We start from the raw sequence: 72,089 nt of genomic DNA, 5'->3' as shown, positions 1-72,089 counted from the left end.
TTTTTCATGGTTTGGAGCTCATTTGTGTACCAGGATTTTTTACTGCTTTGTTTGTTGTTTTTTTTTTGTTTGAGAGGAAAACAATAAATGTCAATAGATTTCAAAAAAATTTTGTTTATACTCAATTCATTACAATCAACGAAATCCCAATTCTGCATATCTAATTTCTGGAAAAAATTAAATTTATTTTTTCATTTCTGTAGGATCTGCTATTACGTCCATTATCACTGCTCAGCATTAATTACATATTTAAAATGTTATGGTCGATAGGATAGATCATGTATTGTCCTTATTATAGTACGAAACACCTTTACCTATTTCAGTGCAGTTAATCGTGCATTAATCAGTGCGTTAATCAGTGCATAGGTTAGTGCATAGGTCATTGCCCCCCAAATATGAGCTGAAGTCCTCGTGGTTCTGGTTCCCTTACAGCGGCAGAGCTTCCTGGAACAAGAGCCAAATCGATCCCTCTACGAAACCCTTCATCACTTGGAAGAAATGCTTGAGAAATGGTTCTGCTGTAGATTATGTGGAGCATGTTCTTCCTTACGAATCAGTAGAGACTTGTCCTGAAAATATTGCGAAGAAAATTGGATTAGATAATTTAGGAAACACTTGCTACATGAATAGCATTTTACAAGTGTTGTTCATGCCGAAGAATTTCAAGAACGAGGTTTTTACGATGAACGAGAACGAGAATGTTTTCCATTTATTCACCAAACTCAAACACTTGTTCATGCAGCTACAGTTTCGTAAGAATGTATCATCTTTCCCACCAACCGATTTTCTAGAGTCTTCAAAATCCACTAGATACTCGTTAGGACAACAAGAGGACTGTTCCAATTTCTTGGGGTTCTTGTTGAATATTCTTCGTGAGCAGGAACATAACAGCATCAATATTCCTGAACGCTCTGGATTGAATGATTCTGTACAGGCTATCTCGTCTTGTGTTAGCAGATCTGTTTTCTGGAAAGATCCCCACTTGTTTACTTTGTAGTACATGTTCAAGATGTAGCAGAAACGCATTTGACTTTTTGGAACTTCACCTAGTGTTTCCTAATATGACAGATAACCAATCCTTACAAAGCGTAAGCGATCTTCAAACATGACTCAACCTCTGACGGAAGCACCAAACTCATACGAAGGTTCATCTCATTGACGAGTCTCTCACAGAGACTCCAATCATTTGGAAAATCGGAGAAGAATTGAAGATCTTTTTACAATACTCACAAAAAACACGATACATTTCATGCAGCTGCTTACAAAGAGTTATTTTTTGTTTGGTCAATCCATTTACGAAACTCTTCACTAGAGGATTTTTTTAATTCAAAAAAACCTCAAAATTTCATTTATGTCACAATCTCATTGTGATATCTATGACCTGAAGTTGAAAATTGAAAAAAAAAATATCATCAGTCACATTCAAAATCGAAAACATCACTAGTCAATTTTGTCGTATAAATTGTGTAACGGGTTAAATTTACGGTAAATGTTTTCTCCTTGAAACTTTGAGAAAATAATACCGTATTCGGAAATCACGCTTCAATTATCAATTCAACCATATCATCTCACCCAGTAAGTATTCGAAGAAACTAATTCTTGGTATAGAAAATATTATTTTCCAGCTAACCTATAATATTCGAGGATATATGATACCCTGATTTGTTGAAAACATTTCCTTATTTATATTGAACATGGTTTCGAATGTTTTCTTTTGGACTAATTTACCTGGACTATGGTAATTAGTTGAAATGATGAATTTTCGATTTTCGATCTCGGATTGGCCAACGGGCTACTTAAGTGTCAGAGGGGCATGCGCGCTTATCACTAGACTTTTTCAAAATGGGCAAGAACGCAATTCCTTCTCCCGGTCGAGGTCAAAATTCCTTGTTCTCGAAGATCGTAGCTGGCAGCCATTGAAGAAAATTTTAAAGGGCTCGTGGAATAAAAAGTTTGTGATAACAACTCCGTTGGAGGATTATATTCCTGGGCCCGAGATTAGTGGAAATTATGCCCTATATTGAACTTATGATATTGTTGATTGTGGCATTCCACTCTCTTATTGAGGATTAGAAAATTTTCATGTGAGTCGGCATTTCTTTTATTTCATCATGTTCACTTATTCACCAGGAAATGGGATTTCATATAATTCATTTCTCGTAGAGTTCGGAATTCATTCTTGAAATTCCATCGAATTTTTGCTGGAACGATTCCAAATTAGAGAAAAAGTAGTTGTTCAGTGTTTTTTTTTTGGAAGATCGAAGGAAAGCAAAAAGGGAAAATTTGTGTCAAACCTACGATTCCTGTCGCCAACCGTGTTGCAGAGGAGAAAAAAAACCCTTCCAACTCAGAAGGTACGTTGAACTATGAAAAATAAACCATTTCGTTGTTGTGCTGATTTAATCATGTAATTTCTTTTGGCTATTATCAATGACTTCTAAATAACATCTCAATCATATATATATCATCATATACAAATATATATATATATATATATATATAATATATATATATATATATATATATATATATATATATATATATATATATATATATATATATATATATATATATATATATTTGTATATGATGATATATATATATATATGATATGATATATATATGATTTGTTTTGTCTGGTCTAAAGTGTATAATCTACTTGCTGGATTGCTTAGACTTATACCTCATATAGATACAAGTGGTTTCAAGTTTGGAATAAATTTTTAAACCGGTACCTGTTGTTTCATATCATTTGGTAAGTTAGTGGTATTGACACATTTAGGGTGTTTGTGAGGCAATTTACCTGGCGCCCATTTTTTTTTTTTTAAATCTAAATCTTGAAATATCATCCAAGAACCCCCCCGTCTTCACTGAGACTAGTCACAAATACCCACCTGTCTCGGGTTAAGTTGACAGGTGACTTGTACCCTTGTCATCGATTGGTAAGGTTACATTTTTGGCGCCCAACGTGGGGCCCTTTAGTTCAAAGGCTTGATAGAATAAAATATCGTTATATATTTTTTTGCATTTTTTTTATGTTAGAGTAAACCATTTTTCTGAAAAAGTATTTCATAATATTTGCGAACTGCATGATTCAGTACCGCCTATATTCCCTAGTTTTTCTTTTTTCCTTGCATTTGAGTGTTTCACCTACGCAATTTAGTTCTCGAGGTGTGTTGCGTTTTGATATACTGTGATCAAGATGTCACGGAAAATGGTAATCAATCGTCTGGAAAAAGATGAACTCATCTATGAGCTGGCTATTCGTGGTGTGGCAGCTGGTACTGTGGAAGAAATGCGCCATAGGCTCGCGACAGCTTTACATATGGAAAAAAGTGGCGACAGTCTACGTTACCCAGATCATCCATTTGATTTCGCTGAGGATGAGGCAGCTGTTGAAAAGATTTTATGTTCCCTGAGAAATCTCCTAACGGACTTCCAAGGCACCAAAGATAGTAATGACGGAGTGAAGATACAAACGAAGATTTTCCATTTATTAGGAAGATTGGAGAGGATGGAACCAAAAGATGGGCCTCAAAAGGCCACCAAGTCCGATTTATATGCTCAGGCACTAACGCTGATAAATGATTTCATTGGGAAAACAGAGGACGCCGCAAAAATTGCAGGAAACTTTCCAAATCTTCCACCAGCTTTAGCTCAACTTGAGACTCATCTAGCAATACAGTCTTTTAACGCAAACTTACATGGAGTAGCTCATTCTTCAATGTCTGGAGGGCCTCCACCAGATCCGCAGCAGGAAATCCAGCCAATTTTCAGAATAAAATGGTGCCCCCACATAAATGGAACATCAAGAAGTTCACCGGCGACTCGAAAAGAATGTCCATAACTGCTTTTTTCGAAATTATTGAGGAACACCGCCAGACGAGAAATGTTCCAGAAACTATACTTCTTGATTCGGGAATGGATTTGTTCGCAGATAAGGCGTACCAATTCTACAAAGATTGCCGTAATCGAGTGAATAGCTGGAAGGAGCTTGTTGAGGAGTTTCGGGATGAGTATCTTTCAGCATACCACATGGATGCCTTATTTGAGGAACTTCAGCGAAGAACACACCATTCTTCGGAGAGTATAGGAGTTTATCTGGCTGTTATATCCAGCTACTTCAAACGGCTCAAGTGTCCGATGACTGAGGACGCCAAATTAGCTATTCTATTGAAGAACCTCCATCCTTTTTATCAGGAACGTCTGGGTGATCCATAACCGAACACTATTGATGAACTACGCAACGTATGTAGACGAATTGAGAATAGGAGAGACATCATCAATAGTTACGTTGAACCTTCATCTCGCAGAGCTAACATTATCGAGGAAGATCTGGCATACGTGAAGGTTATCGAAGATTTGAGTGCATTGGATGTGGCTGCTTCGGAAACATCTGATAGTGGACAACAAGCTCGACAAGTGATTTGTTTCCGTTGCAAGGCTCCAGGACATCGAGCTATTGGCTGTGCCATTCCAAAATTATTGAAGTGTTTTGGCTGCATTCGAGAGGGGTATACGAAGAGAAATTGTCCGAGCTGTTCTTCGAAGGGAAACGGGCAAGGACGTTCTTAGGAGGTCGAAGAGAGAACGTTCGCTCCAAAAATTCGACCAGACTCTCAAAACCAGTGTTATATTGCATCCTTGATCACGCAGATAATGATGAACGCCCCTATTTGAAAGTGAGTGTTTTTCCAACGGAGTTGTTAGGTCTTTTGGATTCGGGTGCTTCAGCGATGATCATGGAAAGTAGTGGTTGGAATACTATTAGGAATTTTGGATTGATGTTGAATTCTGCAAAGAAGGTTTCGTGTACGGTGGCGAATGGGGATGTGTGTCGAAGTATTGGAGAATGTGAAGTTCCTTTCTGTTTAAGAGGGGGAGTAGAATTAGTAAAGGTGTTAGTGGTTCCCAGCCTACAGCATACTCTGATTCTTAGCAAGGATTTTTGGAAAGCCATGGGGATCGTACCGGATTTACGCCATAATGAGTGGTTCTTCTCCAATGAAACACATCATATAGACGCAGTAGATCACCTGAGAAGTCAAATACTTTTGTCACCTACGGAGGAAGTCAGGTTGAAGGATGTTGTTGATCGGAATTTCGAGTTGATGGGAGAGCAATTAGGCTGCACCGATTATAGTTACGCAATCTCCACCAATAAAACAACGCTATTACCCAGTGTCTCCGATAATACAGAAACATATTGATGCTGAACTGGACGAGATGTTGAAGAATGGAATCATCGAAGCGTCAAAAAGTGGTTGGTCATCTCCAGTTTTATTAGTCAAGAAAAAAGATAACTCGTACAGGTTCTGTGTTGATTATCGGAAGCTAAACGCCGTAACAGAGAGAGATAGCTACCCCCTTCCGTATGTATCGAGCACTCTTGATAAGTTGCGTGATGCGCACTACCTCTCGTCTTTGGATATAAAATCGGCATATTGGCAGGTTTCGGTAGCGGAAAGTTCTAGACCGTATACTGCTTTTACTGTCCCTGGACACGGATTATTCCAGTTCCCTTCGGCCTCCATAACTCTCCAGCTTCCTGGCAGAGGCTTATTGATCGATTACTTGGCCCTGAATTAGAACCACATGTTTTTGTGTATCTGGACGATGTGGTAGTCGTCACGCAGACATTTGAGAAACACTTATTTATCCTAGAAGAGGTTTTCAGGAGATTGCGGGAAGCAAAACTCACTATGAGTAGAGAGAAGTGTCAGTTCTGTCGACCCGAACTGAAATATTTGGGATATGTCGTTGATAGGAAAGGGTTACACGTAGATCCTGACAAAGTATCGGCAATGCTACAGTTAGCTATTCCTCAGATCATCAGAGACGTGAGGAGAATAGTTGGCATGTTCTCTTGGTACCGGAGGTTCATTCCTAACTTTGCTTCTATCGTATCACCGATCACTGCACTTCTCAAGAAAGGTAAAAAGTTTGAGCGGACCGAGGTATGTGCGGAATCTTTCCGAAAAATCAAGGAAAGTCTCATCTCAGCTCCTGTCTTGAATTGTTCAGATTACTCCCTCCCTTTTACATTGCAGACTGATGCCTCAGGATACGGGATCGGCGCCGTATTGACGCAGAGCCAAGGGGACGAAGAGCGAGTGATATGCTACCTCAGTCGGTCACTGTCTAAACAAGAAAGAAATTTTTCTACAACCGAAAGGGAATGTTTAGCAGTTTTGTGGGCAGTGGAAAAGCTACGTCCGTACCTTGAAGGAGTCAGATTTACAGTTGTGACTGACCACTACTCACTTGTTTGGCTACAAAATCTGAAAGATCCCTCTGGTACATTAGCTCGTTGGGCTGTGAGAATGCAGCAATACGATTTTAAGATTATCCACAGGAAAGGGAAGGAGCATGTCGTACCAGACCCTTTGTCACGTAGTGTCCCAGTTGTAGATGCCTTAGAAATCAATGCTGATACAGTGAAAGACATTTGGTGGCGTAACATGGTATAGAAGGTAGCAGAACAACCCTTAAAATTTCCTAATTGGAGGATAGCTGACGGTAGACTGTATAAATACGTGGAAAGAACAATAAGCGGCTTAGGAAATGCGGGAGATGACTGGAAATTAGTGGTACCCAAGGAAGATAGAAACCAAGTTCTGAGAGAGGCACATGGCATTCCTACGTCAGGACATATGGATACATATAAAACGTATAACCGGCTTATCGATAGGTACTACTGGCCCAAGATGAAGTTTGACGTCTCTAGGTATGTGAGGAGCTGCACGATTTGTCTGGAACACGAGCCTGATTTGCGAGGTCCAAATGGCTTAATGACGGCGCAGCCTGTTGTGAACAAGCCCTGGGAAATGATATCCATCGACATAATGGGCCCTTTTCCACGATCAAATAAGGGGCATAAATTCATATTGGTGGTGAGCGACTACTTCAGCAAATATTCACTTGTTTTCGCATTGAGATCTTCGTCGGCAGAAATCGTAGTTAGGAAGTTGGAGGAAGAGATATTTTTAGTATATGGGGTACCTCGTATTATACTTTGTGACAACGGTCCTCAATTCAAATCTAGTCAATTCCGGAAACTAGCTGCAGGGTATAAAGTTAGGATCAGATTCAATGCCCACTATCACCCCCAGGCAAATCTCACAGAAAGAGTAAACCGTAATCTGAAAACAATGTTGTCCATATACATATCCGACAATCATCGAACTTGGGATGTAAATCTACCAAAGATGGCATGTGCACTGAGGACTGGAAGACATGAAACAACCCAGTACTCTCCATACTACATAAAATTTGGAAGGACGATGATTCTTAACGGCGAGGACCACGGGAGGCCACAAGATTTGATGACCAATGTCGAAGTATCGTCAGAGCCAAGAAATGAGGGATTTCGAAAACTGTTCGCAGAGGTTCAGAAGAGACTGTAGTCGGCAGCAGAGAGAAATGCTAATGTTTATAATCTTCGTAGAAGAAATGAACCATTTCTACCAAATCAGATAGTGTAGAGGAAAAACTTTGTTCTTTCAGATGCAGCAAAATATTATAGTGCCAAGTTGGCACCGAAATTCGTTGGACCGTTTTATATAAAGAAGAGAGTGTCTCCGTGGACATATGAACTTCGAGATGAGATTGGCAACTATAAAGGAGTCTGGAATGCTAAGGATCTTAAGTCAGCTAGCGCTGGAGAAAATTTTCCCGGAAAATTTTCTTCACGCTAGGGGGGGTGTTTGTAACGGGTTAAATTTACGGTAAATGTTTTCTCCTTGAAACTTTGAGAAAATAATACCGTATTCGGAAATCACGCATCAATTATCAATTCGACCATATCATCTCACCCAGTAAGTATTCGAAGAAACCAATTCTTAGTATAGAAAATCTTATTTTTCAGCTAACCTATAATACTTGAGGATATATGATACCCTGATTTGTTAAAAACATTTCCTAATTTATATTGAACATGGTTTTGAATGTTTTCTTTTGGACTAATTTACCTGGACTATGGTAATTAGTTGAAATGATGAATTTTCGATTTTCGATCTCGGATTGGCCAACGGGCTACTTAAGTGTCAGAGGGGCATGCGCGCTTATCACTAGACTTTTTCAAAATGGGCAAGAACGCAATTCCTTCTCCCGGTCGAGGTCAAAATTCCTTGTTCTCGAAGATCGTAGCTGGCAGCCATTGAAGAAAATTTTAAAGGGATCGTGGAATAAAAAGTTTGTGATAACAACTCCGTTGGAGGATTATATTCCTGGGTCCGAGATTAGTGGAAATTATGCCCTATATTGAACTTATGATATTGTTGGTTGTGGCATTCCACTCTCTTATTGAGGATTAGAAAATTTTCATGTGAGTCGGCATTTCTTTTATTTCATCATGTTCACTCATTCACCAGGAAATGGGATTTCATATAATTTTTTTCTCGTAGAGTTCGGAATTCATTCTTGAAATTCCATCGAATTTTTGCTGGAACGATTCCAAATTAGAGAAAAACTAGTTGTTCAGTGTTTTTTTTGGAAGATCGAAGGATAGCAAAAAGGGAAAATTTGTGTCAAACCTGCGATTCCTGTCGCCAACCGTGTTGCAGAGGAGAAAAAAAAACCCTTCCAACTCAGAAGGTACGTTGAACTACTAAAAATAAACCATTTCGTTGTTGTGCTGATTTAATCATATAATTTCTTTTGGCTATTATCAATGACTTCTAAATAACATCTATGTGTGGAGACACCAGAAAAGTCAGTCATGAGATTTGATTTTTCAGAGACAAAATATAGCAAATGTCACGTAATGTTTTTGTGGCGTATTTTTGTGTTTCTTTTTACTTCCAGTCGAAATACTGAATTTCGACTCGAAAGAAATTAATTCAAACGAGTTGGCTTTATAATTTCTTGGATCTCTGGAATGTTCTCATGGATAATTTTTTTATTGTAATATTGTAGATAGTTTTTTTAATTTTTCTAATTAGGAAGCAAGGAAAACTGAACGTGATACTGAAAATCAAAGAGAATGATATAGGTGGTTAGTATTAGTGTCACGTTCTGAGAGGAAAAAAAAATTAAAACAGTCATGTAAATACAGGGTGAATTAGCTTTAAAAAAAGTTTAAAAAGGATATAAACTTTTCTTATTTTTTTCAATTGTGCTAATCGTCTCACAGTTTTTTGTCCTTCTATAATAGAATGGTACATACGGGTTGTCCCACCTTAAATTAAACTGTTGATGATTTTGTTGTATATATTTTACAATGAAGATAGCTGAAATTAGTTCATTCATGTGCTACCCATAGCTATCCATACGGGGATTACATAGTAAAGAATATCGGAATATCGTCCAAGTTTTGTTCTTGACAGATGATTATTTTCCTAGGGTTTTTTTTTTGTACGGAACTTCAATCCAGAGTTTTCGACATTTTGGTAATCGAAGATTAATCCATATACTAGGTTATCGAAGAGTTAATCTCACCTTCATACGGAACGGTTCATGGTCATCAGCACGAAAGGAAAGAAGCTACTCGGAGACTTCGATATTATCATTAGTCCACTTACAATTCAAGAACATTTTGCTCATCTACAACCACCGTGGGAATTCACGCAAGTTATTGCTCCTTTCTGTTGATTTATTTTAGTGCTTTTGTTTTTTTTTATTGTAAGGCGGAAATTAAATGTTTTTTTTATGATTTTTGAATTGCGCATACGCTTGAGCTCTCGCGACGCATTATAACTTGTTGTCGACATTTGAATTTCTACATCAAATTTGGGTTGGTGTGTTATTTTGAATAGGTTTTCAAAATAATACACCACATTAATCCACATTAATTTACCGATCGTTTCTAACTGTGGTACCTACTGTTTGGTGCTTATATGTATATATGTCTTGTCTATTTGTCGAATAATCTTTTACAATCCCGAAAAATAATTATTGATCTACGATATCCTTTGAACTATATATATATATATATATATATATATATATATATATATATATATATATATGATTTGTTTTGTCTGGTCTAAAGTGTATAATCTACTTGCTGGATTGCTTAGACTTATACCTCATATAGATCAAATCATCTAAAAGAACAATTCGTGCCCACTGACTATACGTGAAAGATTTCTTTCCTTTTACGAGGAATTGGGCAAATTTGGATATGCAGTTGGTTACCTCGTTCACAGGCAGATGAAGCGACGACAAACCTGTTGTTTGTTGTAGTCTTCAGCTTAGTTCGAGGAATGATACTCTGACGGAATTCGATTTTCAATTATCGGAAATCATCGACTTTAGGTTGATGATATACACTACCTTGCACTGACGAGTGGCCAAACAGCCCGAAACCGGTCTGCAAGTGTGTTCCAATAATTGAAAATCTATTGCGGCAGTTGTATCGCCAACAGCATATGCAGGAATAACTTCAGTGAAGAATCCTGCACTGACACCTGTCGGATATAATCCAACGCCCTTCGTGGTATTAGCCAGGGGAGTAGTTGTTTTCTGATAGGTGTCAGTCCATTAACCTACTGTGTAGGGTGTTGAGACTGGCCTGAACGAATTGTTCTTTTAGATGATTTGATTTATAGCCAGTCTTCAAGTATGCCCACTGACTATACGTGAAAGACCTCATATAGATACAAGTAGTTTCAAGTTTGGAATAAATTTTTAAACCGGTACCTGTTGTTTCATATCATTTGGTAAGTTAGTGGTATTGACACATTTAGGGTGTTTGTGAGGCAATTTTCCTTGTTGCCCATTTATTTTTTTTTTGGAATCTAAATCTTGAAATATCATCCAAGAACCCCCCCGTCTTCACTGAGACTAGTCACAAATACCCACCTGTCTCGGGTTAAGTTGACAGGTGACTTGTACTCTTGTCATCGATTGGTAAGGTTACAATTCTACCTACCCAATAATTCTTTATTGTTGAAAAGCAGGAAAAAAGTATAATGAAACTGTCCAAACAACAAAAGCATGCTCTCATCAAATCTATATGAGTGTAACATAAAGAATAGTGGATCGAGAGTTGGCATTGTAGTAATTTTGACGTTTAATTTCTACCACTCTAAGAAAGTCAGCGTTTTGGCGAATGCGCCGCTACAAGAAACGTTGCGTCGATCTAAGATTTCTCTAATGAAACTCCGATCAAAATTTGTTCACATATTATTTCTCGTTATAAGATGTAAGTTTTTGACATTGAAACATTGATAATTTTATATAAAAAGAGGTTATAGAAATCTCAATTTTTTTATAAAAATTTGTTTGAATTTTTGTTTTAGTAAGTTTTCGATAATGAAAAACTGATATTTCCATCTATGAATGGGTATAGAAATCTCGATGCCAAATTTGAATAATCTCTTGTTTCTAACGTATTACAAGTCGACATTGGCATTGTTATGATAATCTACTTTCAAATTTGTTTGAATAACGTATTTTTCTATATCGTTCACATGATATAGAAACTCATTTTGGAATGTTTTGGAATGTTAGTACATATTTGTTACCTGATATATCTTCTAATTTTGCATGCGTAGCGAAAAAGTGAAAAATCAGTCTTTGAATGTTTTTCTTTATGTTACCCACTAAAAATTATAAATAACTATCGACCCGACCCGACCCCAAATAGGTAGCAGAATACATGCCTCTTGTGATCTAGTGCCACACCATCGCATAAAATAGGATGAGGTATTCTGTCCCTCTGTTATTTCATCTGCAGATGAGTTATCCATCATCATTCTGAAGGTTATAGATGATTATGATGGTATTTCCTCAGTCTTCATGTTTCTTACTGACCTATTTTCTGTTCCTTCCATACTAATTTCTCGAGAGGGCTTTTTTTTCTAGTTTGTGGTGCGAATGGAAAGTGGAAGAATGAAAATAATAGTTCACAACGTGTACCTTCAAAAATAAGATTTCCTATCTTGCTCTGTTGAAGTCACTATCAGTGAAAGATCGTTCCACTTGCTATCAAGCCTAAATGCTCGTAAGTGTGATCAGAGAAAGTATTTCGGGACCACTTGAATTTGTGCCTTATAGATTCATCAGAAGCTGCCGAGGACTGAAAAATTTATAGATACAAAAATGAAATTCAATTTCATTGATATGATAGAACTAACTGATACTTGATGGAAATCCATCATAACGTATTCAGAAAAACATTTCGATGTGAGATTTCCACTTGACAGTTCACAAAACTAATCATTGTGACGCCTGAAGGTGCTATTGTTCTGACACGATAAATTATAAGTCAGGAATACATGTTTCGGAACTTCATAAGATCGATAGATCCACATTCCAGGATTTAAGAAGAGCTTAACTTTCTTTCTTGACTGGGATTTGTTAATAATGATGATTGAACACCCAAGCAGCATGACAAACTAGGAATTGGCTTTGACGTGACGTTGTATGATAACTGAACCATGCAGAAAGCCAGTGTCCATGAGAAATCCAACCAATACACAAAAAACTACGCCATCCAAGTAAAAAGCATTTGACAGAAAGTGTTTGTTGAAGTATCTGGTGCCATACACAGTCGGGAGTACATCCAAATCCTCTGTCAAAGTCTCTCATAAAGTTAATCCTTCGTTATAAAATAAAGTCACGATTGTTATTCAAGTTCAGTCCAAGTTTTCAATTTTAGATAGACCTGTGTTTACTAATTTGAATGGATTCTGCCTGTGATGATAAACTGAAACAGTCATACGACATTCAGATCCAAAACCGGCCTCAAAATTCATAATGAAAAAATTCACAAAACGTCAATGTCAAATTCAGAAAATAGCACTTTGATGTCGAAGGATTCTTCAATTGAAAATTCCAGTAATGACCCGAATAAAACAGGACAAGGACATTATCATTGTTCAAAAGATTAGCGGCTTTAAAGAACTCCACTAATATTGTGAGGAGAATCCCCAGATCAGCTAGAATTTGCGTAGCATCCGTCTTATCTGAAGTCATCGATGAATGTGTAATGCAGAACTCCTTTTCCAGTTGGGAAAATCTACTTACCTTAACATTCAGGGTTCTCTCTATACAATTTTCGAAAGAGAAGAGAAAAATATCTCTAACAACATTGATAAGGAGAAACATCAAAACGATGAATAACGAATCACCTGCTTGTCCGCCAGCGATTGCCAAATGATTCAAAAGAAATATCTCAAAAATTATTTTAAATAAGGTTGAAGAGGGCTATATTTCATCTGCTATCAAGATTCTTACTTCTAACGATACTCTCGCTGATTACGACAATGATATTTTATCGAAGCTCATTCTTAAACATCCACAAGCCGACTCTTTGTAATTTCTTATTATCTGGGAGAGTTAATCCAGAGATTTGTCCAATACTTTACGGTGCATCTCTCTGTGCTCTCAAAAAGAAAGACGGAGGAATATGTCCCATTGCCATTGGTACTTCCTTTCGCCGGTAAGTGGCCAAACTAGGTTGTTCTCTGATTGAAGAAGACCTTGGGTCCATTTTACGTCCTATTCAATTTGGTTTCGGTACTCCTGGAGGATGCGAAGCGGTCGCCCATGCAGCACGCCGTAATATATATCCATCAACATCCAAATTCGATATAAAAAATTTTCCTCAAGTTGGATTTTAAAAACGCATCCAACATGATTGACAGAAATTCGATGTTACAACGATCACAAGAGTGTTTGCCAGACCTATACCCGTTTATATATCAATGCTACAGATTTCCAAGTTTTTTGAATTTTGGTGAGCATTTGATTGAATCTCAGAGAGGTATTCAACAAGGCGATCCTTTAGGACCTACACTTTTCTGCCTGACCATTCAAGAGCTAATTAGAAAACTGAATTCAGAATTCAACTGTTGATATCTGGATGACGGATGCATTGGAGATAATATTGACATTGTATTGAAGGAATTGGAAATAATTATCAACAGTTCAAAACAAATTGGTCTCGAACTTAATCTCCATAAATGTGAATTAATTTCCAATTCAAGTCTTGAATCAGAATCTCTTGCCGATATTATGGAAATTGTTCCTGTGGTATAAAACTAATGGAAAAATCTAAATGGGAACTACTTGGCGCCCCTCACACTATGGAAGCTCTATGTGGAAGTTTGCAGAACAAAATAGATTCCCTTGACTTGATTGCCACCCGTTAATATGATTTGCCAATGCATACTTCCTTTTTTATTGAAAAATTGTTTAGCCATTCCTAAACTACTCTATACTCTAAGATGATCTCCTTGTTGGAAAAGTCAAGTATACTTTAAGAAGTTTGATGATCACCTACATAACATAATATATATATATATATATATATACCCTACAAGGACCCGACACCCTCAGGGTGTCGGGTCCTTGTAGAATCTTTCCTATCATGTCGTTCCAGGTTTTTTCAGGTCTTCCTCTTCTTCTATTGTTTTGTGTTTTCGCTTCATTGATTTGTTTCACAGGTCTATTGTTTGGCATTCTCTGTATGTGTCCCCACCATCCTAATTGTTTTTGTTCTATAAATGAAATAATGTCTTCTATGTCTAGTTCTTCTCTTATTCGTGTATTTCTTATCTTATCTCTCCTTGTCACTCCTATAATTCTCCTCAGGTATTTCATTTCTGTTGCTTGTATTCTACTTTTGATTTTTTTTTGTTAATATCCAAGATTCACATCCATATGTTAATACTGGCCTATATATTGTTTTGAATATTTGTAGTTTTGTCTGTCTTGAAATTTCTCTTTTATTGATGAAGTTCTTATTCATTAAATAGTACAATTTTATGGGTTTCTCGTTTCTGTTATTAATTTCTGCTTCTTGTCTTCCTTTTTCGTCTATTGTTACGCCTAGATATTTGAAATCTTTTACTTGTTCTATTTTTTTATCATCTATCATTATATTTATTTCTTCGCCTCCTATGGTCATCACCTTGGTTTTATCTTTGTTTATTCTCTATTGTTTTCTCTTCAGTGTTTCATTCCATATTTTTATATTATGTTGTAATCGTTCTTCATTTTCAGCTATCAGTATTATGTCATCGGCAAATGCTCCCTCAGCTATCTCTACTCTTTGCATATTTTTGTATCCAATGCACATTTTTTTGCTATTTCTATCACATTCCTTGATGATGTCGTCCATGAAAATATTAAAAAGCATTGGGCTCAATGATCCACCTTGTCTCAAACCCTCTTTTGTTTTGAAACCTTCTGATTTCATGTTGTTCTTGATAACATAACTTCTATTATTTCTATATATGTTTCAGACTCTCCCATAATTCTGTTCTTGGTACCTTGTCGAGAGCTTTTTCTAGGTCTATGAATGCCAAATATATATTTTGGTTTTCTGATCTTCTCTTTTCTATTATTTGTTTCATTGTGAAGATGTGGTCTTGTGTGCTTCTTCTGGGCCTGAACCCACTTTGTGGTTCTGAGAGTTGTGACTCTATTTTATTCCTGAGTTTGTTGTTAATTATTCTTTCTATTATTTTTGTTATGGTATTCAGTAGCGTAATCCCTCTATAATTATTGCAATTTTTGTAGTCTCCTTTTTTATGTATCGGTGTTATTAGAGCTGTTCCCCATTCCTCTAATATAGTTTCTTTTTTCCATGCCTTATTGATTATTCCTAGTAGGCTCTTTCTTCCAGTTTCTCCTAAGTTTTCCATCATTTTTGAAGTTATTTTGTCCTCTCCTGGTGCTTTCCCATTCTTCAATGTTTTAATTACTTCATCTAATTCTTGCATTTCTATCAATGGTTCGCTTTCGTTTAACTGGTTCCTTTCTGTTGTTTCTATTGATCCTTCTTCATTTCCTTGTCCTAGTAGTGTCTGGAAATATTCTTTCCATCTCTTCATTATATCTATTTCGTTTGTAATTATTTAATCTGTTGAATTCTTGATTTGTATGTCTTTCACGGGTTTATCTGCTCTCATGTATTTTAGTGCTTTGTAGAATAGTTTTTGGTTACTTTTACTGTCTTCTTCTAGTTTATTACCGAATTCAATCCATGACATTTGTTTTGCTTTATTAACTAATGTTTTTACTTGTTTTCTTCGGTTTTTATATATTTCATACTGTTCTGTTGTATTATTGTTCAAGTATTTCTTCCATTGTATTTTTTTTCTTTTATAGCCTCCTTTATGTTATTGTTCCACCATGATGTCTTTTTTCTATTATTATTTGTTTTGTAGGTGCCACATGTACTGATAGCTGTTTCTATGATAACATTTCTAAAAATGTTCCACGCTTCTTGTAGTTCTGCTTTCTTAATGTCGTTGTATGTGTTTTCAAGTTTTTCGTTGGTAATATCTTTATATCTAGTAGCTACAGTTGTGTCTCTCATTTTATATGATCTGATCGTGATGTGTTCACCTTTCTTAGTCACCGTTTCTTGTTTCTTTTTGTTGCGTCTCCTTTGATTTTGATTGTCAATAGGAAATGATCACTGTGTATTTCTGCTCCCCTTCGAACTCTAACATCTAGAACATTGTTCCTATTTTCTTTCTGTACCAGAATGTAATAAATTATTGATTTTTCTCCTCTGCTTTCTTGTACTCTTGTGAATTTATGTATGTTTTTGTGTTGGTAAAATGTATTTGTAATGATCAGGTTTTGTAATTGACAGTATTGAAGCATTCTCTTTCCATTGTCATTTCTGGTTTGTTCTCCATATTTTACTAACATTGTTTTGTATATATGGTCCTGTTTTCCCACTCTGCTATTAAAATCTCCCATAACTATTATTGTTCCTCTTGTATTTTCAGTTATTTCTGTCAATTTTTCCCAAAATTTTTCTTTTTCTTCTATTCTTTCATTTTCATCTGGTCCGTATATTGCTATTATTGTACTCACTTCTTTTTTTTGTTTTTATATTTCTATGGTTATTATTCTGTCATTTATAGCTTCCATTTTCTAATTTTCTCGGTTAAGTCTTTATTATCAATCCAACTCCAGCTGATGCCCTTTGTTTCATTTCTACTCCGCTATATACTAATATGTGTCCATTCTGTAATAGTATTTGTCCTGTCCCTTATTTTTTCGTTTCGGTTATTGCTAGTATTTTCAATTTGTTCCTTTCAAATTCTTCTACTATTTCAATTTCTTTTCCATTCAAGCTTCTAGTGTTCCACGTTCCTAGTATCTTCTTAATTATTTTTATTGCCACTTCTCGTTATCATTTCATTTTTCCTAATATCGTAATCCGAATTCCTTGCCGTTTCCTTCTTTGTTCGATCTATGTTTCCTGTGTTCATTATCAGTTTTTTGTATTGATTGGTATTTTCTTTTCTTTTTCTTGTTCGTTTCTTTCTAGGTTCCAGTACCATTTTTCTCCATCTATCTCTAGTTTTCTATATCCAATTTTCACATATTTTCCTTCTTTTCTTTCTTCTTTAGCTTGATTTCGTATCTTTTTTTTTGTTTGTTCTTTTGACATATCATCATTTACATATACCTTGTATTCATTGATCCTGCTGAGTTTGTTTTTATTTTTCATCACTTTCTGTTTTTCGTTTGAGTTTTCCAGTTGTAGTAGACATATTCTATCACCTATTTTTCAGGCATTTCTTATTTTTAAATCGATGTCCATACTATTTCTAATGAATGAAGTCATTCCTTCTTTCAACTCCTCTTCATCATTTGTTGTGATTGGTAGTCCTTGTATAACCACATTATTTCTTCTCGTTTCTCTATCTATTTTGTCAAGTTTGCTATTGATTGTTTTAATTTCTTCTTTCAGTTTTTCATTTTCATTTTTCAGTATGTCATTGTCGGTTTTGATTTTTATCATTTCATTTCTATATTCCTTTTGTTCTTCCCTTATTTGTTTGGGTTCCTTTTTCATATCCGTTTTCATTTCTTGAATCATTGTGATGATAGTTTTTAATTTGTCGTTTTCTTCTTTTTTCTTTCTTTCAGGTGTTCTGTTAATTTTTCTGCTTTTAGAGAATATATCTGGTAACTTTCCAGTATCTGTTTTCCTTTCCCTCCATCTGCCACTACTTGGTGCCCCTCACACTATGGAAGCTCTATGTGGAAGTTTGCAGAACAAAATAGATTCCTTTGACTTGATTGCCACCCGTTTATATGATTTGCCAATGCATACTTCCTTTTTTTATTGAAAAATTGTTTAGCCATTCCTAAACTACTCTATACTCTAAGATGTTCTCCTTGTTGGAAAAGTCAAGTATACTTTAAGAAGTTTGATGATCACCTACATAACATAATTGAAAATATTACCAACAGCTGTTTCACTTATATTTCTTAGTCTCAAACAACATTGCCTGTGAATCGTGGAAGGTTGGGTCTGCGCTCAGCATCATCGCTGGCTTCACCAGCATTTATGTCTTCCATCAACAGAATTTCGCAATTAATAGAAATGATACTTTCAGTCTCCTTCACCAACATAATAGACAATTTAGACGTCGAAGGCGAATCTATTTGGTGTTCTCAAACCAAAAGTAATGTGCCTACGGATCTCAAATCACTTCAGAAAGCATGGAACAAACCGTTACTAGAAATTACTTCTGACTCAATCAAGTCATCTTTGTCATCTCCCTCTGAAAATTCTCGCCTCAAAGCCGTCAATATTAAAGAATCTGGTGCTTGGTTGAACGCATTACCTGTTGCTACTCTGGGAACACTATTAGATGATGATACTTTCAGGGTAGCCATTGGACTCAGATTGGGTTTAGATATTTGTACTCCACATAAATATATTTGTGGTAGTGAGGTAAATGAAAAATGTACTCATGGTTTGAGCTGCAGAAAGGGTTATGGAAATTTTCCAAGACATCACCAAGACAACGACATCATAAAAAGGGCATTGATTTCAGCCGGGATACCTTCTATCCTAGTTCAGCTATACAGCGTGGTAATTCAGCCTCTGTTTTTGGCACCATTCCATCGTCACATTCACTGGATGAAATTTTTCTACATCCCGTTGTTTCCAAATCATATTCATATCCTAGTCACGATGGAGATTGTTTCCTCATAAAACCTCTCATATTTCCTGTGTTACTTCCCATAAGTTCCCATCAGAAAATACTGAGAAATATGATCAAGTTCTAGAATTATCTTCTTTTACCAAAGTCAATATGTCAGCCATATCCATTTCAATTTTGGACAGTTCAGCTTTGAATTCCTTATCTCACTGATCCAATGAAAGGGTGAATCATCCAATCCGTGATTACTCAGAAGAAGACAGCAGTGGCAAACGTAGAATCAACAGTTACAACATTAGTTCAGTGATACATTCTTGGGTTAAATGCGTTGAAAAATATTGGAAACACCTGTTTCATGAACAGTTCAATCCAATGGTTATCAAACACGAGGTGGTTGCTGGAATATTTACCATACATTGATACATACATTGAAGATATCAATACTAGTATTTCTACTATGAAAGGTGTCTTAATCAAAGCGTTCGCAGAAGTTATCAAGAAGATGGTGGTCAGAAGATTCATCTGATATAGTAATAAACACTGCTTCCTTGAAAAGTCAGATTCAAAAATTTGCCCCTCGATTCGTGGGATCTGCCCATCAAGACACTCAGGAATTCCTTCGATATCTTTTAGAAGGTTTACATGAGGACCTCAATGAAATTACTGAGAAACCTAAACCGATCTTAACGAAGATTGACGAAAATTTGAGTGACACCGGAAAAGCGCAAGAGTCCTGGCTGAGATATTTAAACATAAAAAACTCTAAAATTGTAGATAATTTCGTTGGTCGATTAAAATCTACTATAAAGGTCACACACTGTGGACACACTTCAGTAACCTTCGATTCTTTCTGGGATTTGTCTCTCGACATACCACAAAGAACTGACCAATTGTCACAATGCCTAAATTCCTTCACAAGAGAGGAAACTCTGGATAGAGATGAAAAACCAACGTGTTCTAGGTGCAAGGAAGGAAGAAAATGCACAAAGTCCCTATCAATCCATAAATTTTCCAGTATTTCAGTAATTCATTTAAAAACATTCTCTCCAACGGAAAGATTCAGAGACAAATTGAATGTTGTCATCGACTTTTCTTTAGAAGGATTAGATATGAGCAATTATGCAGCTGACAATGTGGCCCCTTGTCTTTATAATCTATATGCACTTTCGAATCACAGTGGGACTATTTGCAACAGCCATTACACAGCATATTGCAGACACCCTTATAGTGACACGTGGCATGAGTACAACGATTCAAATGTGTGCCCAATTTCACCTATTTGGTGACATATCTATTATATTTTACTAGTGTCCAAAAATTACATTGACAGATATTAAAAAAAAAGTTAATCCAAACATTTGTAATATAATCTAGAAGACTAAAGTTGACCTTCAATGACATTGTTTCGAAGAAAACGGATAGTTACACGATTGATCTGTAACATTTTGGTGAATGTTTGTTCCTTTTTTAAAAAAATAATTGGTTTCTATCTGATTTTCAGTTGACAATTAATGGTTGAAGAACTTGCAAACCTGTTAGTTCTGGAACACTCATTTTGAGAACGAAACACTTTTAGGCTCTGTTTTTTATTGCATTGAAAGCAAGGATGATGTGTCTGAATGTTTGGAGAAATTACGTGAAAGTTCCAATTTAATTTATTTGCTCCCTCTCTCCAATCAGGTATATTCCGTTAAAGTATTCATTGATCGTTTTTTCTCTCATTCGGTATCTAAACAATGTATGGAAATTCCAAATTTCAAATCACAAATTCTGGAAGATGAGTGGAAATAGTTAACTTACTGACTCTTATCTACGTACTTCTATTAGCTATCATTATTTCCTGTCATTTAATTCCTTTATTTTAACTGAATATAATTTCAGAATGATATCAGTAATTATTTGTGAACAAAATTACTGAAAAATTGGCAAATGTGTTCGAAAGTGGAGATCAATGAAGATAATAATATATTGAACGAAAATCATTTTTTGTGGAGGAAAAATCAGGTTTTTATCGACCTTTTTGAGCATCTGTCGAAGAATTTGATAAATAAAAATAATCAGCAAAGGCAGAGCTGCATATAGACTTTAATTTTGTCCATTTCTGAAGGGGGAGACAGATTTTGGTCTCCGAAATGATGAGCATTGTATAATTTCTTAATTCTTTTTTTGATGGGCAAAATTATTGAATACGACATGTTACTGATAACATTTTTCTTCGTGAAAAATACTTCTAATCTACGTAATAACTTATCGAGGTAAACTAAAAAATTTGCACTTCCTTCGCGTGTATATAGTTCTCCATTACAATTTCCATATTTTTCAGATTGTGAAAAGTGAAAATACCCAAAGATAATAATATATTGTTTCTTCAAAACATGAAAGTTTTGTCAAGACGAGTACATATGGCTACATACTATACTATAAAAAAAGTTATCAGTTCTCTTGCCAAGTTTCTCACTTGTAGGAGTAGACACGCCTTGACTCCAAACCTGACCTCATAGTCAAAATATGTGAATGGCAGTTCTATAGGAATCAGTTAGCCTATGGGCTTTCGGTCGAAAATGTATTCATTATTCGTTAATTTTGCGGCAATAGTTTCTGGAGTGAAGATATGGTAAAACCCCATATTTCAACCATAACACATTTCAGTACAGTCATAGATGTAACAGGTATGAATTTTCCGGTAAAGTTGAAAGATATTGTGAAATTTGAAGACAAGAATGATATTTCAGTTAATGTGTATGGTTTAGAAAGTAAATTCGAGAAGGGTAAAATAATGTATGAAATAATTGGACCATTACGTTACTCTCAGAGAAGACTTAGAAGACATGTCAATTTGTTACTTATCACAGATGATTTCGGTAATAATCATTATTGTTGGATCAAAGATCTTTCAAGATTAGTTTCAAGCCAATTATCGGCTCATGAACATAAGAAATATTTTTGTGATGGCTGTTTATTATATTTTTCTAATGAACAATTACTATTACGTCATAAGATAAATGATTGTAATCACTTGAGTACTACAACACCATCAACCAATTTCAAAGTCAATAAATATGGGAAAACGGTACCTGAAAATATACTAACTTTTGAAAACTTTGAGAAACAAATGAAGGTACCATTTGTAGTGTATGCCGATTTTGAATCAGTACTGAAGCCGATTCAAACCACTAAACCAAATCCTGAATACTCGTATTCGATCAAGACATTCAAACATGAGCCTTATTCATTTGCTTATTTGATTAAATGTTCATACAATGATGATTTATCAAAATTTGTTTCGTATAGGGGTGTGGATGCAGCCCAGAAATTCGTTAGCAAAATCGAAGATGATTTGAAAAATATTTATGAAAATCATCTCAGGTTTCCTATTCCTATGGATGTACAAACTCCTGAGGAAGAGGAACAGTTTGCTTCTGTCACAAATTGTGGCATTTGTTCCAAACAATTTAATGATGGCGAAGTCAAAGTGAGGGATCATTGTCACCTCACAGGAAAAAAAAGGTCCCCTGCTGCTCATTCATCTTGTGATTTGAATTTTAAATTGCCAAATTTCATTCCTATAATTTTTCACAATCTCAGTGGATATGATTGTCATTTATTCATAAAGGAATTGTATAAAAACAAAGATAAAGTGGATGTCATCCCACAAACTAATGAGAAATATATATCTTTTACAAAACATCTCTTTACACACTCCTATACGGATAAAGATGGTAGGGTGAAGAAGAATTATTTGAAAATGAGATTCATTGATAGTTTCAGATTCATGCCTAGTTCTTTGGAGAATTTAGGTGCAAATTTAACATCTGATCAGTGTATCGAGATGCGCAAACATTTCCCACAAATTGAAAATTTCAATTTGATGAGAAAGAAAGGTGTATTTCCCTATAGTTTTGTTGATGACATCGAAAAACTGAATCATCCAAGACTTCCAACCAAAAATTAATTTTATGATAAACTCAATTGTGAACATATATCAGATAATGATTATGGGAGAGCTCAACTTGTTTGGAATTTATTCGAATGTCAGGATTTGGGTGAATACTCTGATTTATATTTAAAGTCAGATGTGTTACTATTATGTGACATTTTTGAAAACTTTAGAAATATATCTGTTGATAAATATAAATTGGATCCGGCACAATACTTCACTGCACCCGGATTATCGTGGGATGCCATGTTGAAATATACTAATATTGAATTGGAATTACTAATTGACATTGATATGGTTCACTTCTTTCAAAAAGGTATTCGTGGTGGAATAAGTCAATGTAGTGAAAGGAAACATAAAGCAAACAATAAATTTTTACCGGATTATAATCCAAATGAACCATCTTCATTCATTTCATATTTGGATGCAACAAATCTATATGGTCACAGCATGTCGCAACCATTACCAACAGGTGAATTTTCATGGTTAGCACCTCATGAAATTCTCAATCTTGATATAATGAATGTGGATATTGATAGTCCTTATGGATATGTATTGGAAGTGGATATACATTATCCCCAAGAACTTCATGATAAACATTCCGATTTACCATTCTTAGTTGAACGTTTGATATCTCCATATGCAAAATCGAAAGTTCCCAAATTAATTCTAAATTTAAACGACAAAAGAAAATATATTGTTCACTATAGAAACTTACAGCAAGCTGTCAATCATGGTTTGATAGTGATGAACACACATAGAGTATTGAGGTTTAAGCAATCATGTTGGATGAAGCCTTATATAGATTTGAATACTGAAATGCGTAATAGGTCTAATAACAAATCTGAAAAAGATTTCTACAAACTAATGAATAATGCAGTCTATGGAAAAACAATGGAAAACGTAGACAATAGAATTGATGTTAGACTCATTACACATTGGGAAAATATAAAAAGAACTATAGGTGCTAGTTGTCTCATATCGCGACCAAATTTTAAAAAATGCTCTATTTTTACAGAAAATTTTGTTGCCATTCAATTGGCTAGAGTAAAAGTTCATTATGATAAACCACTATATTTAGGATTTTCCATTCTAGAATTATCTAAAACAGTTATGTATGATTTTTTCTATGGATGTATCAAACAACAGTTTGGAGAAGATGCGTCCTTACTCTACACTGATACCGACTCCCTTATTCTCAAAGTAAATACAGACAATTTCTATGAATTTATCAAAAATAATATAAATAAGTTCGATACATCTAATTATAAAATAGGAAACCAATTCAATATTCCGGTGACAAAGTCAGTTCTGGGTAATTTCAAAGATGAATTCCCAAATAATCCAATAATCAGCTTTTACGGTACAGGTGCTAAAGCGTATTACGTGAAATCTGTTGATGGTGAACTGAAGAAGGCCAAAGGTGTGAAACGATCTGTTATAAAGAATGAATTGACATGTGAAGACTATGAAAAAATCATTGAAGAGGGAGGTATGATATTCAGGAAGATGAACTCGTTCAGAAGCGTATTGCATGATATTTACACTGAATTGAAAAATAAAGTCGCTTTATCGTATCATGACGACAAGAGATTCATCATTCCGAATACCACTCGAACTCTTCCTTGGGGTCATAGCGATATAGAATTTTATCGAAATGATCCTAATGATAACATTCGTTGGGTGTCTGAAATCGTTCATTCTTTTTCTCAAGAGAGCGCCTTAGACCAACTAATCAATTTGTTGACTGTAGAGATGAATAATTGAATTATAATTCGAAGTATTATTGCTTATTCCTTCAAACCGGAACATTCTTATTTGTGATTATTTGTGATTATTGTATTATGTATTGTATATGTATCACTTTTACCAAGTTACTTAGATGAATAAAAAATGATAGAAATATTATTTGTTTCATTTCTATTTTCCTAACCAATTACTGTAAAGTATATAGCATAATGTAAATGAAAGAAATATCAGTTTGAAAAGAATCATCGTAGAGTGCACAATGTCTAAAACAATCGATAAGTTTGGTAGAAAAAGAAAATTGGGTGGTAATGTCATTCGAGGTCCTCCCGGGATTGGTTTTAAATTAACAAAAGATGGTCATTATGACATGCAAAGAAAAATATTGAAAAATATAAGCGAACCAATTGACAAGAGTGATTGTGTAACTGTATCATATCTTGAGGGGGAAATTAACGGAACAAAGGAGGTTATACTTCTAGCCCTACAAGCTGCAATACAATCCACAATAGGCAATATTGCTCGGGACGCCCGGCAAGCATTTGACGATAAAATTGCAGAGGCTCGGATAACTTTCACTCGTAAATTTGACAAACTTACAAGTGATGTAGACATAAAAATGTCTGACATAACAGCGTCTACAAATAAAAAATTTGATGCTATGTCAAACATAACAGGGACTACAATGAAAAAGTATGATGTACTGGAACAGAGAGTTGAAGTATTGGAGAAAAACCATAAAGAAGTTTTGGAGAGAAACTATAAAGTCAGGCCATCATCATCAGGTGGACTGGGATATCCAGGACTGAACATTAATCCAAATCATAGAATAATACAACCAAAACCAAAACCGACTGATGATGTATTAATGGAACCAACATGGTGAATGTATTCCCTCGTTAGGTTAGGTTAATAGTTACGTTAGGTTAGCTGCATAGTTACGTTAGGTTAGCTGCATAGTTAGGTTAGGTTAGGTGTTAGGTTAGTATTCCCTCGTTAGGTTAGGTTAACAGTTACGTTAGGTTAGCTGCATACTTACGTTAGGTTAATAGGCGATCGCGAAGCGATCGCTTCGCGATCGTGAAGCGATCGCTCAGCAGGCTGCTTCGCGGCCTGGGGCGCTCAACATCCACCACTTGCATCCGGGGCGCGTTTTTTGCCCCTTCTCGAAGCCCCGCCCCCTTTCCGAAGCCCCGCTACGCCCCTCCCCGAAGCCCCGCCCCCCCGACTCCCAACATTTGCGCATGTACACCCCTACCCTCAACGCGCATGTGCGCTCCCACCATTTTCCCACCACTCACGCATTGAAGTCGATACCCTCCGGAGAGCACTCCACAACATTCAGTTCGAGAAGTCATCTCATCGAGAGCAGTCCACTCCACAACAAGGCAGTACCTTCCAACGACCAACTTGATATTTGGGTAAGTAAATTAAGAATGTTATTTTTTATATCAACTAACTTTGTATTATTTCTTCTTTTTCAGAATGGCAACCAATACACAGGAGGTGAATAATGCTGTGGCGTCTATTCTGCCGGTGTCCGCTGACCAGGAGGAGGCAGCATCTTCGGGAGCGGTGCCGGGTGACCAGGCAACCACTTCGCGTTCGCGAGTTAGGTGCAGATCTGCTAGCCCTGACTTATTCGAGGAGGAGGAGGAAGTCAGGCCTGTGAAGAAGGTTTGCCAACGACCTGCAGCGAAGGTTGGTCCTATTTCTAAGTACCGAGCTACTTGCAATAGGACTAATCCTTATGCAGGTAGTTGGTCGACCGCTCCAAACAGCTTAAGGCCCTCCACACCACCCGCAGCATTAGTGGAACAACCTAGGGCGCTTTCTCCGGAGGAGCCACCAGTCGTATTGTCCCCATCGGAGGAGGCTCCCATCGTATTCACTCCGTCGGTGGTGCCGCTTTCGCCGATGCTGGCAACACCGGTGACGAATCCTGAAGTGTTAGTGCCACAAGTGCGACCGCCTATCGGAGAGGTTAGTGAAATGTTGGACAGTTTTCTACAGAGATGTAAGGAAGCAGAACATGCTTCTCGAGCTAGTGAGGCCGCGTTGGTTAAAAGGAAGCGCGAAATGGCTGAAATTGTTAACCGACGGAGGGAAGTAGAAAAAGAAATGGCCGAACTAGATCGGAAGTATGCATCTCTGGAGAAAAAGTGTGAAGCAGATACCTCTTCGATAGAGACTTATAAAAAGTTAGTGACTTTTATAAAAACTTTCCCATAGATTAAGTGTAAGTGTAGTAAGATTAGTTTTAGGTTAGTTAGGAATATTTAATTAAGATAGTTTTAAGTTTATGTTTGTAATTTTAGGAAATAAAAATAAAATAAAAAAAAAAAGAAGTGAAATTAAGGGTGTACATTGTTTTGGTTTGGTACACATTGAACAATGCGATGGTTGGAGCATTTTTCTTCACTTCGTCTTATTATTATTTCCTTTTTTTTATTTCAATTACAAGTTCTTCTATGCGAATACCTCACATCAATTTTTGTGTTCTCTAATCTATTGTAAATAATCTCTTGGGAAGAAAATATGTTTCATAATGAAATCAATAAGTATATTTCATATAATTCATATAGTATTTTCAATTTTCTCTTTCATGGAATATAGCTCATGTCATTCATATTCAGTTGATCAGCCACCTTCAACATGGAACCTGATTCAACAACTGAGCCGTACAGTGACCCAGCGCATCAACATCCTTACTGGGCTTCTATCCATGAAGGTTTCGTTACCTCCACGACGGCACCTCACTCGATGAATTATAACATAATTTATGATGATCGGATACAAGTGCTTCACGTTACTGGAACCGATCAAGCGGACCTGTCTGATGGGGATTATCCAGATCCCTATGATTGGCGGAATGATTACGAATGGGATACACAGTCCGGAAACACAGACGACGACGACAGCGATGACGATGATGACGGTGACGCTGACAATGAGTCCGATGATAGTCCTCCACCATCCCCTATCCTGATTGATGAAGTCCTGATTTCAGACGATGATATGTAATCGTTTCCTCGTTTCTCCCATCCTTTCTATTCCTTTCCTTTCCTTCCACGGAGTACACACTTTTTGGTTGGTGTACACGAGGCACTGCGAGGTTGGGGCAGTGTCTTTTTCCCTCTCCCTTATTAGTTTTTTTATAATAATCACTCAGAGTTTCTCATAATAATAATCACTTAGAATTTCAAGAAAATTGTCATTCTTATTGCTTTCGAATTTCAAACACTGAATTGTTCTACATTTACACTTTACCCCCTCCTTTTTTTTTCCAATATAAATAAAGCATCAATCCCAGTTCTATATCATTCTTCCACAATGTCGAGTGCTGATTCCACCACCGAACCGATGAGTGTACCAGAGTATTCTATGACGAGTACAGGCCCCATCCAGGTACATGGAATAGATTCAACGTTCGATCATTTCAGTACAAATTTTGCACAAATGCTGCAACGTATCTATGATCTACCTGATGATTTCCCGGCACGTATAGAAGAAGGTATGCAAGAGGAAGTAGAGGCAGAGTTAGAGATGGATGTCAATGAGTTAGACGATCTAGAGGATAACAAGCTAGATAATTATGCTAATGATGATGCCATTAGTATATCGTCTGATTCAGATGATTATGAGGATGACATCATCAGTATATCATCAGATACAGATGATGATACAATCATCATTGTTTCTGATGATGATGAGGAGCGTTAGTCCATACCATTGCATGGATTAATAAAAAAAACAGCCCTTTTCAGGGCTACAATTGAAGACTGAAACAATAAAAAAAAATAGCTCTTTTCAGAGCTATCATTATACTTTCAAACAGAAACAGGTTCATACCATTGTTAACATTAGGTTAACATTATAGTCTCAAACAAAATGTATGTATGTAAAAGTATTCATCATTATATGCATACAATGATTGACAAAATGCCAACTTCAACTTTCATTTAAAGTAGTACTCATCATATGCATAGATATTTAATGACTATCAAATTCCAAATATCGACTTTTCAGTCAAAGTAGTAATTTATTTGTCATATAATGTATAGATATTCAAAGACTAACAAATTTCCAACTTAGACTTTTTATTAGTCAAAGTATTCATTTGTCATATAATCTATGAATCCTAATACAACTAACTACTGTTTGTGTGAATAATGTAGCCCTGAAAAGGGCTGTTGTTTTTTTTTTGACCAATAGGTCCAGGGTTATTCTGCCACAGGTTTCACATTATTGCATATTACACAAGCTGATACTCTCGTGAAATTCGTAAGCGGTCTTTCACATGCCTCACACCAATATTGACCCATCTCCATCATAGAGACCGTATCGTGGATATTAACGTGTTGATACCAGCCACCGTTATTGTTCCTTATTGAATAAAATCGGAAACAGCACCAACATAACTTTTTTATGCTGCCATCAATCGTTTCGATCTGCACATGCGCATTCATCACGCAATATAAATCGGCAGGATCTTCTAAAGTATCGGTGATGTTGAGCATTCGGTGACCGATTCTCAAAGCGCTATCACCTTCAGATGAGTCTGCTACAACCCCTTCATCTTCACCTTCACCATCCACGACTAGCTCAACGACCATGTCTTCATCTTCATCGCTCTCAGCCTCAATTTCAACTTCGTTGACTTCAAGGTCAATCTCCACTTCATCGACTCCAACACCTTCTTCAACTCCAACACCTTCTTCAAGTATCACTTCCTCTAGCGGAATGTTGACATCCTCATCATCTGTCTCTTCTATCCAATTATTTGTATCAATAGCAGATATTCTGTTTAATGCAGCAACTATTTTTTGAGTATTCATCTTAACTTTTTCTCACAGTTGCAGAGTGAATGAATGAACTCTAGGTTTGCAAGTCGACTTATATAGGTAGTGATGCGACTCCCACTTGACTCGTTTAGGGTGGAAGAGTAGGAGAAGTTATCCCACTATACTTTCACATGATGTTGATTTGTATAAATAGAGATCGTAGGTATAGGAGAGAGCATTCAGAGTTTCTGTAAGTCATCTCTTAATATTTCTAATCGAATTAGTAAAATGCCGTTTCCAAAAGAGTGGAATGAAAAACCAAAAGTGTGTGTCTACCCAATGATGATTGCAGGGGCTATTGTGTGCTACTTTTGTCAAATAAGTAGACCTAAGGATTCAATCAATCCATGTACTGGTATGTGTAGTGATTGCGTGTTGCGGATTCAACTATCACCTCCTTCTCATCCACCGAAGCGAACAAAATCGGATTATCGTCAACAACAGTTACAGTGTCTGAAGTGTTCCGAACCTATAATATTTAACAATATAGGTATCTGTAGAAATATTTGTGGTACCTGTGCTGCCGTTCCAGCTCCACTGCAACGTTGTTTGCGTTGTGATACATATTCCATGAATTGTTGGAATCATGTATGCAATGCATGTAGAAGTACTTGGGATCTGTGTGAGAAGATTGGTCAACTCTACCCCAATAGGAGAATCCATTTTTTTCAATGTTGGTGTTTGACGCACGAGCAACAACTATTGAGGAATAGAGTCAAAGAACGTTCCACATCCACAGAGACATATTAACATTTTTCATTTTATATTTTTTATTATCGTTATTGTCCTCTATTATTAATAAATATATATATATATATATATATATATATATATATATATATATATATATATATATATATATATATATATATATATATATATATATGGAACTAACAAATAATGGGGCTGAGCAGCAAATGAAAGAGTACTCTTTAAAGTTTGTCCAAGCTTTCGGAAATTCAATAAATTGTTTCCATCATCAGGGATGCTACAATATGATGGTGTAAGTAATATTAATATATAATTATGAGTGGTTAGACTTACAACTTTTTGAGGATGTTTCATACGGTGGTCATGTAAAATATTGGACACAACATGATGGATGAACATTGATACAATACATTTATAAAACTGGTTAAAGGATGTCTAATATTGGATAAAATATTTGTGAAAAACGTTACAGTTTAAAATTATTTTGAAGGAAGAATAATGTCACATGTCGAAATTTCACAAAACATTAATTTGGAGAGATTGACAGATAGTTGACATGACATATGTCAGTGGTTCTAGTGATAAAGGCTGTTACCAACTTTGACTTGTAAAGAATTGTTATGGAAATTTCTACCTGTGCAGCTTTATTCTTTTTTTAATTTTTTTAAAAGTGAATATAGGATAATAACAATTGGATTGAAATATATAATACATTATTCTATTAATGAATTCATTGAAACATTGTTATATGGATTTTTTTATCTAACGTCAAAAGATAGGAATATATCTCACTAAGATGATTAATGTCAGTTTTTTTGTTGATGCAATTTTCATTTTCAGCAATGAATGCCATTTCAAGAAAGGATCTTTTTGTTAAATGTGTTTCACTAGCTAAGACCTTAGTGGCATCAAAATTCATATGGTGGTCAAATTTATTGACATGTTCAGCTAAAGCACATCTTTCAGGATGGTGTCTACAGTCACTTTTGTGAGAAGTTATTCTGGAACTTAAAGTTTTTGACGTTTGACCAACATAGATTTTGTTGCAAGATTGACATGGAATACTATATATTACATTTATTCGAGAAGTAATGAGGGGTTTATCTTTAACTCTGGTGTGTAAAGTTCTTATCGTGAGCACTGCTTTAGTGGCTATTTAAATATTAGGTAATTCATTGAAAATTCTAGAGAGTTTGGAAGTGATCTCCTTAATGAAGGGTAAAGTACTATAAAAAACTGGAGTTGGAGCAATATTAATTCCATTGTTATCAATTATATTTGGGTTTGGTGAGGTTATATTAATGTCTGATATGGATGAGGAATTAAACAAAATATTTTTTAACATACTCAAAGGATATGAATTATCCAGGAAAAGTTTAAGCAAATTATCAAGATTTTTTTTATGGAATTGGATGTCAGAGATTTTCAACACTCTATTTTTCATTTGTTTAACTAGATTCACTTTCATCGAGTATTTGTGATATGACCAGTAGTTGATATATCTTCCTGAACTACAAGGTTTTCTGTACCAATCTATCACAATATTATTATTGGTAGTTCTTATGAACCTTGTGTCAAGAAATGGCACGGAGTGGTCAGTGTTTCTGCTTCCATAGTGAATTGAATGTAAGGATCATAGCTGTTAAGTGTGTCAAGAATCTCTTCAGTACAATCCATTGGTAATGCAACGATGATATCATCAACGTATTTTTTAAAAAAATGAGGTTTAAAAGATAAGACAGGTAATACTGTGTCTAAAAGGTCATCCATAACATATGCAGCTAGGATTGGTGAAATTGAAGCACCCATTGGTGTACCAAATGTTTGTTTATATTTGGTACACTTGGTACATTTGGTACACCAATGGGTGCTTCAATTTCACCAATCCTAGCTGCATATGTTATGGATGACCTTTTAGACACAGTATTACCTGTCTTATCTTTTAAACCTCATTTTTTAAAAAAATACGTTGATGATATCATCGTTGCATTACCAATGGATTGTACTGAAGAGATTCTTGACACACTTAACAGCTATGATCCTTACATTCAATTCACTATGGAAGCAGAAGACACTGACCACTCCGTGCCATTTCTTGACACAAGGTTCATAAGAACTACCAATAATAATATTGTGATAGATTGGTACAGAAAACCTTGTAGTTCAGGAAGATATATCAACTACTGGTCATATCACAAATACTCGATGAAAGTGAATCTAGTTAAACAAATGAAAAATAGAGTGTTGAAAATCTCTGACATCCAATTCCATAAAAAAAATCTTGATATTTTGCTTAAACTTTTCCTGGATAATTCATATCCTTTGAGTATGTTAAAAAATATTTTGTTTAATTCCTCATCCATATCAGACATTAATATAACCTCACCAAACCCAAATATAATTGATAACAATGGAATTAATATTGCTCCAACTCCAGTTTTTTATAGTACTTTACCCTTCATTCAGGAGATCACTCCCAAACTCTCTAGAATTTTCAATGAATTACCTAATATTAAAATAGCCACTAAAGCAGTGCTCACGATAAGAACTTTACACACCAGAGTTAAAGATAAACCCCTCATTACTTCTCGAATAAATGTAATATATAGTATTCCATGTCAATCTTGCAACAAAATCTATGTTGGTCAAACGTCAAGAACTTTAAGTTCCAGAATAACTTCTCACAAAAGTGACTGTAGACACCATCCTGAAAGATGTGCTTTAGCTGAACATGTCAATAAATTTGACCACCATATGAATTTTGATGCCACTAAGGTCTTAGCTAGTGAAACACATTTAACAAAAAGATCCTTTCTTGAAATGGCAATCATTGCTGAAAATGAAAATTGCATCAACAAAAAAACTGACATTAATCATCTTAGTGAGATATATTCCTATCTTTTGACGTTAGATAAAAATCCATATAACAATGTTTCAATGAATTCATTAATAGAATAATGTATTATATATTTCAATCCAATTGTTATTATCCTATATTCACTTTTAAAAAAATTAAAAAAAGAATAAAGCTGCACAGGTAGAAATTTCCATAACAATTCTTTACAAGTCAAAGTTGGTAACAGCCTTTATCACTAGAACCACTGACATATGTCATGTCAACTATCTGTCAATCTCTCCAAATTAATGTTTTGTGAAATTTCGACATGTGACATTATTCTTCCTTCAAAATAATTTTAAACTGTAACGTTTTTCACAAATATTTTATCCAATATTAGACATCCTTTAACCAGTTTTATAAATGTATTGTATCAATGTTCATCCATCATGTTGTGTCCAATATTTTACATGACCACCGTATGAAACATCCTCAAAAAGTTGTAAGTCTAACCACTCATAATTATATATTAATATTACTTACACCATCATATTGTAGCATCCCTGATGATGGAAACAATTTATTAAATTTCCGAAAGCTTGGACAAACTTTAAAGAGTACTCTTTCATTTGCTGCTCAGCCCCATTATTTGTTAGTTCCATTCCTAACTAGTCAGCAACGATTACCTTCTCCTATATATATATATATATATATATACAGGGTGTCCCTGGACTTCCTCTTTTCCTGTCGAGAATGTATAGATGGGGTCAAAATATCACCAGTACTTCATATAACTTTTTTTCCTAAAATCCTTCGTTACCAAGTAACGGGCCCTCGAAGTTACAAAATGAAAAATGTTTTTCTTTGATAACTTTTCAAGTGAATATTCAAAATCATCCAAATTTTGGTAATTGACTAAACAAATGAATTCCGTCGATGAGCTTTCATGCAGGAGTCAGTTGTTTTGCTACAAAGTCAGGAACGGACTACCCCCGATGGTCCACACCCCAAAACTTTGAAATGACAGATATTTTTCAATATTTTTCAACAAAATAAGGTTACTTGGACAATTTTATGAATGAAAGTACTCGTGTGGAAAGTCGATCGGAGCAACGAGTCTTGATAAAAATGTAGTTTCACTCGACGACATCAAACCCGCTCGTCCACCATTATTTGAAATGAATAATTATCAAAGCAGAAATAATAATGATAACGTTGATTCAACAACATTTATCCTGAGATGTCTACCATTATTCGAAAATATTAGTTTTTAAGGAAAATGGAAATGATAGGTAAAATGTTCATAACGAATTTTTATAATGCAAACACGTTTAACTAACGAAACTCAAGAGCCTCAAGAGCAAACAGAAATGGAAAATCCGCTACAGAAACTGCTCGATATGACCACCTTCTCTCTCTATACATTTTCTTAGTCTGCGAAGACACCCTCTCTGTACTTGAAATAGCATTCCAGGGTCGTTTCGTATGGCTTCACAATGTAATGTTATTCTATTCAACAATGCATCTCTTGTGTGAATAGGTGTAGCGTATACAAGGCTTTTTAGATGCCCCCACAGAAAGAAATCCAATGGATTTAAATCCGGAGACCGCGATGGCCATGAATATGGCCCACCTCTACCAATCCATCTATTGTGGAAAATATGGTTCAGATGGTCACGCACAATCAAACTAAAATGGGGAGGAGCGCCATCATGCATAAACCACATATCTCTTCGGGTTTGCAATGGAACATGTTCCAAAAGTCCATTCAAATCGTTCTGAATGAACTCCAAATAACGTTCTCCATTCAATCGGTCCTGTAGAACGAATGGTCCTATAAGATGGTTTCCTATGATACCAGCCCAAACATTCACGTTGAATTTCCGTTGGTGTTTGGTTTGCAATATCCCATGGGGATTTTCTTCGGCCCATATATGGAGATTATGAGAGTTGATAACTCCATCTCTACTGAAACCTGCTTCATCAGTGAATAAAACTCGATCAATAAAAGTCATATCCTCTCTTTGCCTATCCATGAACCAATTGGCATATTCCAGTCGTGCTGGAAAATCTTGAGGTGTCATGGCATGTACCTTCTGGATGTGAAATGGGTGGAGCAGTTGTTCCCTAATTATTCTATGAATAGTGGACTTGGATGTATGGAACTGTTCTGATAGATTTCTGATGCTCATTGAAGGATCATCAGCGACGGCTTCCAAAATATTTTCCTCCAATACAACGGTACGTACAGTCCTAGGAGCGCCCTCACCACCTCGTTTTGGCAAAACTGTACCTACAATAATATCGAAATAAAACAACGTGCTCAAATTAATTATCAATTATTACATACCTGTCTCCCTCAAGCTGCGATCGACACGCTCGAATGTTTCTCTTGACGGTACCGTTCGATTGGGAAAATGCTCGGAATACACTCGACGAGCTTCTGCAGCATTACAAAATGCTCGTCCATAAAATACATGCATATCTGCATATTCATTGAATGTAAACTGTTCGGCCATATCAAAAAATTTCAAAATATCCTATAGAATATTGACAATACAATGATAGTCATATAACAACGCACCACTCAACAGAACAAAATCGCATTCCAGTTTCTCATTTTTTATCAAAACTTTCTAAAAGGTTTTTTTGTCCACATCTGTGAAAGAAATGGAACATAATTATTCCCTGGATATTTTTCTCCTGATCATGTGCAGTCGTTTTTGTAGTTCATTCGTTTGCTTTTTATTAGTATAGTAAATATTTTTTCCGATGTGTGTTTTTTCAGCTAAATTTAGATTCGTGTTAAAGAATTTCTCCCATAAAATTATAATTATCAGTGAAACTCCTCAACAGTTTAGCTGTGAAGAAGAATTTGAAACATTCGAATGTTGAGTTTCATGAGATTCAGATAACTGATCAACACGAAACGTGATTATTCCACACGTATTATGTACATACAAAATATAGAATGAATTCGATATTTCATAGTAGAGTAGCTTGTTAGTTTAAAAACACCACGAATCTACAGAACTTGATATTTCTTTTGAAAAAATATCTGCTATCACAATTGTGACTTAAACTTCCACATAGGTACTGTACTTTTTGTTTACGACTTCATTTTAGCATACTTTGTATTATTCCTGTTATAAATGTTGTTGAATTAACGTTATCATTATTATTTCTGCTTTGATAATTATTCATTTCAAATAATGGTGGACGAGCGGGTTTGATGCCGTCGAGTAGAACTACATTTTTATCAAGACTCGTTGCTCCGATCGACTTTCCACACGAGTACTTTTATTCATAAAATTGTCCAAGTAACCTTATTTTGTTGAAAAATATTGAAAAATATCTGTCATTTCAAAGTTTTGGGGTGTGGACCATCGGGGGTAGTCCGTTCCTGACTTTGTAGCAAAACAACTGACTCCTGCATGAAAGCTCATCGACGGAATTCATTTGTTTAGTCAATTACCAAAATTTGGATGATTTTGAATATTCACTTGAAAAGTTATCAAAGAAAAACATTTTTCATTTTGTAACTTCGAGGGCCCGTAACTTGGTTACGAAGACTTTTAGGAAAAAAAGTTATATGAAGTACTGGTGATATTTTGACCCCATCTATACATTCCCGAGAGGAAAAGAGGAAGTCCAGGGACACCCTGTATATATATATATATATATATATATATATATATATATATATATATATATATATATATATATATATATATATATATATTTATATATATATATATATATATATATATATATATATATATATATATATATACATATATATATATATATATATATATATATATTTTTTGAATTTATTTGTATTATTTTCTAACATTTAAAAATACATGCATGCAACACAAAGTTTTCCTCTTAAATGACAAAGATTGTTACATGCGTGAATAGTTTAGTGAGAGAGCGCATGTGCCAGTTGATGAAAGAGCGCATGCGCTAGTTTATTTTCTTCTATAAATGGTGAGGTCTCAGTAACATCATCACCTTTCCTATCCACATTCTATTGCTATCACATATCATTCCTCAGACCTTAATAATCATGAGCTCTATGCCGCTATTGATTGCTGAAGATGGTTCACCACTTGTTGATATCGATCAGACTGATTTTGAAAATATTCCAGTATTACATTTATCGAGTCAAGATTCGATAAATGATTTTGATATTAACGACTTCGTTAACTTTGCAGATGTGCCAGAACCAAATGAGCAAATTATTATTGAAAATCCGATCGTTTCGCAATTATCATCACTCAAACACTCTTCATCTACCCTTCCTCTTGGTGTTGATAAGAAATCTAGAACAATCAAGAGGAAGGTTACTAAGGCATCTTCATCGATTGTCACTGACTTTAAAGAAAAGAAAGAATCCAAAAGTGTTGTGCGACAGAAAAAACCCGCAACGAAAAGTGACAGATCGAAGAGGAAGCCAAAAGGTACTCCTAAAGAAATGAAGAGTGATTTGAAAGCTGAACCGCTATCTTCTTTCAGTCCCCTCCATCGGTTTGGGGAAATGGAAAAGGAAAGCAAAATGCCGTCTTGTAAAGGCACAGATGACTATTGCTGAACTTGAAAAGAGTGAGCGAGCTATTAATGCTGATAATAAAACTCTTGAAGCATTAGATGCCAAGATTGCATTAGCGAAGGTTGAATTGGCTAGAATGTCTAAAGATGCTGATGAACTCCGTTCAAAAATTGGTAAAGATAAGCAATTCCATCAACGTTCGAGAATGCAAGCTCAGGCTGAGCTTGAGGAGTCGACTAAGCTTTATGAGACGGCATTATCAGTGAGAGATAATTGGCAAAAAGAGTTGGATACTGCATTTCAAAGTGACGGCGATTAGTTTTGGGAATGATAATGTGTTTTCAATATCGTGAGTTGAAAAATATAAGCGGGAATTGAGTATACAATTAATTTGGTTTGGTATACACAGAACATTGCGAATGGCTGGGGCAATGTTTACCGCTGCAATATTTTTCAATTCACATACTTATAATTGAAATGAAAACAATAATGAACTTTAATATTACTTTATTCATAAAAGTCACTATTAGATACATTTAAACCATATTTGATTCATCAATCCAAGAATTTTGTTCGCTAGGAAGACCTAACCACTTTACATATACTTTATTTTTTCTTCTCTTCAACACCTTCTCAATCAGATATACGTCAGGATTCTCGGTTCGTAATAACTCTTCTTCGTAAAAACATCCTCTAATCGGCTGTTCATTCATATCTTCAAGATTATAAGTCGTTGGGATGGTTTTATTAATTTTAACAATCTCGAATAGCTCCGTGGTAAAATTCGCAGTGTAAGACTTTTCAAAAATATTTTTGTATTTACTTATACGTACAATATCATTCAATTGGAATTTGGGTTTACTTTGTCTTCCTCCAATTCCATTGATACCCTTGAATTTCAATTTTGTTGTTGAATCAACAATGATGGGTGCCATACCTATTGTACGATGAACTTTATTATTATATCTACTAGTTATAATTGGAAGAATATCAAGCCATTTGTGGTGACCTCTCATCGAAAATTCCTTGTAGAGCCATGCCTTTATTGTACGAATCACTCTTTCTGCTATAGCTGCCTTCTTTGTGCTGGATGTTGAATAATGATTGATATTATATTCTCGCATGAGAGATGAGAAGCTTCTTTAAAAAATTCTTTCCCTTGATCGCTTTGTATATGTTTAGGGGAAAATTTGGCTTTCTTCAGTACATATTTCATTGCATTAGTTATTGTACTACCTGTTTTATCTTTAACTGGCACAGTCCATAGATATTTTGAGTAACAATCAATTACTACAAGTATATATCTGTATCCTTCATTACTTTTTGCATAAGGTTGTAGTTCAGCTAGATCTATTTGCCATAGATCTGCAAAACCTTTGATGGTAGTTATTCTTCTACGAAAATTACGTCTTGCAGGTCTATGTAATTCATTAACAACTTGTCGTTTGATATCACTTACTTCATTAGTCATTCTATTTCAATATGATTAAAGAGAAAAAAAGTGATAATGTTACTGCATTGAATGATGATGTGACAGTGATCATTACTTGTGGATATATATTAATATATTATACCTTCTTCACGTAATTCTTCAATTATTGAAATTATTTCATTATCATGTCCGGTATGTCCAGCTGACTTTGAAGCTACCAATAGTCGTAGGCGAGCAACTAACTCTTTCGGTGAATTCCAGTACACATAATTCGCAGGTTTAGAATTATATGTTTTCTCCATTTTCACTCGTTTGAGTGCTCCACCAATTTTACTTCTACTCCTTATTGGATATTGTCGTGAGTCTAATAGTGGTTTGATAACTTCACGAAATTTTTTAGAATTTGTATTTTTAAAACCATTCTTCAGATGATATTGTTTATATGGAGCATTCGTTATTTTCAATATTTTGGAATATACTTGACGAGTTTCTTCATTATCAACATCTTGTGGATTCTTCAAAAAGATCATATCATATAATTCTGGACTACCTGCGCATTCATATTTTTTCACTTTATTAGCATCCCAAAATGAAATGTTTCCATCTTTGAAATGTACCACTAGACTTCCCATTTTCAGCTTTTGTGTAATTGGATCCATACGTACGCCAAATGTTCCATCATATGCTGGATTTCTAGATTTTACATTATTCAAATGTTTCATCAAAACATCTTCACCACTTTCATTCATAACAGGTGAGATGTCAGGATCCGAGGAATCGATGTGGGACGATGATGGTGTTTCGAATAGAGTTGTTCTCATATCGTCTTGAAGTGTGCTCGTGTCACTATTAACAGATGATACACCATCAAAGGATTGTTTTCTTCCTATTGGAGTACTCATGGGATAATTTGAAGTAGATTGAACAGATCCACGATTTGGTGATAACACTGCTGATTTAGAAGTAGCGTTTGATGATAAAACATTCAATGGTTTCATTATGGGCTCATACAATCTTCCAAGTGTCGAACGATTTTCAATATTATCATTCTTGATAGAGTTGAATTTCTGTCTGACAGCTTCTGTTGTTTCTACTAGTTGACGTTTCAAATTCATTTCATTGTTTTTATGTTCAGAATCGTTTTTTGTATTCATAATGCCCTTTTTAAATTATAGCTCAATTCGTTGATGAAGTGACCTCTACAATATTCAGTGATCGAATAAGTTTCAAAAACAAGATCATGGGTATATAAAACTATCGAATCCTTTGCGATATCTACCTTCATCTATTTTTCTATCCTTATCAATTACTAGAAATCCATATTGATCCTCCCAGCATTTAACACACATCAATTGGAATTGTTTGAATGTTACATCGGGTGAAACATGATCTGAATAAATGTGATGTAAATTCGTCTCATCTTGTTTGAACATTATAATGAAATTGGTATTGTCACGCACTAACTGTTTGGGTACCCGTGAATATGTCTGTGCTAGATAAAAACAATCAACATCCTTATGACGTCCCATACAGAAATATGATCTAATAATATCTTGCTTTTCACATATCACATCATCGAAAATGAAAACAGAATTAGGCTTAGCGTCGGAGGGTGCCACTATTTCTGCATTATTGCTGAATGTATAAAAACCTAATCCTTTTATAGGTTCCAAAACACTTCGCAAGTACTGATATTTAGGTTGATTGAGTGATTTCGAATAGAGATACACATTTCTAAATCTCAATCCTTGTGGATGTGTTAATAGTGATATCATTGCATTCGTCGTTCCACAATTTGAAGGTCCTATAATGAGTCCTCGAACTGATGATGGAAGTAGTGGACCATGTCTGAATACTCTTTGTCCATTCAATCCACACCCAAATTTCTCATCTAGATTATCTACAGCAAACTTTTCTTTCTGTTTTACAATGCGCATCGTGCCGTGGTTGGAGACTATATAAATGTTATTAGCTTATTCATTTCAATGTGTACCATCAAACGATACGGACGTATTGAAAGTGATCGTAAAATTAAAAGAGGTTGTGGTTTTGTTAATGATTTAATAAACAAACTTCCTTTCGAATTACATCTACCCGGAGGATATCAATACTGTGGACCGGGTACAAAATTGAAACAACGTTTAGCTCGCAACGATCCTGGAATCAATAAATTAGATATTGAATGCAAAAAACACGATATTCAATATTCTAAGCATCCATCTAATCTTGCAGCAAGACATTTGGCCGACAAAGAACTTGAATACAGCGCTTGGGATAGGGTTAAATCAAAGGACGCGAGTATTGGGGAAAGAGCAGCTGCATTACTTGTCACCAACATTATGAAAGCGAAAAGACATATGGGCATGGGTTGTAGTACCAATAAGAAAAAATGTAAGAGGAAACAATCGAAGAAAAATAATATTAAAAAAGTTGCATTTGGTGCTGGGATAGTCCATAAAGTGCGAAATGTATTGAAGAAAGCTGGTGGGAATCAATTTGTGACGAATAATAGCAAAAAAGCTATCACTGTGGCATTGCAGGCGGCACGTAATTACCTTAAAGCTGCCGGTGGAAAGAAGAAAATCCGCACACCACGCATAATTCCTGTTCCCAAGATCGGTGGACTTTTACCATTGATACCAATTTTTGCTGGACTATCCGCACTAGGAAGTTTGGCGGGAGCCGCTGCTGGTATTGCCAAGGCCGTGAATTCGGCAAAAGCCAGCAGAGCGGCTTTAATGGAAGCCAATCGTCACAATAAAACCATGGAGGCTGTAGCATTAGGCAAACGCGGAAGTGGAATATATCTCAAACCATACCGTAAAGGTTTAAGACTATATTTAAAACCATACAAAGCCACAAACAAAACAAAAAACTGATTGAACCCCTAACTCAGAGGCCTCTTACTGATCTCGATCTCAGTTATCATGCACAAAAAATGAAAATTCCACATTTTCGTGGTGTTTTTATGCGTGATAGATTACCATCTCCAGGTCCAAAACAAAACGAGACAGCTATTGTTGATTTAGATGGAATAAGTGGACCAGGAACACATTGGGTGGCATATAAAAAATGTGGGAAAGAAGTCACATATTTCGATAGTTTTGGAGATCTACCCCCACCATTGGAATTGACTCGATTCTTTCGAAAATGTTCGAATGTAAAAATCAAATATAACTATGATCGACAACAGAAATTTAGTACAGTTCTCTGTGGTCACTTGTGCTTGCAGATTCTCTCTAAATAATTTTCCAAATAAAAATGGATTCAACACCAAAACTGGATCGGGAGGCTATCAAGGGAATGGGGTTTTCACTAAGAATGTTTTCAAAATATGGTACCTTGAAAAAAATGGATAAAGTGATGCTTGCAAATATGCCTAAGGAAGTGATACTTGCATGTGTTGCACATGAGATTGCATATGTTTGGGAAAAGTTGCCTAAGCATCTGCAAGATGACATCGATATAATGAAACATAGATATTGTTATGAGCACCACCACGATCAAAATTCAGATTCGGATGTTAATGATGGTCCTATACCTCGAAAATCTATGTGTTGTATTTGTAATATAGAGGATGTGAATATTGGTATCAATAAAAATGATACTTATTACAATACAACACCTTCCAAAAAGTGTAAATTGTCTCAAATGTGCTGTTGCTGTGTACAATAATAAATTGAAATGTGTTTCAAAATATTCATCAGTCATGTCACGAAAGTTCGAGCTACAAGCTGTCGGGACAAGTGTCTTGAGTGCGGATTTTTTTCCACCAATTGAATTGGATAGGAACAGTCGTTATGGATTAGGACTTTTGGGATTCTATGGATGCAATACAATCAATAGTATAACTGAAGCTAATAACTTAGTTAGTTTTAGAATCAGTAATGACAACTCATCGATACCCCAAAAGTTGACAATTGAAATTCCATGTGGTGCTTGCGAAATAGAAGAGATCAATGCCGTCATACAGAAACATATCATGTTCAGATTGTTTCATGATAAAAAACCAAATGATGTCGTTGCAGATGATATTTTCTATCTACACGCCAATAATAATACATTCAAATGTGAAATGCGATCCAAATATGAAATTGATCTGACACATCCAAATTCTATAGCAGAAATGATGGGGTTCGCTCATGGAATATTTCCACCAAATCAGATACATGAATCATCATTACCAATAAACATTACAACTGTGAGACTTATCCGCTTAGATTGCAATATAATATCAGGTTCATATATAAATGGTGAAGAATCTCACATTCTTTTCTCATTCGATATTGATGTTGAACCTGGCTACAATCTTACTAAAGAACCACACAGTATTATATATATGCCTGTCAGTCCAGAAGGTCGTCAATTGATTCACAACATTACAGTGCGTATTTTGGATGAAAAAAATAACCTTATCGATTTTGGAAGTGAAGAAGAGATTTTCATTATTTTGGAATCGAAGAAAATCGAATAACTGTTGTTATGGGTTTCATTTACAATAGACAAAATCGCATTGAACAATCCCAAACGAGTTGCACTATCAAAAAGAAAGGTGTGCATAAAAAGAAAAGTGTGCATAAAAAGAAGCTCATTCCACAAGTGTATGCTAAACAGTTAGCACATAACGCTCTGTCTGTGAGTGATCTTGAATTTTTGAAATCGATTGGATTGAAAGTGAGAAAATAACAATGGTGCTCGAAACAAACAGTGAAAAGTTGAATATATTCAATGAACCAGTGCTCGATCATTCTCTCATAAGTTTACATGAGCACACATATAAGCCCTATGGATCACCGCTATTCAGGAATTCGGATGAAATCAGAATTGCAATCAATAATCAAGATGTTATACTAGATATTGCCGACAGCTTCATTTACATAGAAGGTAAATTCACCCCCAAAGATGTAGCGAAAACATGCTATCTCTCGAATAATGGAATTGCATTTCTCTTTGACGAAATTCGTTATGAAATGGGTGGTGAACAAGTGGCTGTTGTTAGAAAACCTGGGATAACATCTACAATGAAAACCATGATATCATTTGGACAATCTCATGCTAACACATTATTGACATCTGGTTGGGGACTTTCACAATTGAAGCAAGATATCTTGGATACAAACAGTCATATTTTTAGTGGAAAACTACCACTGAAATATTTGATGGGTTTTGCTGAAGATTACAACAAAAGTATCTTGAATGCCAAACAGGAATTGATTTTGATTATCGCTCGATCATTCAAAAACTCGTATATAGGTGAGGTTGATGCTGATTTGGAAATAAATAAAATCGAATGGAAAGTAAGACATATTGTACCAGATGATAAACACAAGCTCAAACTTTTGAGTAGAATAAACAAAAGCGGTCTGAATGCCAAAATCAAGTTGGCGTATCGTATGTGGGACCTCTATGAACTACCATCATTACGTGGGACTTCTTCAGACATATGGGCCATCAAAACAACTAATGCATTGGAAACTCCTCGTTTTGTCATCATCGCATTCCAAAGTACTACCACATCTGAAGATAGAACACAGGATAATACAAAATTCACAACTGCTGATATCAATAGTATTCGAGTATACTTGAATTCTGAAGTTTATCCATATGAGCGTTGGAATTTGAATTTCGATAAACCATCAACCGAATGCAACAAAATCATCAACTATTGATATAAAGATTGAGTTTGAGACGAGGAAGACCAAGTTTCCAGACAACACTAAAGTATATGCATTAATTTTGCATGATACAGGTTTAACATACAATGCATTGGATGGTTCAGTTCATAGCAGATATTGACACTTTTTTTCACTCTATCATATACTGTTTTATGATCTTTTTTTTATTTGTAACTGACTTATATCATGTATTGTATTTTATATCATATTTATTGTTTTGTAATCATTTTCTATTGTATTTCATGAGATTTAAATAAATAAAACATGAAAATAATACAAAGTTTTTTATTTGACATTATTTATGATTTACAGGAACATACAGACTATCTAAAATAACTTCTTCCTCATAATTATCATTTTCGCGACCATCTTCAATTTCCTCTCGATTTTCATCATTCAATTCAAAGTGATGAATAATCCATTCTGGCAAGTATGGTTGGAGGCTATGCAGGAATCTTCTTAGGTTCAGTTCAATCATAACCTCACAAAGTTGCCACGATTCCAATTCATTATCCAAAAATTTGTTACAAACTTCTGCACCACTCCAATACTTCTCAGCATCACGAAGGCATAATTCGATTTGTTTTTCATCATAGCATACACTCATATCATAATTGCTTGCATGTTCGGCTCCATCACCCAACACCTTCAATTTAGACGACAAATGTTGAACCGATGATTTGAGATCTACAACATCGACCCAATCTTGACTTGCGTACTGCATCCACATCTTTAAATGGTGGAACTGAAATCGAATAAAAAAAACAATAAGCAACCTCCAATTTTTCAGTGATATAATACTCACATTCCCATTTTACTTGTAGTTACAAAGTGGATGTATTCAACTAATTTAGTAATGTTTATATTTCCATATAATTATCATCTAATATATGAATATTAATAAAACAATAAGAAATTCATTATAATTACTATTATTATTCAATCATATTGAATTTGACTAGAGTTAGCGTTTTCACACCAAAAAACTTTGTAAGCTATGACCTAAAGAAATTCGCTATAAATTATTACAATTATTATTCAATCATATTGAATTTAACTAGAGATCGCGTTTTCATGCCAGCAAAACTTTGTTGGCTCTGTCCTAAATACACCATCGTATATTTACCACCTGATGAGTTGATACAAGATATATCGTCATCACTGAATTGCAACGAAATACGTTTTGATAGCCATGTTTTAAATAATTTATCATTGCTCACATCTTGCAAAGTTAATAAAATTGATTTACCAAATCGTGTAGAATAAGTTGACATATTTTTAATTATGTACACTTCATCAATTGGCAATGATGATAAGGCCTTTTGCTCTAGTATTTCAACCTCCTGTACAATCAAATTATTAATTTTATTCAAGTCTACTTTTGAAACGGACATGATGATAATATATATGAAAATATAAACAATTTCCAACAGACAAATACACTCACCGTCTTCCTTCTATTACGAACTGAATAACACTCTACCAATTGCTAACTGCTGCAGATATATTCGTCTACTGATTTCATAGTGTGCCAGGCATTTCTTTCATATTAAACAGTGCGAGTCATCCCCACCATGAAACCGTGAAAGGTTCACATTGCTAGTTGCTATCCACTAGAGATGCCTGACGTCACAGCCAAGCCCATCTCCCAATTTGATGCGATAACAGTTGCCGGCACGAGCAAGCAGTGGTCGTTGCGCTCTCGGAGAGGGCAGAAGTCCTCGCCCGCCTGCGTGTCACCATCAATAGCGAGGGTAGGGTGATGCGTTACGTCACATCATTCACTGCTTCGAGAGCGATACGAACAAGCAATTGTCGTTGCGCTCTCGGAGAGGACAGACGTTAGCACAGTCCTCGCCCGCCTGCGTGTCACCATTGATGGCGAGTCTGGGGCGTTACGTCACATCCTTCACTACATCGAGGGAGGTGAGAGCAGACCGATGAATACGCATTACTCTACCACACGTCGTGGAGTGAACATGTCGCTCTCTAGCCGTTGAACGGTTATTGCTGTGACGTCACTCCACTACTAACTTGGTGCCCTCACACCGATGGAGCATTCATTACTTGGAGGATCTTCGAAGTATGCAGACGTATGTTTGTACATAGACAAACAAGCACATGATGAAACCCTGTACCGTGCATTCTCTTACACACACACACATACACACACAAAATCTCATATGAAAAAAAAAATCTGAACGATCCATGCACCAGACACTTCAAGGTCACAACGCCTTGACTTCACTGCACAACAAAAAAAAGCAAATAACACGTCATATTGGTGGGGGGAGGATTAGAACCGGGAAAAAATTTCTGAACGATCCATACATCACACCCTTCAAGGTCACATCACCTTGACTTCACCAAACAACAACCAATAAAAAAGCAATTAATACGTCATAGTGGTGGGAGGAGGCTTAGAACCGGCTCAAATCTCCTACTCTAGTTGCTTCGAAACTATTTTTTTCTTTCATGTAATTCAATGTTTATATGAAAGTAGTGGTTTCGAAAGAGCTTACTTTGAAAGTTTCTCACATATTTTGTACTAAGATGGAGTAGTAGAAAGCCGAAACTTTTCTTTCTCAGGAATAATAGGTACAGTTTACGTCAAGATTTTCACCATATCAGTTACTGAACGCCATACTAGAATCACTTTTACTCTCAAAGTGTACCGGACGATTTCAAGTAAAAACATTCGTTTTCAACTCCGCATCAAAATTTCGGAGCATAGTTATCACTAATGGTAATAAAATAAAAAATGTCTATATGCCATTTACAAGATATGGTAAATCTATTATGGTATGTTTCTTGGACGAGGAAAGTAATACTTCTTCCAAATCATGGCTTTCAAAACATATCACAGAGGTATTCACACAAAACATTATTCGCGAAATGAATTCATGAACATAAAGGTTGTCAAATATTGTCCGGAAGCAGTGGATTTGGGTTCTGCAATAAAAACGGCGGCGTGAGAGTTAGCTGATCTGAGTTTTGATGAGTTACATTCATCAAATTATGATTTGAGTGTATGTTTTGATGTTGAAGAGGTGCGAAAATTCTGGAAATACAGCGAGAATTATGAGCTTGATTTGGCACTTCGTCATAATGATTTGTATGGAACTGAAAATTTGGCTGAATTGAGCCTATCTTCTCTGACATATACTCCTCAGAATATCATATAGAAAATCAATTGAAATCATGGGATTCTAACTAATAGGAGACAGTAGGCATGTAGGAGAGGGAGGAAGACTAGGTCTTAATATTGACTTTGTGAATAATTGAAATATGTTGTATGAATAATATGTCTTATTGATAAAACCATGTTGAACCCATATTTGCGTATTTCTATTGGGATAATGAACAGGAGGCAGAAAAATTATCGATTATTTTATTTATCAATATCATCATCCACATGTCAATCTTATCATAATTCAATTCGAGCAGAATTATTGCGTGCTTTATTTATCAAAATCAAAATCAATATTATCATATTCCAGTTTGAACAGAGCCATTAAGAGCATCATAAGACAAAACAGAATGAAGTATGGGTGCATATACTTTGGTGTGCGCTGGAAAATTGACTTTAAACGTCTCAAAGATTCTGGTTGTGGGAGCAATCGATAATGAATAGTGGACTACTGCAGAAGCAGTAAATATCCAGCATAGCTTTATCATAGTAGCTACGTTGGAAGTTTTCATATGCATAGTAGGCTAATAAATATAATTTTTTGTCAAAATCCAGATAACAATGCTCATTTGGGTATACTTCAGAGTTCAAATAAAGACGAATAGAAAAATTGTTTAAAATCTGTTTTTTCTTTAACCAGCTTGTATTTACACAAGGACTACAAGAAAATCTTTAAGGCGCTCTAGGAGCGGTGCCTGTGCGAAAGTAGAGATTCTCGTTGGATTTGCATCGCTGGAGATTACATTCATTTATAAAAACCTCCTCAGGAAGTTCATTTCATATAAAAGCAAATACTAAACAATGGAGTTCGAAGTGTACTTAGTTGAACCACAAGACAATGAGCAGCTATAGTCAGTCGTGTATTTCCGATATGCACTGCTCTTAGTGGAATCAAATGTGCCAAGATAATGAACAGCTACATTCCGTCGTGTATTTCTGATATGCACTGCTCTTGGTAGAATCGAATGTGCCAAGTCACTTGAACACCTCCCGTGAAAGCATCTATAAAAGAGATACAAATCTCCAACCTTTCTTCAAAATTTCAGACTATAAAAGTTGCAAATGATGTTCGTGTTTCCAATCAGGCGGATAACTCTCTTCTGAATGGAATTCAGCAGCTTCAGGGTATGCGTAGGAGCGGGATAATGGATAATGAAGATATGGAAATATGTTCTTGGAACCGCTCACCGCATTTCGAAAAAGCATCAATGAAAACTGTTCAAATATTATCTGGTACATCATCTGAGAGACACAGATTTGTATCATCGAATTGGGTTTTGTGAATGGTTGCTGATAAAAAGTTAGGAAGATCCAGATTTTCTTAAAAAGATCATATGGAGTAATGGAGCTAAAAATGTATTATCTTTTCTTCCTAAAATTCAGTTTTGAGCTGATGAAAATTCAAACCTCACCCGTGACCCCGACTATTAACGTTTATTGTGCTAAAAAGCACAATATGATTAAATGTTTACATCTATTATGAAAATTTGAATGGTGAAGATTCCTTAACGAAAGCATTAAATACCTACTCAAAAATATTAATGGTGCAGAATTAACATGGAAATTCAGAAGTCACGGGGATGAAAAAGATAAGCACCATATAGATTGGGAGTGTTGAAATTTAGCATTGTCTGAATGACATGTATTTTGTGAAACAGTTTTTGTTGTTGTTCATAAACATAATATACATTTGTATCCCGTATTTGAATTTAAAGGTGCATGCAATACGTTAAAAATCTGCAATTTGAGAGTTTATTCATCTGTTCAATGAAACTTTTGAATTTTATGGATTAATCACTCGAGAACTGGATACCTATTTTTTTGAGTAAACAAATAACCGGAAGTGTTGTAATTCTTGACCTTGAATAATGATTATACTAACGTTGAAATATAGCTTATGAATCCAGATGCAAAAGGTGAGAATAAATTTCATTCAGATGACTTATATCAGTTATCTTATTCATGAATGGAAGTGATTGTGAGATTCAGGCCATCTCTAGAAAGATTATTTTGTATTTATTATGCTTAGTTGCTAATATGTTTGTGACATTGAAGTCCATAAAATTGTCTGCTATATTTACTTATGACTGAAAGCATATCTTTCTGGTCTTAATCTACAATCACTTTTGAGAGAAGTTATTCTTTCCCTGTGTAATCTTGTCATTTGTTCAATATATTCTATATTGCACTTACAGCATGTTATACACAAAAGAAGTCTGAACGTTTTGGAGTTTAACTTTTTGTTTTGGTAAAGACCGAATCCAATAGTTGAAACTGTTTCATTTGTAACTTTAATATTATCAAACGTTACGAAAATTCTGGCTAATTCTAGGAGTTATTTCTCTGAAAGGGAAGAGGACAAGAGGTGTAAAAAATATCAATTCAACTCAGATTCACTTGTTCATTAGTATGCAATTGTGATGAATTATTGTTATTGCAATTATTTTGTTAGTAATTGTAATTGTCTGTAGAACTGAACAGGGTCTTTTGTAGTGAAGTAGAAGAATGATAATTTTGCAGAAATAGGTCATATAATACTCTCAAATTTGTGTCATGGAAATCACTGTGAGAAATGTTTAGAACGCGTTGTTTCATTTGTTTAACTAAGTTCACAGCCTGTGGTACGACAGGTAATTCATATATCTCCTCGAGTGAATGAGTTTTCTGTATCAGTCGATTATAATCATATTCGTTGGAGTACGAATAAATTTAGTGTTTGGTAATGACACCCTGTGTTCGTTGTTTTCACATTGTATCGTGAACTGTATATATGGATTGTAGCTTTGAAAAGTTTCTACTATCTCTTCAGTGTATTCACCTGGCAGACTCAAAGTAATTTCATCAATATACTATTTTTAATGAAAATTACTTCAAAAGGTAGAACTTCAATTACAATGTCTGGAATGTAATCCATCACATATGCTACTGGATTGTGACTTATTTTTGTACCCATAGTTCGTGCAAAAGTTCGTTTGTGAATTTTATTTTTGAAATAAAAAAACAGTATTTTCAAATAGAAAAGCTATCATTTCAAAAATATATTATTTTTCAATATTACAGATGGATATTTCAAAATATCTGAGAGAACATTGACATTTGAAATATATTTTATCCATTCAGGTTCAATATTCAACTGTTGTTGAGATGAAACTTTGTTAGGTTGTCAATCTTTCTTTTATATATGATGCTTTAATTTTGTAAGTTTTAGGTATACATATTGTTCTCTTGAGGAAAATTCAGTAAAGAGTTCATAAATGCTTGATATAACCTTATTTTCGAGTCTAGTCAATTTGTTTTCTGAAATTTATTTATTTATGATTCAAATTAATTTGGTACTCGAGAAGTTTTGTCTCTAATCGTACACAAAACCTTCTTGATTCATTACTAAATACCACGTCTTCTCTTTGAAGTAGTCGATCTATGTGGCCGATTGTATGCTGAAGGTGTTTAGTTATAATTCCTGTAGAACGACCCTTAATTAGGAAGCATCGTCTGTTGTATTCTTTGGATAATTTCATTTTTGTTCTCGACCATAATTTTAGTTTTGTCACTACTTCAGCTCCATGTACTGTAGTGATGTGTTGATAAAACCCCATACCTGTGAATTAGAGTAAATGGTAGTATTTGCTGATTAGTTAGAAACAGAATCACTGAATTACTGGTACGCAGCATGCAAAAGGAATCTCTTAGGACATTTGTTCCAATATTTCGAAAATTTCGTTGTCATCACCAGGGAAACTACAAAAGTAAAAATGTTATATGAATTCAATTTTTTTTAAGTTAAAAATGAAACTGCAATAATATGTCAAAATGGAGTAATATACTCTATTGGTCAAACATTCAGGTTACTCAAATACCTCATTACATCTCAAAAGAGCGATAACAGGTTAGCTCCACAAAAATGCGAATAACTTATAATACAAAATGGATTTCAATAATGGTACAATTCAAAGTAGGAAACATAATGCTGCAAAGAGGAAGTTCTAGCTCCTCTCGAGGCCACTTGATTACCCCAAAAGAGTACATGTTCGTGGCAGCAACTTTGTTCTTTCACGATAGTTCCGATGAGTTTGTGCTGATACTTGCCGTGGAGAGAGCTTTTTACTGTACCTCTCCCTTGGGAGTGACCTTATTTCATCTAAAGTTAGTATACGTCTCTCCGGCAGCCAGATATTATAGGATGCTTCCATCTACGAGCTGCACATCCTCCCCGTAATCCCCAAATCATCCTCTTTTTGGATGAACCGTTATCTTTCCAGAATTTCATACTGATAGTATGCGTGAACTCTTCCATAGTCGTCAATAACTGATGAAGATCCTCTTCTCCAAATCCAGAGAGTTTGAGACTATCATAGAGAGGTTACGTTTGTACTGCATATAAGATGCAGGAAAACAACTTATAGCATAAGTTCAAGCATGTTATCGGTTTTTATTTCATTGGAACAGATTTCGTTTTGAAGAATTCGAGCAATATTTTCCTCGACATGTTAGCAAATACCTTTCCTGATTTTCGAATGAAATCAAATTAGTACTTAAGGAGAAAAATCGAATTTTAGGTTGAAATCTGTGTCCAATCAATTCAATGAAAAATATAGAAATATTAGAAAACAACTCAATAAAAAAAGGACGGGGGAGGTACTTCAAGAGATAAGTGGAAAATTCAGATACCGATGTAAATTTTTTCTGGAATGATATTGATGATGAATAAAAAATTGTTCAAATTCAAATTTTTTTTGCTACCAGGAAAATAAAATACCTATGAGATGATGAAACTGCAGATATGCTTTCATTGAACATAAGTAACTGTCATGTTCTAACTATGAATATAATGAAACACCGAAATATTTTTGACTTACAATGAAGTATTATTAAAGCATTACAGTTCGATCACAGGTATAATTGAGTTTGCTCCAAAACGCTACCATAAGGAAGTGGAGTTATATTCATAAAACTTGTTATATAATATGAATTATACCTCGGAAAGAGAAGTTTTGTTTGATAGATAGATGATAGATAAACAAGAAGCCAAAACCTTTCTATCCCAAAAACTAATATCTTCTAAAATATACCCCTTTCAATTGAAAGAAGATTCCTATGGCTGGGATTTGATCAAATGAGCGTATGAACGTCATAACGTACTGTCATCGTCACATGAGTGACTCATCTGTGACATAATGTCGTGATGTCATGAATTAATTGAGTGCTTCATTTTGTTATGTTATCCAGATTGGTGCTGATGAGCCAATAACTAATAAAATATACCCGTTTCAATTCATATAAATTATGTCTAATCACCCAATCACCAAAAATGCAATACCTTTCTCGACGGGCGTTTCATTAACCGAGTTGGCGTCTTCAGTAGATGGTGCTTGGGAAAAGTGGGAAAAGGGTCCAGTTTCACATTTTTCATCTATATAAATTACAATAATTTTTAAATCTATTTCATATACCTACTGAAATATTAAAACAAATTATTCATACAAATCGTTAAAATTCAAAGAAATGCTGTAACCTTATTCTTTATCACAATATAAACATCCTTCCCAAACGTATTTCAATTTTTTTATCGTAAAAAACTGATTACTCTTTATACACACAAATGGGTAGGATCTAAGATATAGGTAAGTAGTTTTTGCCGTTTTTGATGATTCACTAGTTACACAGATTTGGTTGAAAGTGCCGTATCAACAATTCATAACTGATGATGGATTTTTTTTATAAAGGATGTGTTTTGTTAGTGTTTTGTTCTGTTAGCTATGGTGAGTGGTACTCATTTTTGGATATTTTTTTAAATACTGATGAATAGTTTTATCTATTCAATATTCCTATTAACATTTCAAAATATGATAATACACATATAATTGTGGGGTTAAACTATATTAATGATAATGAAATGGAGAGAGTAAAATTTTGTGAATCAAGGTTGAAATTGGTAAATAAACATGTTCAAAGGCATGTCAATAGGTACCTTATGAAATTGATTCTAAAAGAAATTTTTGGTAGTATAAGGCTTCATAAAAAATATATTGATGAGATGGGATACTTTCTCTCAACAATATGATGAGTTTCAGTAATTGACATAAAAAAAAGTTTTCGAAATGCTCCTAGTTATTTTCAAATATAATGATGTAATGCAATATCCTGTTTTCTTCACTCACGCAACTGAAATACGATTATTTTATCATAAATTTTGGTCTGCTTTTAAGTGGAACTGGCAAATATTAACTCCGACTGTTTCATTCATGTTACTAAACATTTTGTCCAATTTGTGTTGGTCGTAAAACAATAACACAAAAGTATAGATTCAAAAAATGTAGTTATCAGATGAGTTATGAATTGATTAAATCACAAATCATTCTGCAGAATGAAAAATGAGAAATAAAACTTGAATATCTGTAACTGACGTTACTGCAGGTAACAGAGTTATTGAAGGCCGCCTGTAATTACCTACTGTGGTTGTTTAGGTATATAAGGGTGCACATTGTTTCAGTTTATTGTATTCCTTTGAAAAAATGTCGTAGTAGGACGAAACTGCAGTAACGTTAGTTATAAATACAAGCGGTATAAAAACATAGGAAGTTTAAATTGTCATTTGTCATGATGATCTCCTACCACGTATAAGTAACGCCTACATCTATCAATTTATAATATATTTTCTGGCAAATATTAACTCCGACTGTTTCAATTCAATTCCCAAACATTTTGTCCAATTTGTTTTAGTCGTAAAACACAAATAACACATAAGTATAGATTAAAAAAATGAATCAGATGAGTTATGAATTGATTATATCACTTAAAGGAAATCATTTAAATGATTCTGTAGAATGAAAAATGAGAAATAAAACTTGAATACCACTTGTATCTGTAACTGACGTTACTGCAGTTTCGTCCTATAAGGACATTTTCAAACGAATACAATAATCCCTTATATATCTATACATTAATACAAATATTAACAATCATTTCAGTTTATTGTGTTTGTTTGAAAATGTGCTTATAGGACGAAACTGCAGTAACGTTAGTTACAAATACAAGTGGTATATAAACATAGAAAGTTTTATTTTTCATTTTTCATGATGATCTCCAACCACGTAGTTAACGGCTACATCCATCCATTCTGTGGAATGTCATACAAATAAATATTATATTATACATGAGTGATCTAGACTACTGCTATTTGGCATATTCAATTTCTGAACTGTTACTATCACTTAATTAACTTTAATGATCTCAAATTACGCAGTAATTATAAAAGCATATTTGTGATGTACTGATTTGCACATGAATATGATATCAATTGAGAATATTGAACTAATTTGGGATGAATATCCCAAAATTGTGGAAAGTCTTCAAAATGTCATAATTTTCACAGGAATTGTGTGCATTATGTAAGAAATTCTCTAGTACTATTGCACTATTCCCATAATATTTTGAAGGATTTTGAAAAATTTTCAGGGTAATTGTGTGAATTCTGTGAGAAATACATAATTCTACCTTTGTTTCATAGAATATGATGAAATATTGGCCATAGTAATGGAAAAAAATTCGAATACATTTTTCAATACAAAAATTGCAACAAAATACAAGTATACTTTGTTTCTACAATAATTGGAACGGATTTGAGATAAATATCTCAAAATTGTAGAATGTCTTCGAAATTTCCTGATTTTTAAAGAATTGTGTGAATTGGGTCAAAAATACGGATTTGTATAAAACGATAAAATAGGTAATAATGACGGATAACATTTCGTAGCTATCAGTGATGAAATATCCGAATTATGTATTTATTCAAAAAATGAAATAAAGTGTCGAGTTTACAAAATTTTCACAATAATGGGAACAGATTTGAAATTAATTGCCCAACATTTTATTAATCTGGAGTGATTATATGAAAAATACTTGATTCTACTCTAGTTTGCCAAAATGTGATGTAATTTCGTCGTTTTACTGAATTCACTGCAAATTAGAAATTCATTCAAAAATCCCAACAAAATATCGAGTTTACGATGTTTCCATAATATTGGGAACGAATCCGAGATGAATAACCTAAAATAAACAAATATTACAAAAATGGGACAAGATGGCGCTGTAAAACCTCTCCAACACTGTTGCTCAAACCAAAACTTCCATCACACGATGCAGTTTTGTAAATTTTGCTAACAGTTTCTGAATCAAAAAAATGTTCTCCTTACCCTTACTCTCCACGACGCGTTTAGCTAATCAAGCTATCATCATCAAGAGATAACTGAAACATTTTTGTTCTGATGAGGAAAAAGTGTTTTCAATAGATACATTTTACGCCAAGGGTTACTATACAATAACCGTTCACTGGATATTCACGTAATAACGTTTTTAATGGATATAATAATCTGAGAGGAATCGTATGAAGTTAACTGCAGGTTGCTACATTTTGATTGCTTATCTTTTTACCAACCTCATTTCTCATGAAATATTGACCATTATTTTTGTGAGTGTTGAACTTACTAAGTTGTATAGTGTTTTCAGAGATATAATACGAAACGACAATTCAATCCTTTATGTTAAAACTTAACTGGTAGGTACTCGACAAGTTGATTACTGTGAATACCTGTGCCCTTAATTAACTTGAATCTCTGTTGAATATTTACCTGCTGGTTTCACCATTCAAAATCAAACTGTCAATGTAGTATATCTCGGAAAACACTTCACGCTCTCGTTTTAGAAGCTAATTCTATAAAATGTTTGTATGGCAGTTCATTTAAGTTTTCGGAGGCGTCATAAATATAATATAAGAATATAATTGATATTCTCACTCAAAAATTAAAGTGAATTTTCAACCATGAGGTTCAAGTTCAAATCACGGAGCGTACCTTCTGAAAATTTGAAATTATTTTTTCTTTTATAATAAAAAGCAGATGTAATGTCACATTCAGAAAATGCATGAATGATTTGTTGTAATATTGGGGCATTCCATGAACATGGTTTTTATTGAATCATCTTGGCATTATTTTTGATTGGTTGAGAAAAACTTTCTATTATCATCAGGTGCTAAAGTTATTGATACTATTGACACATTGATGTCCTATGCTACTTCAACTACATCATGGAAGTAGCTATCTAGAGTTGATTGTAAAATTTAGAAAACACTTCTTCAGTTGTCGGTCGGTCGGTCGGTAGCCAAGAGGTTCGGCGTGGGTGCTTTGATCACTCACTCGAATTGACTGCCGTGTTGGTCGGTGGTTCAAGCCCTAGTCTGAACGATCGATCTTCACTTGCCAACCCGTGTTAGGAATCACACGTTAAAAGGTAAGACCTCGTTAATCCTTAGCTCGCACAAGTTTCGACTTCTGAGGGTTGTCGTTCGTAGGGGTGCGACAGCTGGTTAACGGAAAAAATGGATTTTAAACAGAAACAGTTGTATATAATAAATAATCGATTGGAAAATATCCTACATATCAACGTTTTCTTTTAGAATCTTCAGATCTATCATACTTCTATCTAATAAAAACAGCTTTGACGTTGGTGTCCTAATTGTTAAATGAATATCTAATGAACTGTTGTTATAGTATTGTGAGAAATAATTTTAATGGAAATTTCGAAGGAATATTGTATCAAAAATCATTCATTTCAAAATACAATGACATGTTTTATAAATGACTTATTCAGCTTCTTCCTAATATAAAAAAAATCGATACTATGAATTTATGTTCTGTTTGTTTTGGGTACATTACACCCAATAGCTGACGTAATTTCATTTAATAATTCTCATGTGTTCATTCCTTATGTATTATTTTTCTAGTCTTATTCATTTATCAATTTAAAGCAACTTGTAATACATTTATATACTCAGCTTAGCAAAAAAATCTATTTTTTCGTAAATTTCTGATAATGCTAAACAGGCCGATTTTTCGTTTTCATCTAAATAGCTAATAATAACTTGATGAGTGAAATTTGGAACCTTTTTTCTCACACCAGAACGAGAATACTGGTTCTCGACGACCGGTCCCAACAATTTCAAGTATTCTTCTCATATTCTGTAGTTGTTCCCTATTGCATGTTGAGCAACACTGGTCTCTCTAAATTTTCCCTTTCTGATCAACTTATCCACTTTGTTTTGAGGACCCGTTAATTTCAGTTATCTCCTTGATAATTTTCCTCAATACAGTGTGTAACAACGAAAACTTAACTCAGCCGTTTTTGAATATAAAAAGTGAGATTTTTAAAAAAAGGTCGGACACATCGATTTCTAATTAGAGGGGGACACCTCTCAGACTAATCAGATTTTTTGGAGTACGCACCCCCTCGGAGGGGTGCGTCCGATGACCCTTATTTAGATAGGGAAAGTAGGTCGAGTGGCACCTTGTTTTGAAGGTCTTTGGAATACCTTTACATCTCTGTTACATTTTTGTACCGATTAGTTTTCGAGATAATTTGAAGATTTAAAGGTATTTTTATAGAGTTCAACTGTTTTTAAAATAAATCAAATTGTTTCTAAGGTACAATTCACGTTCAGAACTTTCATAAAAAAAATAAATTTTTGCTTTTTATGACAACCTGCTAATACGTGTCCACTTGATTTCGTAAAAAAGTAAGAATTATTTGTTTATTACGAGGAGATTTTTTTGGGGGATGGGGTTGGTTACCACCCTTACATTTTAGGTGAATTGAGTGGCACCTCCTTATGAAGGTTGCCTTTTGACATGGATATTTTATGCTTCTGATAAAAAAGTGAATCATACTAAAAATTTACCTACACAACGAATACCACATGCTGATTTCCTTGAATGCTGATGACACAAAAAAGTTTAAAGAACTGTTTTAGGGTTAATAAATCCCAATAATTGTTTCTAAAGCACACACAAAAAAAGTAACACCTAATAAGGGTAACTCCCATAGGAAATTTAGAGAAAATGTTCAAAATGTGCGCCATTTTGCTCCAGGCAACAATAAAGATTTTGTTCGAATTTTGCTCTTACATTATTCAACATCTTAGGATTTATAGCTCGTCATTCATCAATAATTCTACGACGTAATTCATCCAAATTGGCTCGCTGTGTAGCATAAACTTTAGTCTTTAAATATCCACACAAAAAGTAGTCCAGTCGTGTTAAATCTGGTGATCGTGCTGGCCATTCAATTGGACCTCTTCTGCCAATCCATTGTACTTCAAAATGATTATCAAACAAATTTCCAAGCTGGTGCACCGTCTTGTTGAAAATGGATAAATTCATCTTGACATCTTGGATCCTGTTCAATTATTTCAACTATACGAGGTTGTATTGCCTCTTCAAGAAGTTGTAAATGAGAATCACCGGTTAAATTTCCATCAATAAAAAAATGGACCTATAATATGATTGCCTAATATTCCGGCCCAGACATTCAGCTTTTGGGGATGTTGGGTATGTATTTCTGCGTATTGTCTTGGGTTTTCATCTGACCAATAACGGCAATTGTGACGGTTCACGCAACCATTTAAATAAAATGAGCTTTCGTCCGAAAAACAGATGTTATAAAGCAGCTCGGGATTTTGTATTAATCTCCCAATCATGCTGTCACAAAACTCCTGTCGTCGGTCAAAATCATCCTCATTGAGTTCATGAACAAGTTTAATTTTATAAGGATGGAATTTGTGGTTTTTAAGGATTCTTCATGCGCTCATATGGCTTATTCCGGCCATTGCTGATAAATCTCAGGTACTTAACCTGGGATTGGCGATGACTTGACCAATCACTCCAATCGCATTATCGTCATTCACCACCCTTCTCTGAACATTTCTTCTCTTATTTAAAACCGAACCTGTCTCCCTGAATTTTGTGATCAAATCCAGAACGTGATTTCTGCTTAGGTGTTTACCAGGGTTTTGCTCGTTAAATAATGAAAACTGGAAGAAGAGGAGAGTGGGTATTGATTTTAAAAAAGGGATTTTATTTAACAAAAAACTGATAAGAAGAACTGCTCAATTTTTTTTTTTATTTTTAGGCATACAAGTTACCGAGTGGTCTGTCTAATGTATTATTAACATGGCAATTATAACTTCAAATTATCTCGAAAACTAATCGTTACAAAAATTTTCTTTTGACAGAGTTGTAAAGGCATTCGAAACACCTTTAAAACAAGGTGCCACTCGACCTATTTTCCTATCTAAATAAGGGTCATCGGAAGCACCCCTCCGAGGGGGTGCGTACTACAAAAAATCTGATTAAACTGAAAGGTGTCCCCTTTTAATTAGAAACCGACGTGTCCGAGCTTTTTTTAAAAATCTTACTTTTTATAATCAAAAACCGTTACACACTGTTACACACTGTATTATGTTGAGCAACACTAGACTTCTCTGGTCCATGAAACCTGATATATGAATATGTTCCTTATAGCGTGCTCTTATAGTCTGCCGAATTTGATCAACATACACTTATTGCAATCCTCTAAGCTTATTTGCTAAATCCCAGACCTTTCCTTTCCGTCGAAATTATTGCCACTAGAATATGACCCCAAGTTTTTTAGTTGCCATCGAAAGTTGAGGAACCCGAAAATGTAGGTTCCATTCCTGAGAAATTTTAGTTCACTCGTCTACGTAATTAAAAGTAGAAAACAGAAGATTAGGTATCAATCAGATAGTTAATAACATCGGAAACAATATAAAATACTAGAATTTCATTTAATGACCCTCATTATGTAAGGTAATGATTCACCTTATATGCCTGATTCATCATGCATCTAAAAATATTTACATAGCGGTTGGAATTGTCATCTCCTCATGATGCTGATTTGGTTAGCGAAACGCTTTTTTATACGTTACTTTGGATGCACGATATCAACAGTTGACGTTTTAGGTTTGAAAGTTTGTGAAGAAATTAATTTTTAATTTTCAGTTCTCGCTGATCCTGCAATATGTTATCTCTGTTCTGGAATAGAGTGTGATGACCCTTTCAACATTACAAATGCTATAACCATGAACTGCAGTGGCTCCAGTACTCTCAAATCATCGCTAAGAAATATTGACGAATGGACAGATGAAGACAAACTCCTTCGAAATTTCAATACGTATCGCGCTACTAGCTCAGAATATGTCTGTGTAACATTCGTTTATAAAAATGATTGTAAGTATACCATTGTAATATATTGGTTGAGTTCTGAAAATTTCGAACCTTAAGTAGAAAAAACTATATTCTCGAATCAGTTGGTTGAAATACTGTGGTGAAAAATTGAAATTTGGAAGAACCACCCTCAATTTTTTATTTCATTTCGAATTCTTGGGTGTTTTACACTGTCACAAAACAGTAGATATCTCGAGAAAAAGTCGCAATGAAATACAAATTACACTGGCCCTTCAACGGCTCCGTAAAAATAAGTTGAGTGCGCATATAAGCAAAACTAAAAAAAAATATGGCTCTTCTTTGTCACCCCGAAAAAAAATCATAATACAAAACAAATTGGAATCAGTACAAAGTATGGCCTCCACGCTGGTTTATTACGGCCCTACATCTATCGTGCATCGACAAAATGAGATTGTCAATGTCTTGTTGAGGTACATTTGCCCATTCAGCGATTAAAAGCTCTCTCAATTGAAACTTTGTGTGAATGTTCCCTATATGCGGAGTAATTCTTCGTTGAAGCATGTCCCACACATGCTCGATGGGATTCAGGTCCGGTGATTGTGCTGGCCATGGCAATACATCAACTCCGTCGTTGGTGAGCCAGTCAGTCACTAGACGCGCGACATGTGGACGAGCATTATCGTGCATTAGGTGGAAGTTTTCACCAACAGCACCAGCAAACGGACGGATGATAGGTAGAAGAATGGTGTCGAGGTACTGTCGAGCTGTGAGGGAGCGATTTCGAAAAACGAGATCGGTTCTGCCACCGATCATGATTCCGCCCCATAGCATTACTGTACCACCTTTGTATGTGTGGACTTCCTGGACGTGTCTCAAACGTTCATTATTTCCAAGTCGTCTCCACAGTCTTACTCGACGAGAATCTGTATGAAATCCAAATCTGGATTCGTCTGTAAACAAAACTGTGGCCCAATCATTTGCATCCCAGTTTTGATGTTCTTGACACCACTCTAATCTTCTACCGCGATTGCCTCTCGACAAAGGTGGACATCTAAGTGGCCTTCTGTTGTGGAGATCTGCTTCATGCAGTCGATTTCTGACAGTATCACGACCAATGGTTACCTGGTGCGTCTGCAACCTGTCGGTTGTCTTCTTGCGGTTAAGATCAAAAATCGGTCTTGAACTGCAGTTTTAGCGCGTCCTCGCCCTAGATGTTGTTCGGCTGGAGTGCCAGTTTCACGGAAACGCCGCCACAATTGACTGATAACACTTTGGGAGACCCCCAAACGAAGAGCTACATCATTTTGTCGCATGCCACCTTGAAGAAGCCCTACAGCTCTATTCATCTCAGCCAATGGTAAGTGATGGCGTTCCATGTTAAAGCACAATATTTCCAGTTTAATTGCTGAGCAAGAACTGCATAGAATGTACAAACTCGACACTTTCAAATTATTCATTTTAGCCGAAAACCTACAGTTTGTAAAAAACTTGATAAAAGATTAGTTACCGTTTTTGCAGGCTTTGTTCAACCCATAGAAATCTATCTATCTATCGAATAGTACACAACGGATGAACACCCAACTTCATTTTAACCTCACTATACAAAAAGGTTTCATGTCATTTTTCGATGATTTAACTGTCATACATTATTCGACGTCAATGTTGAATTCATTCTCGATTTAGCCGTTTTCTTTACAATACTCTTGAATTTTAAAGGTTTTAAAACGAACTGAAAGTATATTTCTAAGCCATCAGAGTTACCAAAAAAATTATACTATTATCTTTTGCCCTCGAAGATTGCTGTAATTTTATTGAAAAAATATTCTGAAACAATTTGCGCTCAAAAATGGTTGAAATTTTATACATACATCATTGGTGACTTTTCATGCATTGGAATATTGTAAATATTCATTATATGAATCATTACTGCACCATGTTGAAAAACATCATCCTTCAAAAAAATTTATGACAAATCGAATTTTTTGAACAGCTCTATTTTCGAAGACACTTGAATCTTTTTGCAATGAAGTAAAGTGACGATATGCAGAGTATGAAAGGTCCATCAGACTAGATGAAAATTATTCGAGGTTTTCAAACCATTTCTTGGAATGCAACCACAAGTTCCCGATTCTGAACGATAAGGAAATTTTGCACTATGCAGGCAAGGGTTGGGATCAAAATTATTCGGAATCCTTGGAAATTGACAAACATAAGCATTGCGGATGTAACCTACTAAATGACCATTGAACTGGTGTATTCGCCGGTTTTCAGAATAGCGTACCCACATTGACATATTAACCAAATTCAGGTAACAGAGTTATTAAAGGCCGCCTGTAATTACCTATTGTGATTGTAAGGTGTAACTGAATAAGTGTAAAACATTTGGGGAGGTGATTCCTCATCGAAAAAAAGAAAGAAACTTCATTGGAGCATCCCTTGTTAAGATACAGCTCCTTAAAGGGGTACATAAAATTTGTATAACAATTTTTTTACAAGCACTGAAAAAGTTACAATATTGAAATTAACCTGACATTTTGTACTACCAAAAAGACACTTAGCCACTAATTTATTTGGTTTACCCCATGGTTGTGAGGGTTGGAAAACGCAACCACTAAAATTTATTTCCAATGTAACTTTCTGTCTCATTATTTGTTTACCATTTAAAAATTCATTTCCGATAGCCTGTTTCATTCTAAACAAAAAATGTATCTTGGGTTTTTTGTCCAAAATAAACCAGTTCGCAGCAAAAAATTATTTTACGAACAACTACAGAGATACATCGTCATAAATGCGAACCGGATTTATTGTTATTTTGTAGTTAGTACCTGCATCAAACGATTAAAGGGTAATAAACAAAACTAATTTATTAATAACAAAACACACAACATGTAGAAATCATAGTAAATGTTCAATATGTCTACCTTCAGACATTACACATGTGTCTAGACGTCGGCGCATTGAGCCAAGTATTCGCTCAAATATTCCTGGAGCCTCTCTGATTACCCTGCACGCATCGACGATGCGATTTCTCAAGTCCTCTATATCGCGAACAGGAGTACGATAAACCAAATGCTGTAAATGGCCCCAAATAGAGAAATCGAGAGGATTGAGGTCCGGGGATCGAGCGGGCCAGTTCTGTGGTCCTCCTCGACCTATCCACTGATTTGCATATGTTTCAGTTAAATGCTGACGTGCTACTTGACTAAAATGGGCGCGAGCCCCATCATGCATAAAAAACATATCCCTTCTGACGCCCAAAGAATTTCCTCCAGCAATATTGGATTGAATCATCCCCAATTACTCCGAGCCACACGTTAAGAGAAAACTGTTCTTGATGGTTGGTTTCGACAATAGCGTGAGGGTTTTCATCAGCCCATATGTGGTAATTATGAAATGATTATGAAAAACTACATTCGTCTATGAATTCTACCGTCTTCAGAAAGTCACAATTTCTTCTAATCATTTCCAGCATCCAATTGCAGAATTCAAGATGGTTCGGAAAGTATCGCGGTAACAGTGCCTGTACTCGTTGCAGATGGTAAGGGTATAAGAGTTGTTCCTTTAAAATTCGAAATACCGTCAAATCAAATGATCAATATTTAGCTGGAAAGCAATCTTTCTAGTACTGGTAGTGGGTTGTTCTTCAATCAAATTAAGTACTGCTTCCTCAAGCTGTGGTGTTCGTATTTCTCAATGGCGACCACAATCCTGCGTTCTTTTGCCGAATGAATCATATTCTCGTAATCGGTGATGAAGTCGAGCAAATATGTCATGTGAAGGATGCTGCCGATGAGGATACATTTCAGCACATCTTCTAAAAGCTTCTAACCCATTCCCCTGCGACAGACCGTAAACGTAATGCATATCAGCCATTTCCTCATTTGATTATGCCATTTTAATAACAAATGAATTATTAAAGTAACAAATTAAGAACAGAACAACAACACACAATTAGTATTAATTCAATTTCAAAAATTCACAAACTGACAGCTTCATACCAATTTAATTGTCACTATCGCTAATAGCGACCTACTAGATAGATTAGTTTCGTATCTTCGCATTTGTGACGATGTATCTTTGTAGTTGTTCGTGAAATAATGTTTTGCTGCGAACTGGTTTATTTTACGCAAAAAACTCAAGAGACATTTTCTGTTTGGAATGAAACAGGCTATCAGAAATAAATGGTAAACAAATAATAAGACGAAAAGTTACATTGGAAATAAATTTTAGGGGTTACGTTTTCCACCCCTTACAACCATGGGGTAAACCAAATAAATTTCTGGCTGGGTGTCTTTTTGGTAGTACAAAACGTTAGGTTAATTTCAATATTGTAACTTTTTTAGTGCTTGTGAAAAAAATTGTTATACAAATTTTATGTACCCCCTTCAAGGGGCTGTATCTTAACAAGGGATGCTCCAATGAAATTTTTTTATATGAAAGATCCTATCTTTTTTTCGAGGAGGAATCACCTCCTTAAATGTTTTACACTTATTTATTTACACCCTATTTAAGGGTGCACATTGTTTCAGTTTATTGTATTCCTTTAAAAAAATGTTCCAGTAGGACGAAACTGCAGTAACGTTAGTTACAAATACAAGCGGTATGAAAACATAGGAAGTTTAAATTGTCATTTTTCATGATGATCTCCTACCACGTATAAGTAACGACTACATCCATCAATTGATAATATATTTTCTGATATATGATTTCCTGATGTTTTACATTATTCTCCTATAAATGCTGGATAATGTCATATGATGTCATCATTTGTTATTTTTTCCGAAATAAATTAACGGTTTATAGGATTGATTACATAATTTATCCACGCACTGTATACAAGATTTGCTTTATATATTTTATATTGTTATACAATTTTCAGTTGCCAACCAGAATATGACAGTCAGAAAATGTATTGCGAAATCTATCGATAATCTCAATGCATGTGACGCCATCACGAAATCAGTCAGCGCTACCATTGGAAAAGTTCAAAGTTGTCAAACGTGTGACACGGATCTCTGCAACTCCGGACGGAACGTGATGCAATCATTTCTATCCTTATTGATAGTATGTTCTCTCAAAATATTAATTATTTAATGGGTAAATAGTATTATAACACATTAATAGTGGTCTTGAAAATTTTCTACAAATATCTAACTTTAGAGCTATCAGCTGTATGAGATAAATTAAGGTTCCGATCAAGAAGAATAATTCTGTTTCAAGTAGTACAAAAATCGAACTTGTATCAGTTCATTTCAGAAATACAAATATTTACTAAAAGATCAATCAGAAAATATAAAATGATGATTCAAATTACTCAACTTATTTCAATAACAATAATAAAATCCTTTTTATTATATGAAATATATCTATCTGTTTATTTCAATAGCAATAATAAATTCTATTATTATATAAAAAATGTAAATATTTCTGTCATTTTTCTGCGGTTATTTCGTTAAACTTTGGTCAAACAATTATATTCAAAAATTCTATTATGAAGTATTTGCACCATCTGTTTTCATTTCTCAAAATTATTGATCGCCTGCATGTCTTACTCAATCATTATTTTATTATTTCAGACGGCTCGATTCAACTGAAAATTTTTCTAATCATACAAATATTTTGAGAAACATTCACCTTTATCAACTTTCCTATACGGTAAGGTTGAACAACTACCTTCTAAAAAACAACTACAGACATTGCAATACGTTTGAGAAACATGTGGGCAAGTTTCCTCACGGGACGTCATTCTTGCAGATTCACTAATCGATTATATATTTATATATATATATATATATATATATATATATATATATATATATATATATATATATATATATATATATATATATATATAAATCGATTCAATTCGTGAGGTTGCAGTCAATAGCTGGGCTGTTACAAAGAAAACTCTTTGTTATATGTCAAGCTTTCGGTATATTTCACACCTTCGTCAGGACAACTACAATAATAAGATTATATATCTTGTAAAAAATATATAAATATGGAGAACTTACTAACGTGAGAAGTTTGTTTCACTACTTTTAACGGTAGGTTTGTGAAAAGTGAAACAACATCTAGGCTTATCAAAACATAATTTTGAGGAAGCTGAAAATTATTTATAAATTCACTAAATGAAAAACAAACTTTGAACAAAAATTGGTCTAACATTGAAGAACACTGTGAATTAGACAAAATTACATTCATGAATATTTTAGATTTTATTTTTGATTCAACATATTTTATATTTGAAGACAAATTTTATAAACAAATATTTGGCACACCTATGGGTTCCACCATTTCACCAATTTTATCGAGTTTTGTTTTAGATGAGCTTATTGATGACTGTATTCAAAAATTATCTTTCCCTATTCCATTCATCAAACGTTTTGTAGATGATTTGATTCTGACCATACCTACAGATGGAAAAGAAGAAATTTTGAATGTATTTAATTCATATGATCTCAATATCCAATTCACTATTGAAGAGGAAATAAACAACTCAATTCCTTTCCTCGATATGAAGTTATTGAGATCAGAACAAAATATTATCATCACTGAATGGTACAGAAAACCAACATCAAGTAATAGATTTATTAATTACCATTCCTATCATCCAAATAAAATGAAAATCAATTTAATAAAATCATTAAAAAACAGAATCATCAAAATTACCCATCCCGATTTACGAAACCAAAGTTTGTCTAATTTCAGTAAAATTCTGATCCAAAATTCTTATCCTAAATCTTTAGTAAACAGAATTTTATTTTGTGAAAGAACAAACTTTCAAAATAATAATGAAGAAGTTGAACATAACAACGTTATACCTTCATTCATATATAAATCACTCCCATATATTCAAGAATTGACACCAAAATTAATTAATGTATTCCGAAATAATAACCTCAAAATATCTAAAACAAATGTCACTTCTATATCTAAATTATACAGTAAAGTAAAAGCTCCAATTTCAAATAAACAAAAATCCAATTTAGTATACAAAATTTCTTGTATGGATTGTTCTAAAACATATATAGGACAAACATCTAGACCTCTAAGTAGTCGCATCACTTCCCATAAGAGCGACTGTAGACGAAATGTTAATTCTTGTGCATTAACAGAACATGTTAATTCGGAGGATCATAAAATGAATTTTGAAAATCCAAATATTTTAGATAGAGAAACCAATATAACGAAAAGAATATTTTTGGAAATGATACATATTAATAACGAAGAACATTCAATGAATAAACGAACTGATATTGATAGTCTCAGCAAAATTTACACGTACCTACTGAAATATGATAAAGAAAATAAAAAATCTAGTAATTCGAGTATCATTCAGAATTTTCCCACTTGACATTGTCAGCCAAAATTTTTATTAACTGTCATTTATTAATGTTTTTCTATCTGTTTTTGAACCATTTTATATTTTATTCTCACGTTAGTAAGTTCTCCATATTTATATATTTTTTACAAGATATATAATCTTATTATTGTAGTTGTCCTGACGAAGGTGTGAAATATACCGAAAGCTTGACATATAACAAAGAGTTTTCTTTGTAACAGCCCAGCTATTGACTGCAACCTCACGAATTGAATCGATTTATAGTTAATCCAGTCACTAATTATTCTGTTATATATATATATATATATATATATATATATATTCCTCGAATATTCACATACACCTTTGTATAACCGCATTTACATTATCTGCTTTTCCTTATTTGAAAATAACACTTTCATATTATAATTAATAATCACCGGAAAATGACCCAGCTGATTTGACGAACAACTGTAGAAAAACTCTAAAGTACACCTATCTCTGAAATTCCTGCTGCAGAGGAATTACAAAAAAAACAATTTATAGCCTAAGGTATTATGTTTAAATTGAATGAAGTTGTGTTTTGGAAAAGGAAAATCGTTTCACTTCAGGTAAAATTTATGTAAAGCATAATGAAACTGAAGGCCCCAGGAGCATTTTTTTCAGTAGCAAGTGGCATAGTCGTACAGATAAAGTGGAACAGGGTGTTGAGAACAAAAAATAATATCAGTTTGTTAAATATTCCAATACATTAAAATTAATCAGCTGTTCAATTCTTGAAACTACAAACTGGATTCCGATAATCAAAATAGGGAACACGTGTGAATCGTTGTATTCATGCCATGTGCCACTATATGGGTGTCTGCGATATGCTGTGTAATGTCCTTTTTTTTCTTCTTTCCTTTTTTTATAATCTTAGTTCTTTGAATTGATTTGTATTTCTAGTTGTGTCACAATTAAACATAATTTTACATTAAAAAAAAATTAAAATATAATATCGTGAATATAACCAAAATCGCCCCATTCGTTTTAATGAAGATCTAGAAGAATTGACAATATCTGAATATTCTTTTTTTCACAAATATTTCGATATACTTTTCGGGATAACCGTTTATCTTCTCAGCAGACTCAAAATCTATAAGATTATTTAGTCAAGTAAGAAACTATTCAATATCTCAATTGTATATTATATGAGATTATCAGATGGGATATCATTAGAAATATTCATATTATCTGAAAAAGGGGTTGGTTGGGTAACAGGATACATTTAAAAAAACAATTTCATTCTTGCCGACGTTTCGAATCAAATTAAATTATTAAATTCTTTTTCAGGGCTCTATAACAATGAATTTTCATAAACATACCTTCCACAAAACTTATACGATTATTATAGTTTCAATTTCACAATAAATAATGTGACCTTAATTAAATTACTCACCCAAAAGTAGTTTTCTCGTGTTGATGATAATTTATTTTAAAAACCATCAGACATATTAGATACGTATTTAAAAAATTAAAAACATTGGAACAACAAATTTATGAGAAAACACTAACACACGACATGAAACAAACTAATAGCTTTTTCTGTGATTCTGATAAGGTGGTGTCTGTTTTTTAATCAATGGCAGAAAAGAAAAGAATGAAAAAAGTGTAAATTAATCAGGTATTTCACGTATCAAATTGAAATATGCAGTATTGAGGCCATCGACATCTCTTCTAGTGTTAACACTATCGCATTTGAGGATATGTATAATTTTGCTCAAAAGTCTTTTTGATTTGGCTTAATGCACCTCAACGGTAGCAAAAGCCATCATCATAGAGAGAGAGAAGTCTTTTTGATAAATATGGTTGAACACCTAAAATATTTGGATGATCAAAATAAAAAATGTGTCCATATTCTTTTTCATGATCAACGAGAGCTGTGGGGTTTTTCATATCCAGTTTCTTAGAGTCTCTCATGTGTACAGAAACTTGTATTTTAAGATACCATCCGGATTGACCAACATAGCACTTGTGACAACTCCCACAGTTCAATTTGTACACAATATTGGATTGTATTCCTTCCTGAAGAAGAATTTAAATAAATTCGAAACGTTGGCAAGAATAAAATTGTATTTTTGAGAAAAAATTGATCCTGTTACCCAACCAACTCCTTTTGCAGAAAACTTATTGGATCACTAGACTAGTTAACATTCATAGTATCGTTGTATTTTGTAAAGCCCTCAAGTATCCTGATGTTATAGGGATTAATCATATCCCTTATTTTTTCTTCAACGGCTTGAAACCTTGATCATTTGTCATTAAAAAGTGATTATTCTTTACAAATCGTTTCATTTCTGTTTTCTTATTTTCTAGGATGGTCACAATTTTCTTTTATTCTGTTTTATTTTAATCACTGTGAATCAATACTCACTTTCATTTTTTCTCAAATATGAAAAGTAAATGCAAGAGATGCTGAACTCTTGTTTTTTTACTCGTATCATGATTATCTGACTTCTAAAATTGTGGGCGTTTATGAAGATATTGATTTTGGAAAGAATAGTTGAAACCTCTGAGGTAAAATTAATCCATCGAAAACACTTTCCTCATGCCCATATGGGTTATGACTGTACATAGTAAATCAATTGTTCAAAGGTTCTGGGCCATAGACACTCTAGACTCTGACCAACGTTGGTTAGAGCAAAGGAGTTCATTGTTCATTTGACCACGTGGTAAGTAGTTGGCCTTTGGATCCATATTGAATAAATTTAATGGTGATTTTATTTCCTTTTTGAGCACGAGATGTCGGAAGGTACTCACTTTTTGATATATTGAAGAAGTCTCGCCTACTACATTAGATGCAGTGCTACTTCACCAAATAGAAAGAATGTATTAATCATTTTCAAATATGTTCGTAACATCTTATCAATTTCTTGTAGTCATCAATAAGTACTTCCTGATATTGAGAGCTCTGGATGAATGGTTGATGGTGACCGAGTCATCAGTGGTAATTGTTATAACGTGGATCCTATACTTCTGTTTGTATTTGGGAGTAATGTCCATTTACTTCAAGTCTCCGAAAAACGCTACAGCCTCATGAATTTATTTTATTTTTTTCGTCCGTCACTTCATGACACTAATTTAGATATAGTTTGGATTATACATGAATTTTTCGCCTCTTGTGATACAAAGTCTCATATCCATCATATAATATGACAATCTGTCTCTGTTCCTTTGTTACGTTGTCTGCAGCTGAGGTCCTGGTTATCTAGTTCCATTTTGTTCAGTTGTTCTTTGAACAAGCAATGTTCAGTGAGTAGTCCTGTAATTATTTTTAACTTATCCCTGTTGTATTGAAGTTCCTTCATAAAGATTTTACCGTCAGCGTTCCAAGGTATATATTTTACAGTTCTCATTATTTTCCTAATAACCTATTTTCTCGGCTGGTACCATGAATTTTGATACTCCCGCAGCTGGTTCGAGGCAAATACAGTACATTCCATTTGAAACGAGCCACCTTGAATAACTTTTGGTACAATGATTTGCAGGAAAAATAAAAAACACGCCAACCATAGTACACAGGGGGACACATTTTGACTTTTTTCAAAACTACTTCACAAAAACACCAATGAAACCAAGCTAACAGATTATACAGATGTTCATTCAGGGTGCCTCGTTTTCAACTCAAATAGTTTTTAGCTTCCAAACTATGAGCTTCAGACCATAATGTATTCTACTTTGTTGAAATCTGTTCATTATGAAACATCTGATAATGCACAACAATTGATCCATTTGAAAAAAAATGGTGACATGCTCTGGGGGTGTGATATGAGAAGTAACATCAAATGTGAATATGTCAAAATGTGTCCCCCTGTATACTATTGTGGACATGATTTTGATTTTCCTGAAAATTATTGTACCAAAAGTTATTCAGGGTGGCTCGTTTCAAATGGA

At 34.6% G+C, this 72,089-nt stretch overlaps 1 protein-coding gene across 1 annotated transcript; it reads left to right on the top strand.

Moving 5' to 3' along the window:
• Positions 1-53,400: 53,400 nt before the first annotated feature.
• LOC111515870 (uncharacterized) lies at positions 53,401-66,248 on the top strand. Its single transcript, XM_023172072.2, has 3 exons — positions 53,401-53,557; positions 60,647-60,874; positions 65,712-66,248. The coding sequence occupies exons 1-3, from the start codon at positions 53,500-53,502 to the stop codon at positions 65,924-65,926; spliced, it is 501 nt and encodes a 166-aa protein (XP_023027840.1). The 5' UTR covers positions 53,401-53,499; the 3' UTR covers positions 65,927-66,248.
• The last annotated feature ends 5,841 nt before the right edge of the window (positions 66,249-72,089 follow it).

The sequence above is a fragment of the Leptinotarsa decemlineata genome, unplaced genomic scaffold (genome assembly GCF_025532065.1).
Source record: "Leptinotarsa decemlineata unplaced genomic scaffold, Ldec_3_MD MMD2_tig00003902_RagTag_RagTag, whole genome shotgun sequence".
Classification (NCBI taxonomy): Eukaryota; Metazoa; Arthropoda; class Insecta; order Coleoptera; family Chrysomelidae; genus Leptinotarsa; species Leptinotarsa decemlineata.
This window is presented reverse-complemented; position numbering and strand designations above follow the sequence as displayed.

Bases quoted from the DNA above. Each gene is read 5' to 3' on its own strand.
- LOC111515870 (XM_023172072.2), top strand. From the start codon at position 53,500: ATGATGGATTTTTTTTATAAAGGATGTGTTTTGTTAGTGTTTTGTTCT. The intron at 53,558-60,646 runs GTGAGTGGTACT...TTTAATTTTCAG, and splicing joins GTTTTGTTCTGTTAGCTATG to TTCTCGCTGATCCTGCAATA. The intron at 60,875-65,711 runs GTAAGTATACCA...TACAATTTTCAG, and splicing joins ATTCGTTTATAAAAATGATT to TTGCCAACCAGAATATGACA.